Source organism: Triticum dicoccoides, chromosome 6B, assembly GCF_002162155.2.
Source record: "Triticum dicoccoides isolate Atlit2015 ecotype Zavitan chromosome 6B, WEW_v2.0, whole genome shotgun sequence".
Taxonomy (NCBI): Eukaryota; Viridiplantae; Streptophyta; class Magnoliopsida; order Poales; family Poaceae; genus Triticum; species Triticum dicoccoides.
The window spans coordinates 542,480,250-542,548,167 of record NC_041391.1 but is presented as its reverse complement, the minus strand read 5'-3'; the positions used below and the strand labels follow the sequence as shown (position 1 = coordinate 542,548,167).

The 67,918-nt window shown below is 41.9% G+C and overlaps 2 protein-coding genes across 2 annotated transcripts; both read left to right on the top strand.

Moving 5' to 3' along the window:
- The first annotated feature begins 22,839 nt into the window (after positions 1–22,839).
- Positions 22,840–29,312, top strand: LOC119324645 (protein CROWDED NUCLEI 1-like). Its single transcript, XM_037598418.1, has 9 exons — positions 22,840–23,042; positions 23,319–23,527; positions 24,378–24,587; positions 24,951–25,204; positions 25,301–25,571; positions 25,676–25,759; positions 26,341–28,427; positions 28,544–28,727; positions 28,817–29,312. Exons 2-9 carry the CDS (start codon positions 23,381–23,383, stop codon positions 29,012–29,014), a joined length of 3,435 nt encoding a protein of 1,144 aa, XP_037454315.1. The 5' UTR covers positions 22,840–23,042; positions 23,319–23,380; the 3' UTR covers positions 29,015–29,312.
- Positions 29,313–31,785: 2,473 nt separating this feature from the next.
- Positions 31,786–40,648, top strand: LOC119324853 (TBC1 domain family member 15-like). Its single transcript, XM_037598619.1, has 15 exons — positions 31,786–32,049; positions 32,321–32,479; positions 32,822–32,888; positions 32,987–33,094; positions 33,325–33,409; positions 33,906–33,960; positions 34,381–34,782; positions 35,320–35,379; positions 36,316–36,414; positions 36,494–36,604; positions 37,048–37,119; positions 37,224–37,340; positions 38,077–38,226; positions 38,710–38,810; positions 40,123–40,648. Exons 1-15 carry the CDS (start codon positions 31,915–31,917, stop codon positions 40,448–40,450), a joined length of 2,049 nt encoding a protein of 682 aa, XP_037454516.1. The 5' UTR covers positions 31,786–31,914; the 3' UTR covers positions 40,451–40,648.
- The last annotated feature ends 27,270 nt before the right edge of the window (positions 40,649–67,918 follow it).

Below are 67,918 nucleotides of genomic sequence, written 5' to 3'. Positions count from 1 at the left end.
CCTACTGGGCGCGCCCCCTGTCTCGTGGGCCCCTCGAGCACCCCCCGACCGACTTCTTTCGCCTATATAGTCCCATGTACCCTAAAAACATCCACAGAGAAGATAGATCGGAAGTTCCACCGTAGCAAGCCTCTGTAGCCACCAAAAACCTCTCGGGAGCCCTTCCCGGCACCCTACCGGAGGGGGGATCCTTCACCGATGGCCATCTTCATCATCCCGACGCTCTCCATGACGAGGAGGGAGTAGTTCACCCTCGGGGCTGAGGGTATGTACCAGTAGCTATGTGTTTGATCTCTCTCTCTCGTGTTCTCTCTCGTGTTCCCTCTATGGCACGATCTTGATGTATCCCGAGCTTTTCTATTGTAGTTGGATCTTATGATGTTTCTCCCCCTCTACTCTCTTGTGATGAATTGAGTTTCCCCTTTGAAGTTATCTTATCGGATTGAGTCTTTTATGAGAACACTTGATGTATGTCTTGCCGTGCTTATCTGTGGTGACAATGGGATATCATGTGCCTCTTGATGTATGTTTTGGTGACCAACTTGCGGGTTCCGCCCATGAACCTATGCATAGGGGTTGGCACACGCTCTTGACTCTCTGGTAGAAACTTTGGGGCACTCTTTGAAGTACTTTGTGTTGGTTGAATAGATGAATCTGAGATTGTGTGATGCATATCGTATAATCATGCCCATGGATACTTGAGGTGTCAATGGAGTATCTAGGTGACATTAGGGTTTTGGTTGATTTGTGTCTTAAGGTGTTATTCTAGTACGAACTCTTGAATAGATTGATCTGAAAGAATAACTTTGAGGTGGTTTGGTACCCTACCATAATCTCTACGTTTGTTCTCCGCTATTAGTGGCTTTGGAGTGACTCTTTGTTGCATGTTGAGGGCTTGTCATATGATCTATCTATGTTATTATTGTTGAGAGAACTTGCACTAGTGAAAGTATGAACCCTAGGCCTTGTTTCCTATCATTGCAATACCGTTTACGCTCACTTTTATCATTAGTTATCTTGCTGTTTTTATTATTTCAGATTACAAAAACCTATATCTACTATCTATTTTGCACTTGTATCTTCATCTCTTCGCCGAACTAGTGCACCTATACAATTTACCATTGTATTGGGTGTGTTGGGGACACAAGAGACTCTTTGTTATTTGGTTGCAGGGTTGTTTGAGAGAGACCATCTTCATTCTACACCTCCTATGGATTGATAAACCTTAGGTCATCCACTTGAGGGAAATTTGCTACTGTCCTACAAACATGTGCACTTGCAGGCCCAACAACGTCTACAAGAAGAAGGTTGTGTAGTAGACACCAAGCTCTTTTCAGGCGCCGTTGCCGGGGAGGTTAGCGCTTGAAGTTATATCTTTAGATCTTGCAATCGAGTCTTTTAGTTTCTTGTATTATCACTAGTTTAGTTTATAAAAGAAAACCACAAAAAAATGGAGTTAAATTTATCTCATACGCTTCATCTTTTTAATATCTTTCGTAGTTTGATGGAAAGGAAAATTGTGCTCAAGTGCTAGAAGAAGAGTGCATTAAAATGATTGGTACTAAATCTTTGAATGATGAGCATGATTGCAATGTTGTTAGTATAAACTCCTTGAATATCCGTAGTATTAATGATGGTTGCTCTAATCATGATGAAAATATCTCTTATGAGCATGTCAACTTTTGTGGAGTGCATGTTTGCATGAACACACCAAATAGAGAAGATATTTATTGCAAGAGGCATAAGCATTTAGAAACTAAATGGTTGCATGAAAGGCTAGGTGTGAGTGCTGAAAATTTAAAATTCCTTTGCCGTACTTGTGAACTTCGCAATGAACGTGGTCATTTACATCTCCTATGCAAATTGTTTCATGATCGAATCGTGTCCAAAAATTGTGATGATTTGATCTCCATTGCTCATTACAATGAACTTAGTTTGCTTTTGGGTTATGAAGAATTGAAACGTTTACTTAAGGACCTTCCAGAATTTGCCCATAAGAAATTCCTTGATATTGATCTAGAAAAGATTTATATGTTTTGTGCGGAGAATTGCATTGAAAATCCTTATATTGCCAATTACATAAAGAAAAGAAAGCAAATAGAAGATGATGAGAATACTAATGAAAGGGAAGATACTTCCCAATATCCTCCTATTATTTCTCATGATGAATCACGTAACGAGGAGGAGCTTTCTATTCAACCAATCTCATCAATAAGGAGCTCAAAGAGGAAGGTTGAACCTACACATAATGTGAAGAAGAAAAAGAAAAGAAGGAGCAACAAAGGTAGAAAGGTATCCCTCCCAAATGATGTTGCTCCTACTACTCACTTTGATGATGATAATTGCTTTACTATTGGTGCTATCCATATTTTTAATGATGAGAGTGATTATGCTTATGATATGAAAAAGCCCAAGCTTGGGGAAGCTATGTTTGATGAGGATGAAATATTTGAGAATATATTTGCTGAAATTGATGTTTGTCCCAAGCTTGGGGATGCTATGTTTAATGAAGATGATATTTTTAGCATCCCAAGTTTTGATATGCAAAGTTGTTATGATGATAGCATGCCCCCTACTTATGATGATTATATTGATGAAAGTGGGTTTGGAAGAGTGTCAACTTTAGGAAGTAGTGATCCCACTATTTTGGAGGATGTTGAATTTTATTGTGATGAATATGAAAGTGGATTCGGAAGAGTGTCAACTTTATTTAGTGATTCCACTATCTTGGGAGAGGTTTCAATCGATTATGATGAGAACGAAGTTGCTACTTATGATGATTATTGTGATGAAACTTATGTTATAAAAATTAGTGATGATTATATTTACAAATCTTGTCATGATTATGATTACCCTTTCTCTGAACATTACTCTTTTAATGTGGAAACAATTTTTAGTGTTCAAGTCTCTTATGATACTCCTACTATTCCGAATGAGAAGAATTTTGCTTATGTGGAGAGTAGTAAATTTTCTATGCTTGTAGATCATGAAAAGAATGCTTTAGGTGCTGGTTATATTGTTTAATTCATTCATGATGCTACTGAAAATTATTATGAGGGGGGAACTTATGCTTGTAGGAAGTGCAATAATATCAAGTTTCCTCTCTATGTGCTTAAAATCTTGAAGTTATGCTTGTTGTGCCATCCTATGCTAGTTGATTATTGTTCCCATAAGTTGTTTGCTCACAAAATCCCTATGCATAGGAAGTGGGTTAGGCTTAAATGTGCTAGTCATATACTTCATGATGCTCTCTTTATGTTTCAATTCTTATCTTCTATGTGAGCATCATTGCCATCATCATGCCTAGCTAAAAAGGCATTAAAGAAAAGCGCTTGTTGGGAGACAACCCAATATTTACCCTTACTGTTTTTGTGTGTCCACATGATTATGCTACTGTAGTAATCATGTTTTATAGCTTTTGTTTCAATAAAGTGCCAAGTAGAACCTTTGGGAAGACTTGGGTGAAGTTTATGTGATCTTGCTGTAAAAAACAGAAACTTTTGCGCTCACGAGATTAGCTGCCATTTTTTACTGGAGAGTGCTTTTAGGTTGATTATTTTTGAAGGTGATTAATAGAAAAATTACTCAGGTCCAGCAATTTATTTCATAATTTTTGGGGTTCCAGAGGTATATGTTTGATACAGATTACTACAGACTGTTCTGTTTTTGACAGATTCTGTTTTCTGTGTGTTGTTTGCTTATTTTGATCAACCTATGGGTAGTATTAAGTGGTATGAACCATAGAGAAGTTGGAATACAGTAGGTTTTACACCAATATGAATTTAGAATGAGTTCATTACAGTACCTAAGTGGTGGTTTTATTTCTTATACTAACGGAGCTTACGAGTTTTGTTTCGAGTTTTGTGTGGTTGAAGTTTTCAAGTTTTGGGTAAAGATTCGATGGACTATGGAATAAGGAGTGGCAAGAGCCTAAGCTTGGGGATTCCCAAGGCACCCCAAGGTAATATTCAAGGACAACCAAGAGCCTAAGCTTGGGGATGCCCCGGAAGGCATCCCCTCTTTCGTCTTCGTTCATCGGTAACTTTACTTGGAGCTATATTTTTATTCGCCACATGATATGTGTTTTGCTTGGAGCGTCATTTTATCTTGCTAGTTTTTGCTTGCTGTTAGTTAGAATAATGTTTTGCATCTTTATTTTCAATAAAAATGTCAAGGATAGCCTTTGCCATGTTTATTTTGCTAGTATACATGTTGCTGTTTGAAAACAGAAAGTTTACCGCTGTTGCAAAAAATCCCTAGAAAAGTAAGAGAATGGTATAACGTTGAATGTTTTTGCATATTAAGCTCTGATAAATTTATTACAGTGGGAATTTTAGTTCATAATTTTTGGAGTCAGGGAAGTACTGATACTCTTGCATTCTTTACAGACTATACTGTTTTGGCAGATTGCTGTTATGGTTGCATTGTTTGGATATGTTTGCTTGTTTAATGATTCTATTTGAGGATAGGAGTATTAAATATGCAGAGGCATTTAGTATGCAATGTTGAATAATAATTTTAGTGATTTGTTACAGTAGAAAGTGATAAGGTTTTGCATTGGTTTATACTAACCTATCTCACGAGTTCTTGTTGAGTTTGTTGTGAATGAAGTTTTTGATAAAAAGAGAAACCATGATATGAGAGGAATTAAGGAGATACAAAAGTTCAAGCTTGGGATGCCCAAGGCACCCCAAAATAATATTTCAAGAAGTCTCAAGCATCTAAGCTTGGGGATGCCCCGGTAGGCATCCCACCTTTCTTCTTCGGCAATCATCGGTTAGTATCGGTTGAGCCTAGTTTTTGCTTCTTCACATGAGTTGTGCTATCCTTGCAATGTCATTTTGTTTTGCTTTGCTTGCTGTTTGAATAAGATACCAAGATCTGAAATTCTTTAGTGAGAGAGAGTCTTTGCATAGTTGCATAATTATTTAGCTACTCTTTGATCTTCACTTATATCTTTCGGAGTAGTTTGTCGTTTGCTCTAGTACTTCACTTATATCTTTTAGAGCACGGCGGTGGTTATATTTTGAAGAAATTGCTAGACTCTCATTCTTCACTTATATTATTTTGAGAGTCTTAAACAGCATGGTAATTTGAATGAAAACTATCATAGGAAGTGAACTGGATGCTATGATCAATATGTTGCTTGATAATTGTTTTGAGATATAAAGGTAGTAATGTTAGAGTCATGGTAGTGGGTAATTATGAAATTGAGAAATACTTTTGTTGAAGTTCGCAAGTACGGAAGCATGTACGTATGGTAAAAGTTGTGTGAGAAATTTGTTGCATGAGGTACTCTTTTGATTGTCTTCCTTATGAGTGGCAGTTGGGGATGAGCGATGGTCTTTTCCTACCAATCTATCCCTCTTGGGGCATGCGTAGTAGTACTTTGCTTCGAGGGCTAAGTAGACTTTTGCAATAAGTATATGAGTTCTTTATGACTAATGTGAGTCCATGGATGTACACACACTCATCCTTCCACTTTGCTAGCCTCTCTTATACCACGCAACTTTCGCCGGTATCATGAACCCATTATTTACCTTCCTCAAAACAGCCACCATACCTACCTATTATGGCATTTCCATAGCCATTCCGAGATATATTGCCATGCAACTTTCCACCGTTCCATTTATTATGACACGTTTCATCATTGTCATATTGCTCTTTGCATGATCATGTAGTTGATATCGTATTTGTGGCAAGGCCACCTTCATAATTTTCATACATGTCGCTCTTGATTCATTGCATATCTCGGTACACCGCCGGAGGCATTCATATAGAGTCATATCTTGTTCTGTCTTTGAGTTGTAATTCTTGAGTTGTAAATCCATAAAAGTGTGATGATCTTCATTATTAAAGCATTGTCTCAGTGAGGAAAGGATGATGAAGACTATGATTCCCCACAAGTCGGGATGAGACTTCGGACTTTACAAAAAGAAAAAAAGAAGAAGAAGAAAAAAGAAAAAAAAGAGAGAAAGGCCAAAAAGAAAAAAGGGAAAGGCCAAAGAAAAAAAAGAGAAAAATAAAAAAATGAGAGAAAAAGAGAGAAGGGACAATGTTACTATCTCTTTTTCCACACTTGTGCTTCAAAGTAGCACCATGATCTTCGTGATAGAGAGTCTCCTATGTTGTCACTTTCATACTAAGTGGGAATTTTTCATTATAGAACTTGGCTTGTATATTCCAATGATGGGCTTCCTCAAAATGCCCTAGGTCTTCGTGAGCAAGCGAGTTGGATGCACACCCACTTAGTTCTTTTTGTTGAGCTTTCATACATTTATAGCTCTAGTGCATCCGTTACATGGCAATCCCTACTCACTCACATTGATATCTATTGATGGGCATCTCCATAGCCCGTTGATACGCCTAGTTGATGTGAGACTATCTTCTCCCACTTTTTGTCCTCACAACCACCACCATTCATCACCATAGTGCTATGTCCATGGCTTACGCTCATGTATTGCGTAAGAGTTGAAAAAGCTGAAGCGCGTTAAAAAGTATGAAACAATTGCTCGGCCCGTCATCGGGGTTGTGCATGATGGGAGTATTTTGTGTAATGAAAATGAAGCATGGCCTAACTATATGACTTTGTAGGGATAAGCTTTCTTTAGCTATGTTATTTCATAGGACATGATTATTTGTTAGTATGCTTTGAAGCATTATTATTTTTATGTTTTATAAGCTTTTATCTTGAATCATTTGGATCTGAACATTCATGCCACAATAAAGAAAATTACATTGAGAATCATGCTAGGTAGCATTCCACATCAAAAATTCTGTTTTTATCATTTACCTACTTGAGGACGAGCAGGAATTAAGCTTGGGGATGCTTGATACGTCTCCAACGTATCTATAATTTTTTATTGTTCCATGCTATTATATTACCTGTTTTGAATTATTATGGGCTTTATTATGCACTTTTATATTACTTTTGGGACTAACCTATTAACCGGAGGCCCAGCCCATAATGTTGTTTTATTGCCTCTTTCAGTATTTCGAGGAAAAGGAATATCAAACGGAGTCCAAACGGAATGAAACCTTTGGCAGCATTATTTTTGGGAAGAATATCACCCAGGAGACTTGGAGTTCACGTCAGAAGAGCCTCGAGGAGGCCATGAGATAGGAGGGCGCCCCCCCCCCCTACTGGGCGCGCCCCCTGTCTCGTGGGCCCCTCGAGCACCCCCCGACCGACTTCTTTCGCCTATATAGTCCCACGTACCCTAAAACATCCACAGAGAAGATAGATCGGGAGTTCCGCCGCCGCAAGCCTCTGTAGCCACCAAAAAACCTCTCGGGAGCCCTTCCCGGCACCCTGCCGGAGGGGGATCCTTCACCGGTGGCCATCTTCATCATCCCGGCGCTCTCCATGACGAGGAGGGAGTAGTTCACCCTCGGGGATGAGGGTATGTACCAGTAGCTATGTGTTTGATCTCTCTCTCATGTTCCCTCTATGGCACGATCTTGATGTATCCCGAGCTTTGCTATTGTAGTTGGATCTTATGATGTTTCTCCCCCTCTACTCTCTTGTGATGAATTGAGTTTCTCCTTTGAAGTTATCTTATCCAATTGAGTCTTTTATGAGAACACTTGATGTATGTCTTGCCGTGCTTATCTGTGGTGACAATGGGATATCATGTGCCTCTTGATGTATGTTTTGGTGACCAACTTGCGGGTTCCGCCCATGAACCTATGCATAGGGGTTGGCACACGTTCTTGACTCTCCGGTAGAAACTTTGGGGAACTCTTTGAAGTACTTTGTGTTGGTTGAATAGATGAATCTGAGATTGTGTGATGCATATCGTATAATCATGCCCACGGATACTTGAGGTGACAATGGAGTATCTAGGTGACATTAGGGTTTTGGTTGATTTGTGTCTTAAGGTGTTATTCTAGTACGAACTCTTGAATAGATTGATCCGAAAGAATAACTTTGAGGTGGTTTGGTACCCTACCATAATCTCTACGTTTGTTCTCCGCTATTAGTGGCTTTGGAGTGACTCTTTGTTGCATGTTGAGGGCTTGTCATATGATCTATCTATGTTATTATTGTTGAGAGAACTTGCACTAGTGAAAGTATGAACCCTAGGCCTTGTTTCCTATCATTGCAATATTGTTTACACTCACTTTTATCATTAGTTACCTTGCTGTTTTTATTATTTCAGATTACAAAAACCTATATCTACTATCTATTTTGCACTTGTATCTTCATTTCTTCGCCGAACTAGTGCACCTATACAATTTACCATTGTATTGGGTGTGTTGGGGACACAAGAGACTCTTTGTTATTTGGTTGCAGGGTTGTTTGAGAGAGACCATCTTCATCCTACGCCTCCTACGGATTGATAAACCTTAGGTCATCCACTTGAGGGAAATTTGCTACTGTCCTACAAACCTGTGCACTTGCAGGCCCAAAAATGTCTACAAGAAGAAGGTTGTGTAGTAGACACCAGTAAGTAATATGACTATTATCGCCCAGAACTCTTTGTGTTCTACTCGTACATAAACATCTACGCATAGACCTGGCTCAGATGCCACTGTTGGGGAACGCAGTAATTTCAAAAAAAAAACTACGATCACGCAAGATCTATCTAGGTGATGCATAGCAACAAGAGGGGAGAGTGTGTCGACGTACACTCGTAGACCGAAAGCGGAAGCGTTTCAATAACGCGGTTGATGTAGTCGAACTTCTTCGCGATCCAACCGATCAAGTACCGAACATACGACACCTCCGCGTTTAGCACGCGTTTAGCTCAATGACATCCCTCGTGCTCTTGATCCAGTTGAGTACGAGGGCGAGTTCCGTCAACACGATAGCGTGGCGACGGTGATGATGATGCTACCGGCGCAGGGCTTCGCCTAAGCTCTATGATGGTATCATTGAGGTGTGTAAGTGTGGAGGGGGGCACCGCACACGGTTAAGAGAAACTTGTGTGTCATCTGGGGTGCCCCCTGCCCACGTATATAAAGGAGGGAGGGAGAGATGCCGGCCCTCCTAGGGGTGCGCCAAGTGTAGGGAGTCCTAGTAGGACTCTCAAGTCCTAGAAGGATTCCCTTTCCTTTTCGGAGTAGGAAAGAAGGAAAGGAGGGAGAGGGAGAAAGAAAGAGCCGCGCCCCCACCCCTTGTCCAATTCGGTTTCGGAAGGGGGAAGGCGCGTGCCACCTCGTGCCCTTCTTCCCTTTCTCCACTAAAGCCCAATAAGGCCCATTAACTTCCCCCGGCGAATTCTCGTAACTCTCCGGTACTTCGAAAAATACTCGAATCACTCGGACTCATTCCGATGTCCGAATATAGCCTTCCAATATATCGATCTTTACCTCTCAACCATTTCGAGACTCCTCGTCATGTCCGTGATCTCATCCGGGACTCCGAACAAACTTCGGTCATCAAATCACATAACTCATAATACAAATTGTCATCGAATGTTAAGCGTGCGGACCCTACGGGTTTGAGAACTATGTAGACATGACCGAGACACATCTTCGGTTAATAACTAATAGCGGAACCTGGATGCTCATATTGGCTCCTACATATTCTACGAAGATCTTTATCGGTCAAACCGCATAACAACATACGTTGTTCCCTTTGTCGTCGGTATGTTACTTGCCTGAGATTCGGTCGTTGGTATCATCATACCTAGTTCAATCTCATTACCGGCAAGTCTCTTTACTCGTTCCGTAATGCTTCATCTCGCAACTAACTCATTTGTCACATTTCTTTCAAGGCTTATAGTGATGAGCATTACCGAGAGGGCCCAGAGATACCTCTCCGAAACACGGAGTGACAAGTCCTAATCTTGATCTATGCCAACCCAACAAATACCTTCGGAGACACCTGTAAAGAATCTTTATAATCACCCATTTGCATTGTGACGTTTGATAGCACACAAGGTGTTCCTCCGGTATCCGGGAGTTGCATAATCTCATGGTCTAAGGAACGCGTATAAGTCATGAAGAAAGGAGTAGGAATGAAACTGTAACGATCATAATGCTAAGCTAACGGATGGGTCTTGTCCATCACATCATTCTCCTAGATGTGATCCCGTTCATCAAATGACAACACATGTCTATGGTTAGGAAACATGACCATCTTTGATCAACGAGCTAGTCAAGTAGAGGCATACTAGGGACACTATGTTTTGTCTATGTATTCACACATGTACTAATTTTCCGGTTAATACAATTCTAACATGAATAATAAACATTTATCATGATATAAGGAAATAAATAATAACTTTATTATTGCCTCTAGGGCATATTTCCTTCAGTTTCATTATGTGGTGTTGTTTTGTTATAATATCATCTTTTTTTGTTGTTTACAGACTTGAAAGTATGCATATTTACTTTCCAAGGAGACCAGTAACTAGTTTGTGTCACCTTGTAGAGGGGGTACAATGAAGATAAGATTGAGAATTTCCAAGTGCAAGATGTTAGGAAGGAGCCTTGCAAAAGAAGAAGGAGCAGCGCTGAGCTTGTTCAACTAGTTAAGGTAAGTCACACTGTATTACAATTACCAGGACACCCTATTTGTCTGACATTGTGCTTGCGTAGGGTTCTTCACCTGTAACCCGGTCATTGGGCCATTGGTTAAACCCCCCTCCAGTCACTACTATATGATGTTCTAATTTTTTTGTAACTCAGATGTATGTAAACACATTTTAATGTGTCTGTTCATTCATTATGAATGTAGTCTACTTTTAAATATCTAAAACATCTTATAGGAGTGAACAGTGTGAAACTGCTTCCTGCCATGGTAGAGTTGTCAATGTCATAAATGTCATAACCAAACGCATATTCACATCATTAGCCTCCCTATCATTACTAGGATATTGATTACATACTAGTCAAGATACTTAATGGGGGGCAAACAATATTACATTACTTGTTCCTTTATATAGTAAATGTACATAGGCCATGGATGTTATTGAGGCATGCATGTATGCATGCTGCCAACTCAACAATTCAATTGCTTGTTTGTTTCAGGCATAGTTAAATTGCTCTTTTCAATTGCTTTATTTATCCTCAGTTAATGAGATGCCCAAATAATGATGCCTGATGTTGGGTACTTGTATAACTATTAGTTGATATAATTAAAGGCCTTACCATTTAATTATTCCGGTGAAGTGTGCCTTAAGTTCTGAAGTCTATTAACCAACTATTACTGCATGAGGCTCACAATCTAGTTTATACTAGGCTAATGATTGCATAGTTTTCCTTGTTGTAGTAGGTTTGTATGAATCCCTCTGCCGTTCATTATGCTCCCTAAGACTTTAGTTGAGCTATAGAATGGCCAACTGCTTGCTTATATGCAACGTGCTGTCTAAATTTATAACATGTCTGTGTTTTGGATTTGCCCCAACATCATGCTCCTCTGGTGAGCTAAGAGAGATTTTTGTATGCGGGCTGCACAAACTACCATTTTATAATTTTTGAAATATCACCTGCTTATGCTTCATGACGTGTAACATTATTTTTAGTCCTGTTTTGCCATGTACAAAATAGTCTGTCTTGCTCGATTTACTGTTGTAACTATATTTTTGCCATAGTCATGTGTATTTATAGAAACATTTCAGGATGAAGTGATATCAACACAAAGATCTGCGAGCAGTGCGGCATGGCCGTTACCAAATGATTATGGATTAGAATTGGAATGTGTTGATGTTCTCGAGCATCAACTAGCGGTGGCAAGACAACGTGTACAAGATTCTGAACGTGCAATCAACAAGTTGAGACTGGACTTGCAGATATTAGATGCAGGAGTCAAGAAAATGAAACGAGAGACTGGGGTAACCATGAAGGAATTGAAGATTTTGCAGACTGAAATTTGTGCTATCTGAATCCGGCCAATCCTATTTTCTGAAGAGATTATAGTTCAAATGGTAAGTTATGTTGATGTGCGTCCATGATGTATGAGCTATATTTGCCCAGTGTATGTAATTTAATGTTTGTGTATGCTTTATTATCACTGGTGCTGAACCATAATACCAAGTGCGTACAATCGGCTGTAATTTCTTTATTGTATAGTGTAGGATTATTCTACGTTTCCATGCCTTGGTCTCTTTATTGTATAGTGTATGTTTTTTAGAGGTGATAGTATAGAGTAGAATAATTCTTTGAATATGCTATATCGTTTAAATGGGGGCCAACTCGCCCAAACATTGTAGTAACCATGGCCCTCCACGGGCCGTACGATCCATGAGCCATCTACGGGACGTACGATCCGTGGGCCTTCTATGGGCCGTCGGATCCGTGGGCCATCGGAGCCATGGGAGTTCTATGGGCCGACGGATCCATGGGCCTTCTATGGGCCATATAATCGTTTCACCAAACGTGGGCCATACCATTCGTGGGCCAATAACGGTCCGCTAAATGGGCCGTAAACGGGCTAGAGTGGAAGTTGTGTGTTTTATGGCCCGACCATAACGGGCCGTTAGTAGGTCGTATTTGATGACGCTATGAAAACAACCCAGTGGGTTAACGAGCCACAAATGGGCTGACTGTAACCACGGGCTGAATTTGGCCTACAAGCGGGACAGGCCAGTAACGGACCGTAAGTAATCGAATTCTGAAAATAAGCCCAAGAATAAATTGGCCTTTAGAAGGCCGAAAATTAACACGAGATGGAAACGGCCGACGGAATAATGGACTGTTAATGGGTATAGAACAATACACTGTTCAGTATGATCCAGTTTCTTCTCGGGCCTTTAGTGGACCCGGAGTTACAAAGGGCCTCCTATGGGCCAAAAGACGTCATGGGTCGTACATGGGCTTACATTGTGACGTTTGATAGCACACAAGGTGTTCCTCCGGTATTCGGGAGTTGCATAATCTCATGGTCTGAGGAACGCGTATAAGTCATGAAGAAAGGAGTAGCAATGAAACTGTAACGATCATAATGCTAAGCTAACGGATGGGTCTTGTCCATCACATCATTCTCCTAATGATGTGATCCCGTTCATCAAATGACAACACATGTCTATGGTTAGGAAACATGACCATCTTTGATCAACGAGCTAGTCAAGTAGAGGCATACTAGGGACACTATGTTTTGTCTATGTATTCACACATGTACTAATTTTCCGGTTAATACAATTCTAACATGAATAATAAACATTTATCATGATATAAGGAAATAAATAATAACTTTATTATTGCCTCTAGGGCATATTTCCTTCAGTTTCATTATGTGGTGTTGTTTTGTTATATAATATCATCTTTTTTTGTTGTTTACAGACTTGAAAGTATGCATATTTGTCTTCCAAGGAGACAAGTAACTAGTTTGTGTCACCTTGTAGAGGGGGTGCAATGAAGATAAGATTGAGAATTTCCAAGTGCAATATGTTAGGAAGGAGCCTTGCAAAAGAAGAAGGAGCAGCGTTGAGCCTGTTCAACTAGTTAAGGTAAGTCACACTGTATTACAATTACCAGGACACCCTATTTGTCTGACATTGTGCTTGCGTAGGGTTCTTCACCTGTAACCCAGTCATTGGGCCATTGGTTAAACCCCCCTCCAGTCACTACTATATGATGTTCTAATTTTTTTGTAACTCAGATGTATGTAAACACATTTTAATGTGTCTGTTCATTCATTATGAATGTAGTCTACTTTTAAATATCTAAAACATCTTATAGGAGTGAACAGTGTGAAACTGCTTCCTGCCATGGTAGAGTTGTCAATGTCATAAATGTCATAACCAAACGCATATTCACATCATTAGCCTCCCTATCATTACTAGGATATTGATTACATACTAGTCAAGATACTTAATGGGGGGCAAACAATATTACATTACTTGTTCCTTTATACAGTAAATGTACATAGGCCATGGATGTTATTGAGGCATGCATGTATGCATGCTGCCAACTCAACAATTCAATTGCTTGTTTGTTTCAGGCATAGTTAAATTGCTCTTTTCAATTGCTTTATTTATCCTCAGTTAATGAGATGCCCAAATAATGATGTCTGATGTTGGGTACTTGTATAACTATTAGTTGACATAATTAAAGGCCTTACCATTTAATTATTCCTTGAAGTGTGCCTTAAGTTCTGAAGTCTATTAACCAACTATTACTACATGAGGCTCACAATCTAGTTTATACTAGGCTAATGATTGCATAGTTTTGCTTGTTGTAGTAGGTTTGTATGAATCCCTCTGCCGTTCATTATGCTCCCTAAGACTTTAGTTGAGCTACAGAATGGCCAACTGCTTGCTTATATGCAACGTGCTGTTTAAATTTATAACATGTCTGTGTTTTGGATTTGCCCCAACATCATGCTCCTCTGGTGAGCTAAGAGAGATTTTTGTATGCGGGCTGCACAAACTACCATTTTATAATTTTTGAAATATCACCTGCTTATGCTTCATGACGTGTAACATTATTTTTAGTCCTGTTTTGCCATGTACAAAATAGTCTGTCTTGCTCGATTCACTGTTGTAACTATAATTTTTGCCATAGTCATGTGTACTTATAGAAACATTTCAGGATGAAGTGATATCAACACAAAGATCTGCGAGCAGTGCGGCATGGCCGTTACCAAATGATTATGGATTAGAATTGAAATGTGTTGATGTTCTCGAGCATCAACTAGAGGTCGCAAGACAATGTGTACAAGATTCTGAACGTGCAATCAACAAGTTGGGACTGGACTTGCAGGTATTAGATGCAGGAGTCAAGAAAATGAAACGAGAGACTGAGATAACCATGAAGGAATTGAAGATTTTGCAGACTGAATTTTGTGCTATCTGAATCCGGCAAATCCTATTTTCTCAAGAGATTATAGTTCAAATGGTAAGTTATGTTGATGTGCGTCCATGATGTATGAGCTGTATTTGCCCAATGTATGTAATTTACTGTTTGTGTATGCTTTATTATCACTGGTGCTGAACCATAATACCAAGTGGGTGCAATCGGCTGTAATTTCTTTATTGTATAGTGTAGGATTATTCTACGTTTCCATGCATTGGTCTCTTTATTGTATAGTGTATGTTTTTTAGAGGTGATAGTATAGAGTAGAATAATTCTTTGAATATGCTATATCGTTTAAATGGGGGCCAACTCGCCCAAACATTGTAGTAACCATGGCCCTCCACGGGCCGTACGATCCATGAGCCATCTACGGGACGTACGATCCGTGGGCCTTCTATGGGTCGTCGGATCCGTGGGCCATCGGAGCCATGAGAGTTCTATGGGCCGACGGATCCATGGGCCTTCTATGGGCCATATAATCGTTTCACCAAACGTGGGCCATACCATTCGTGGGCCAATAACGGTCCGCCAAATGGGCCGTAAACGGGCTAGAGTGGAAGTTGTGTGTTTTATGGCCCAACCATAACGGGCAGTTAGTAGGTCTTATTTGATGACGCTATAAAAACAACCCAGTGGGTTAACGGGCCACAAATAGGCTGACTGTAACCACGGGCTGAATTTGGTCTACAAGTGGGACAGGCCAGTAACGAACCGTAAGTAATCAAATTCTGAAAATGAGCCAAAGAATAAATTGGCCCTTAGAAGGCCGAAAATTAACACGAGATGGAAACGGCCGACGGAATAATGGACCATTAATGGGTATAGAACAATACACTGTTCAGTATGAGCCAGTTTCTTCTCGGGCCTTTAGTGGACCCGGAGTTACAAAGGGCCTCCTATGGGCCAAAAGACGTCATGGGCCGTACATGGGCTGGAAGTTATAATGGGCTAGAATCATATTGGACGGCCCAGATGACGCTACTAGGCCAAATTCAGGTAGGCTGCAACAGGCCGTGACTTCGCGGGCTGTAAACGAGATGTATGCGAACATGCCGTTAACATGCTTTCAGTGCACCGGCCTGCTACCTTTTGACCAAGTCAAATGAGCCGGCCTTTTCACCGAAATGAGCCTCTAATTGGGCCGTCCCATGTGTCGACGTATCATAGGCGCCTTCGGTTCAATGAGTGGATGATATTTGTCCCAACGGTGAGCCGACACGTGGTTCCTCTAGCCAATGAGAAATTTACACGTGGAAAATTCCTATTGGTCATGGCTGTTAGCGGGTTATCGGATCCAAAACCGGACCCGATAGCTTAACGGCGACCCGTTATGGTGGATGTCACGTGTCGGTCACCTTTGATGAAAGCACTTTCTTGACGCACGATTTATCGTCATGGAAGTGAACACTTCCCTGATGATAATTTTGATAATGTCATGAAACACTTCTACGATAACACATTATTTTGATTCTGTCATAAAATTATCATGAATGTACATGCATGACAAAAAACGTGACCTACCGTGACAAACACGTATCATCACGGAAATGTATTTTTTTGTAGTGCATTCGGGGCCTAGTTGCCCCACCCTCCCATGGGTGCCGCCTATCTTAGTGTTGTTGCCGCTCGCCTATCCCTCTAAACCCTTACATCATGTTCTTCTACAGTGCCAGCATGACCCCCTCCCTTCTACACACAAATCGTCAAGCTCTGACTACTCTCCATTGACGTAGCCGCCGTTGGGCCGTCTCAACTCCCAGTCGCCACCATTAGAGGTCTCATTGATGTTCCTACACCTCGGTGCGCTCATCACCGCTTTTGCTGTTGGGATTGGGCCTCCTATCCTCTCTTAATCGAGTGACCTCAACCCAACAATCATGCATCGTACAAGAAGTTATCGCACCTTTTTTCTCCGCGAAGCATCGACGCTTATCTTAACACAATCGCCTGTTGAGGGAGTCCAAATCTTTTTTCTCACTATTGCATTAGGAACCGCAACAGACCTAAAATTTGAGCACAACACTCGGATTGCCATTGCGGATTTTTCGGAAGACGGCACCTAAATATCACAACTAATCTGCCTCCTTTCCCATCATAAATACCAACAGGCCACCGCAACAAGATTTGCTGATAGAGTTTGTCCTAAAATCAGTACCGCTACATGGTCGTTGGAAGAGCTATCTTTGCATGTTCCGTGCTGCCAGACCTGAAGTTATCACGAATCCAGTGCTTGTCAATCAGTTCAAGGTACTACCCAAACTGCAACCGGCACGGAAGAATAAACGATGGGGGTCCGTGGGCGGCATCAGAGGAGAGGACATAGCAAAGGGCGGGAGATTCCAATCGTCGCCAAACTGTATACAGCCTCCGAGAGACATTCCCGCCCAGCACCGCACCCTGGCTGGCGCGCTGGCGCCTCGTCGCACCACGCTGGAAAGCATGGGGGAAAGGAAAGAAGCCCCGACGCGCGCGCCTCCCGCCTCGCCGCGCATGTGACCAATTAATTTCGGGGCCGCGACACGGTGGTCCACCGGTCAGCCACGGGCGTCGTCGGGAGACAGGTGCATTTAGTATCGGCGCCGTAGGGGCATATTCCAAACCCGCGCCGGAATTAGTCCCGCCCACGACGCCGCAGCGGCCGTGTGCTTTTACGCTGCTGCCCTCGCGTAACGGGAAGCATCATGACATGCGCGGCGTTTCTTTCCCCCCTTTGATGAGAGAATCATCCGCGACAGTTGGATTGGATATGGTGGTGCGTCATCGCTCGTTGGGGCTAGGCTGGTGGCACTACCCTCAAACTGTCATGGTATCTTCTTGATTGATTTGGTTAGGTGAGCCAAGATCACACACAAACGTGCTGCAAAATTGTTTACTGCCAGGAGAAAACTAAGGGCATGTACAATGGTGGCATATGGATACATATGCCTCATGACAAAAAGTAATTTGAGGCACCTACATTTATTTTTTCTCCCCAATGCAAGCTACCACTAGTGGGCCTCATTAAGAAATAGAAAATAAAGACTTTAGTACACATGCATCTCTACTTTTCATTTTAACCTTTTCGGCTTTTGTCATCGGACCACATTTTTTCTCTTCAAGCACCCGCCTCCTGGAGAGGATCCCGCTTCACTATCCGAACCTACTTTACGTCATATCCGATCCTACGTGGCATGCGAGGCATCACCTTGAGGCTATGCATTGTACATGCCCTAACACAAACTGGCTTGCATGTTTGTTCGTCTTGTACCAGGATTGAACAGGTGTCTCTTTCTTTTGTGGACTTCGTTTCTATATTATAGTATATGGTGGTTAGTTGGTTACCTAAATTGTGTGACACAACATTGTTTAGCGGGGTGTCTTACATGGCCATAAAACAACTTTTATCGCGAAGCGATCACAGGGGATTATACAAGTATGTTGAGGTCATTGTCGAACAAAGTCATCTAATCTTTGGTCTTGCCGTCCACTTGTTCATCTATAGATGGTATCAACCTGCTTAAAGTTGCAGATATTTTCGCAAAATCCTTGGGCATATCCACAATCCCTTGCTGTCTTTTATCTTAATCAAGTTATTGCATGCCATTTGGTCTATCTGTCTTTGCATCCTACGTCGCTCATGTCGCTGGCTCTCTCGGTAACATAAAACCTAGTGTTTACCAAGGGTGAAGTGGAACACCATGTGGCCGACGTCATGGAGCAATTTCTACTTTGTATTCCCTCGCTACACAATCGAGGATATCTGGATTAGGCAATAGTTTTCGCTAGCATGCTGAGCCTTCAAGAGCTATCCATAAGAATTGCAGAATGTATAGTTGCAAATGGAGATACTCACATTGATTTATTACATGATCGGTATACACCGTTATGAACGCCTCTATCACGCTCTAGTTCCTGCATACCTATACTAGCTACTCTTTTTTCTACCTGACCTCACCTTGGTAAGTCCATAGCCTACACCGAGCTCGTTGATCCGTGCCCTGGTTTGTTTCGTCTTGTACCATGACTGAATAAGTATCTCTTTCTTTTCGCGACCTTTGTTTCTAAAACATCTGGCGGTTAGTTAGTTGGCTACCTAAGATTGTGGTGACATGACATTGTTTAGTGTGTCGTCTTACATGGGCGCATAAACAACATGTAAATGTCGTCTTACTCTATTGCACAAGATCATTTAGTGTTGGTCTCCTTGCACTAACGCTAAAATCTGCTAGAGTTAAGCGAGGATTTTGTAAAACAATTGGCTTCCTCAATTCCACTCCATCTTCATTCATGCCACAGACTTACACATGTGGGCTACTCCGTATATATATGTTGTTTGTCTTGTACCTCAAGGATTGGACATGTGTTTCTTTCTTTTGTGAACCCCCCTTCTAAAATTACTAGCAAGATGCCCGTGCGTTGCACGAGACATCAAGATGCATTTTCTTACAAACACCTGTTGTGATTGACCCATGTGAGAGTAATCTCATGTTTAAAAACTAATGATGTCTCGAGAAGGAGGAGAGATAAGAACCACCCGGCAAGGGGGGGTAGCGATCTCATCTAAAAAAAGAAAGGAGAGATAAGGTGAGGAGGAGTGGGGTGTGGTGGCGTTGGTGGCCAGACTGAGCGGATGCATGGGAATGGACGACGCCGGCAGCGACCACCATGCCAGATTATTCCAGATGCTTTCTTTTTTAATTGCTCAACAATGAAGTTGTGGGAGATAAGAATGAACGAGTGAAGGTCTTATCTGCAAACATAGAGAGATGTGCGGGTATCTTTTTGCAAAATTAACATGGTTTGCTTTCTATCCGTCAAATATAGATCGGACGGTCTATATTGCAAGATGGCGGGCACACAATCATCACCAACTCGGTTTTTTATAAGAGTAGAGATAGGGTTGTTAGCTGGTTACCCAAGAATATGCCAAACAACATTATTTAGTGTGTCATTTTGCATGGGCATAACAACTTGTACGTGGAGCGAAGAGACCGCAAAGTATTTTTGCAAACATGTTGGGGCAACCATCCAACAAAGTCATCTAATCCTGGTATTGATGTCCACATGCCCATTTATAGGCAGCACCGTCTAAAAATTATAAAACAATTACCTTACATTAACAAACAAACCAGTTAATGGGGTGTTTGGCTAGACTTAACTCATCACTTTTGGCTTTTGGCTTATAAGACAAAAAGCACCTGTTTTTTATGCCTTTTGGCTTTTGTTTTTGGTTGAATGTTGTAACACTACGTTGCAAGCCAGAAGTGAAAAGCCAAGATCACATCTTTTGGCGTGTAGGCCAACAATCAAAATTCACAAGTTAAGCCTAACCAAAACCCCCATGAGTTGTAATGTTTTTCATACAATGATTTAGCATAATTTATTCATCTCCATTTAATGAAGAGAGTTTGACCTCAGTTCTTTACAAAGGCTTTCATTCCCCCCCCCCCCTTGCTTGTAACTCCATTGCAGGGGCAGCGCCAGAAATTTTTGCCATTGGGTTTACTTGTTGCGACAATTCAATAAATTAGTTAAGTGCAAAGTCTAATTTACACTATCTTACAACAAAAGTATGGAACTCAAAAACAACATAATGAGTATAAATATTACCTTCCGTCTTAAAATATCATATATTGTGCTTTCTAAGAATTGAAGGGTGAGACATAACAATTGGCTGAAACTATATAATTATTGATTTACTTAGCATGAATAAAGTATCAAAATAACTTCATAGCTCCACGTGTAGAGTCTCATCTTCCTCAAAACACTGAAAAAAGTGATAAGTTAGTTTGACAAGCTTAAAATAAGTACCATGAAACAAACGAAGCTTGTACAGGCAGTTACATTTTGTAGTGCCCCTTTCGAATTTTCATCATCTTAAAAATATCAAACATTACATCCTTAATAATGGTAGAAAATATATATTTTTCGAAATAGAAAATTAGATAATCACACATAAATTGATCCAAATATTTTTTTATTGTGCAACTTTTTCTTGATAACATTCATAGTTGAGAAACATCTCTGTTGTTTTCGCAACCAGCAATATCAATGCCAACTTTTAAAAATAATAGACCAAAGGAAAAGCAACATGTTTATTTATCGGCACCATTAGTTTACCAATATCAAAAACTTTATCCAAAATGGCGAACCTTTGATGGTTCGCACATTATTAATGTAAATGCAAAGTTTAGGACCAAGATCATCCAATATTTTGAATCGTTATCCAAACCTGATGATTGATTTCTCTTCAAAAAGTATGGCCCCATAACCTAGATAATCAAAGTTCAGGGAAAAAGTAATTACAAAATTAGGGCAAACACCATCACCGCACTAAACCACTAGGCTAGATTGGATATGCATAACTGCACAATAGATAGAACATATATCTTTTGTACCTTGAGTATGTACTGGGACCTGCCGTTGCTGGCGGCGCATCTAATGATCAAACGACATGCGAATAAACGGAATGGAAGGGATGAGAAGCGAGAGATCGTGGGAGTTGCGTTGGAAGCGATCGAGTCAATTCAGGAGATAGAGAGTCTTGCGGACGATGCGCACATACTTACACAAGAGACTTTTTTTTTCTTTTGAGATTGAGAAATCATACGCAAGATATATGAGAAATGATAAATCAATCCAGGCTATTTTGCGCTTTTACTTGAGCTTCCTAAAGTATTTTCTCATATTAGAATATTTTAATTGTCCTAAAAGGCTTGCTTGTGCGTCCGATGGGTTCAGCAAAACAATTTACTGGTTCAAACTACTTTATATACCATGTGTAAGTTCGTGACAGGGAAAAGATTGTTGGATTCGATTGAACCCAACACCTATACGCTGCCTCCACCCCTGCTCCGTTGCCGACGGTAGTTCATTTGATAGATTGAACCCTAATGTTAACTAGAGGTGAAGTGGTACATTGTTTGACTGGCGGAATGGAGCAAATTATGCTTTGCATTTTGTTGCCACACAACTCAAGGGTAGGTAGATTTGACGATACTTTTTCCAGTAGGGTGAACATGCGAGAGATATCCATAAGAACAGTGGAATGTATGAGAAAGGCATTAGCATCATTCTGCTGCACAACCGGTATATACGGGTATGACCCTCTTACCGTAATTACTAGCTCATCTTTTCGTACCCAGTCTTGTTGCTTGCCTTTAAATTGGTATCCTACATATACCTTATAAACTCGCGCCTCGACTGTCTAACCCCACAAAGTCATCACTAAAGTGCTCAAGTGTATTCTTAGAAGTGTGCATTGAGGGTTTGAACTCTCAAATATGAAATCCTACACGAACAGGCTTAAACCATCCCATTTTAATGTTGCATGTGATGTTTGTGAGCACCAATTCTACCCGCAGTAAAACCAGGTATCAAACATGTATTTTGAAGGTGAGGATGAAGACTAAAGATTGGTCATATGTTTCAAATGACTGGGATATACATAAGACCCTCTGACTAGAATACACATGGATGGAAAAAACTGGTAACATGGTGCCATATTAAACTCTATAGGTATTAAAACACACAAAGACGCAACAAAAAATGTGAAATTGCACCTCAAAAAGACCACATGAACGTCTTGAAAAAATCAGGTCCCTATCATAGTTCTTCAAGAGACAATTTGTTTTCTAAGATGCACTAGCTTTTTCTTGAAATTACACATAAAGCAGTGCATAGAAAAAAATAATTTCCAATTATACATATCGAACAAGCTATGTGAGAAAAAAATCTACAAAAAAAAATCCTACAAATTGTATACGACCTTTTCTTCTTCTGAAAATCAGAGAGTCATACCCTTCGACTTTAATCAAAGAATGGTTTGACACTATGGTCAAGGTTTGGTGCTCCAAGCCATTATGGTCAGCACTATGTTTTCCTTTCAAAAATCGGTTCCAAACTGTCAGCCAGCACTGATGCCGTTGTTATGCTAGACGGGTCATCAAATGATTGTCCAATAGGAGGGGGCCAAGTCGGAGTCCCATGATTACATCATCGAAAAGCATCACAAAATGCAAGGGGGCATCGTGGTCATTTGCCGCACCGCACGCTCCCCTCGCGAGCACCGCTTTTTAGCCAGACGCCCCCCTACGAATTTACATCCAGCCCCCCGCCCGCCTCTTCCCCCCTCTTCTCTCTTTCTCTCTCCCCGTCTCCCCGCTCCTTTCCCAAATCTGACCGCAGCCGCACGACGCACCTACCCAACCCCCAGAGCACCAGCAGCCCCGACCTAGCCCAGCCCGGCCCCTCGCGCGCCCGGACAGCCGGCCTCCACCGCGCCGCCGCGCCGCGCCGTGGCCGCCGGGAACCTCCCGGTGAGCGCCCTCCTCGCAGATCCGTTAACCTTCTTTCCGCCGCTTGTTTCTTGGGGGGTTTCTTGGGCTTTCGAGGGTTTGAAATTCGGACTTCTCGGCGGGGGACGCCCGTCCTCGCTTGCTAATGCGGGGCTTTCTCGCGGCTCCGGGGGCGGGATTCCTCTGCGTTTCTTGGCAATTAGGGTTTCCTTTGCCGGGTTTCCTTGGTGGTTAGGGTTTTGTTGGAGGGAGCTTGGTTGGTAACTTTTGTGCCTTTCTTGGCCTCTGGAACTGCAGGTAGGGGAGCGGCGCCTCGTTTCTTTGATGCGCCGCGAAGGAATTGGGAGCAAGGAGACGTGATGTTTACTCCGCAGGGGAAAGGATGGAACGGCTGGTCCACGCCGTCTCCAGGGAACCAGCGGGCCGGTGGTGGTGCTCCGCCCGCATCTGCGCCCCTTGGCAAGGCCAAAGGGACTTCACAGAGAGCTGCCGAGCTCGAGCAGGAGGTTTCGCCCAATCTTTGCCCCCCGTTTTTTCTCTCTAGTCCATGCAACTTTTGAATCTTGTTTCGGGCTATGTCTCCTCGCTTCGACTTGTGTCCCGAATTATTTAAATTATAAGATTCACAAGGCCAACTATGCAGTACTATTATCATATATAGTATTCTCTTTATCACATGTCATCAGATTTTGAAAAGTAAAAATGACACCATTATTAAAATCAGTCATGCCTCAAACTTTTCGATTTAAACCAGCAAGCCTTTCAGAAGATAGGTTTTTTGAAAATTTCTTGTTAGCACGACGAAACTCTACCCTTTGCTGGTTCTTAAAGAACCAGATTTCCATGTGACCCATGGAAGAACTCATTTTTCTGGCTGTTTTGGCCAGACAGCCAGAAAACTGTCGGCTTATACCATTTTCAACAAAGCAGTGCAGAGTGTTAGATTTGTTCTGCTTATACCATTTAACACTTTTCTCAGTAATATTTTCAACAAAGCAGTGCAGAGTGTTAGATTTGTTCTGCTTATACCATTTAACACTTTTCTCAGTAATGCTAGTCATCATTATGATTGGGTTCTCCCTGTAGAAAGAACTGTGGGCTATAGCTAGTGTTTTTTGCCTTCTAAAATCAATAATATGGACAGGTAAAAACTTAGGCAGTGGTGAAAATTATTGTGCGTATTTTTGCATTTTCCTTCTCACTCACCTTGTGTAATTTGGATGTTGCTTCAGAAATTTCCTTTTTCCTCATCACAGTATTTTCTGTCAGGATATTTAACCTTCTGTTTTGTACTTTGTTCATTCCCATAACAGTTACAGTTATTGACATGTGTGTTTTCATGTGTATACCTTACAGTTACATGAATATCAATACAATATGGGGCTGCTCTTGATTGAGAAAAAAGAGTGGGCAGCCAAATTTGACGAAGTCACCCATGTGCTGACACAAAAGGAGGAGATCTTAAAGCGGGAACAAGCTGCACATTTGAATGCTATATCAGAATATGAAAGGCGAGAAGAGAACATGCGGAAATCACTGGGTGTTGAGAAACAATGTGTAGCTGATGTATGTTGGTCTCTATCCCATAATTTTTTGTTCTTGTCATTTATCAGCACCATTCTGACCTGGCTACTCTGCCAGTCGCAGAGAACTAATGAGCATATATATTTTTGCACCACATTTTACATAGATATTTGATTCTTGGAAGTTGTTCAATACTTACAGTTGTGTGCTTTATGTAATTTAACTTTTTAGTATAACCTCTAATAGCCAAAATGAGTTGGTATGAATATTAGAGGCTGCTGCACCCACTGTAGTCATCAGTATTGCTTTTACTGAAAGCACTACTCTCTGTTTTAAACTGATTAAGCACTCCAATTTTTCTTCTTCTGGTTTACCTTGTGACTTTTTGTTTGTCTGTATATGCAGCTTGAAAAGGCACTGCGTGACATTCGATCAGAAATAGCTGAGGTTAAGTTCACATCTCAGAAAAAGATAGCTGATGCTCAATCTCTTGAGGCTAATTTGGAGGAAAAATCTTTGGAGATCGAGGGGAAGCTTCATGCCGCAGATGCGAAGCTTGCGGAGGCAAACCGTAAGAAGTCACAAGCTGACAGAGATTTAGAGGAGGCAGAAGCTCGGCAACGTAGGTTGGAGAAGGAGAAGCTATATTTTGAGACTGAGTATGCCAATTTCCTCTGTCTTCTTTCTCTACTTTATACTGTGCTATGCAGGTGATAATATTGTGTATTGTGTTTCATTGTTTTGGTTACGTTCAGGAGGAAGGCCCGAGAGAAGCAACTCAAGGAGCAGGAGGAATCTCTGCAGGACTGGGAGAAAAAGCTTAAAGAAAGTCAGAACAGACTTGTTGATTTGCAGAGATCTGTAAATGACAGAGAGGAGAGAGCAAATGAGAATGACAAACTTTGTAAGATAAAACAGGAAGAATTGGAGGAGGCAAAGAAGACAGTGGAGTCAACTAAAATCATTTTGAAAAAAAAGGAGGAGGATATTGCCAAAAGGCTAAATGAATTACGCTCACAAGAGAAGGTAACCCAGTGATGGGTCCTGCATTCTTTTCTCCTCATTCTGGGTTATGACGAGTTGATAGTAAAATAAAAAGATATATGTTGTTTATTTCTATTCATTTGCAGGATGCTGACTCAAAGCACAAGATTTTGGAAAAAAGGGAGAAAAAGTTATCTGAGAGGGAAGAAAAAGCTAGTGCAAGAGAAAAAGTAAGTACCGATGAACAGTCTGCTCTCCAGTTGTGGCATTATGAATAAATGGGTACAAGCGATGTTGCTGTTACATTTATTTGGTCATTATGCAGTTCGAGCATTTTACCCTTGGGGAAAATTAATGGCATATTAAATATGTACCCCCTCTGTAAAGAAATATAAGAGCGTTTAGATTATTAAAGTAGTGATCTAAACACTCTTATATTTCTTTATGGAGGGAGTACCGTTGATATTTGATGTTCTCTAGTTTTTTCTGTGGACTTTTCCCCTATATACTATATGCTATTCTGTAACTTTTTACAGGTTGATAAGCTTAGCTTATTATTTTACCCATTGTGCTATTTCACTTGCCCACCTTGTCATGCGTAAATTGCCCTGATTGGCCACTATCCTGTGTTCATCTCATTACTTTTGAGCCATCGAGCTTTTCATACAGATACTCTGTTCTACTCCTTATGCTTATCAGCTACAAATGTTCATGTTCCAAGCATCCTCTTTGGAATATTTGATACACAGAATATTATGTGTAACATGCACCTTTTTCAGTGATCTGATATTGTCGGAGAAATCTGTTTCAGATGGGGCTTCAGAAGCTTATCGAGGATCATGAGGTGAAGCTTGAAGCAAAAAGACGAGATTTTGGATTAGAGCTGGAGAGTGAGAGGAAATCCTTTGATGAAAAGATGAAACATAGGGAAGCTGATTTGGTAAAGAAGGAAAAGGATCTCAGTTCTCGGGAGAACAAAATATCTAAAAGGGAGCAAGCGTTAAATGAAAGCAAGAAAAAGCTGGAAGAATTGCAGAATGACCTTGATACCAAGTCGAAAGCTCTGAAGAAGTGGGATGAGTCACTGAAACTTGAGAAGGGTAAGTTATCTGAAGAAAAGCTGCAACTGGATCATGTACGAAAACAGGCTGAGATGTACAGATCGGATATTGAAAGGCTGAAAGCCACAATTGAAGCTGAAAAGAAGCAAATTTTAGAAGAACAAAACAATTTGAAAGTTACAGAGGAAGAGAGGCAAGAGCACAGCATGCTGACAGCACAACTGAAGAAGGAGATTGATGAGTATAGAATGCGAAGCAATTCCCTCTCGGAAGAAACTGAAGATTTGAGGAAGCAGCGGCAGAAATTTGAAGAAGAGTGGGAGCAGCTTGATGAGAAAAGAGCTCGGCTAGAAGAGGAGGCAAAGGTGCTCAAGAATGAAAAAACAAATCTAGAAAGGTGGCGTCACAATGAAGAGAAGAGATTCAAGGATACACAGGATGAAATGGATGCAAAGTACAAGGAGCAGCAGGATAATCTTGCACTAAAGGAAAAAGCTTTGGCTGATGATATAAAACACCAGCGTGAGGAGATTGATGAATATCTGAAGAGAGAACGTGCTGATCTTCAGCGTAATTTGCAGCTCCATCGACATGAACTGGAGATGGAGATAGCGAATAAAGTAGCAATTAAACAGAAGGAACTGGAACAGAAGGAGGACGAGTTAAATAAGAAAAGGGATTTTGTAGAAAATGAACTAAAGCATGCTGTTGATTTGAATGAGTCCAAGATTCAAAAGATAACATTGGAGAAACAACAGCTGCTGAGGGAAAAAGAAGTTCTAGTGGAGGAGAAGCGAAAATTGGAAACTGACAAGGCAGACATTAGAAGAGACATTGATAGTCTTCATGCACTCAGCAAGAGTCTGAAGGATCGTCGAGAAGCATACAACAGGGACAGGAATAACCTCACTGACATGTTTGAAAAGTATAAGGTGTGCAAAAGCTGTGGGGTTTCTGTTTTTGAGGGCTTTGGTGATCTATCTCTCAAGGATGATGCTGATATTGACCACCCAAGTTTGGCTGTTGAGGGAGATGATTGTTCCCCGAACACTGATACTTTGGCTCAAGACACAGGAACACTTGTTAATTCAGCTGGTCGTTTCTCACTGTTGCAGAAGTGTTCAAGGCTTTTCAAGTTCTCTCCTAGGACAAAGGCCGAGCAGTCATCGGAACAGGAAGCGGAAATAAACATTCCTTTTGGTGCGAGATTAGAGGAAGCATCACCGAGTGAAGTAGATTATGAGCCAACTCCTGTCTATCAGGCAGCAAATAATTCTTTTGATGCTGAGGGTCTCCCTTCTGACAGTGGAGCAAGGGGGAATGAAGAATCCGAAAGGCTTGATATAGCTGATGATATCCAGATCGAGTCTTCTGTTGGAGTCGCAGATAATTGTATAGCTGTTCATGTAACTCAGCCATTTGCTGGTGCTAATGACATGGCAGTTGACACAACAATTGCCTCTGTGGACCAAAATGGGAAGGACTCAACGGCTGCCCCTGAAGTAGATTTGCAACCTGAAGCATCAAATCCTCCAAAACGGAAGGGTAGACCAAGAGGGGTGAAAAAGACAAAGTCGGTTCGTGCAGTGCTTGAAGATGCTAAAGTAATTCTTGGTGAGAATTTTGATGAAAAGAATGATGATCAGGAAGATTCAGTTACTGTTGGTGGTACACGGAAGAGGCGCCTTGCTGGACCAGATATCAGTGATGAAGAAATTAGTGAAGCACAATCTGAAAGTGTTTCCGTTGGTGGGCAGCGTCGCAAGAGGCGGCAGCCAGCCGGCCCGTCAACGCAAGCCCCAGGTGAAAAACGCTACAATTTGAGACGCACTACACTGTAAGTTAAATTGACCTTTCCCTATTTCATTTCTGCTCTGGGTTGTCTTCTCTTGCATTCCTTGGAACCGTGGAGTTAGTAAATGAATAATATTGTCGTTTTGCATCTTGGTATAGTGCAAATGCGCCGTCAGCAGCTCCTCCTCCACCGGAGAAAAAGAAAGGTGGGAGGACAGGGAAAAAGCGGACGGTAGAAACTACTGCTGATGACACGGAAGGAACCTCTAAAGCTGCTGATAGCAAGAGGACGGGGCCTTCTGAATCAGCTGATGGTGCATCGCAGTTGCAAGAGTTCTCCCAGGTAAGAGAGAGAGAGACTCTGATGCGCTATGTCAGGTGCATGTGTGTTTACCTGGGCTAATAAACTGGTAACCATGTCATTGATGTTAGGCTGAAACTGTTGATGCCCATGCTACTGCCGGGGAGGAGTATGGTGATATTTTTGTGGATGGTGAACAAGGTGAAGATGCGATGCCCATGACACCATCAGGAAGTGAGCGTGGGGGCGTCGAAGATGATGATGATGATGATTCAGAGAGGCGAAACAAATCGATTGGGAAAACGCTATGGTCTTTCTTCACGACATAACAAGAGGAAGAATAAGAATTGCATCTGATTAGGTTGTTTCTAGTGTTTCTTGTTTTGAATTGACGATTCTTGGAACTCTAGGTTGTTGGTGTGTTTGGTGATGATGTATCAGTAGATTTACTTGCACTCGTTATGTCAAAGCGTCATGTAATTGGGAATGAGTATATTTTGTAGTCAGACATAGTTTGATGGATGGCGCTCACAGAATTTAGGTGATGCCCCATGTACTCATATTATGGCAGCGATGCCTGTAACAGTCGAGAGTTGTTGAGGTTTGTAATTCTTGTTCCTTATCCCACGCCCAGATTACTTACTTTTTTCACCTTCTCTACAACTTTTTTCACTTTCTCTACACAGTGTGTTGCGGCATCTTGTCATTCATCACGAGTTCTGGTTGCTTCTGGAATCTGGACGCAAATGTGAAAAAAAAAGCAATATAGGCATGTGAATGGTTTTGCCGTGTCAATTGATTTTGGCCAATGCTATTCAGCGAACGTTCCCTGAGTGCATGGCAAAGCGAACATGACAATTTTCACCACAAATCTTTCGTTTGCCAGAATTTGCCATGTGGTTATGAAGAAATTATCATGTGTTTTCAAAGTATTTGTCATAAAAAATGTTTGCAATTGCCGTGCCTCATAGCTAAGCGTTCGCCGGTTATCGGGGTCCTTGATTTTTGTGTGAGAGCAAAGCGCAGCCCTATAGGGAAAAGGGGAGGCTTGATTATTTTTTTTTAGGAAAAAGGGAGGCTTGATGGGTGCAGGGTCTGGTGGCGGTGCACTAGGGTAAATATTCAGTAGACATGTCATCTATAACCAATCTAAAAGCTTATCATACGATAGTTAGTTATAAACATTGACTACTTTTGTCTTCTGCCTCATATTTTTGTCTCACAATTTTTTTTTGGAGCCCGTGTGCAGCTGGCTACTAATCTACAACCCACTTTTCTTCTCTCTCCTCAAACTCAAAAATTAAAATAATATTTAAATTCTTAAAGCCTACTTAGATCACCATATTGTACTTACCCCGGTGGTCACTAATGTGTAAGTAAGAAGAATTTCTTGGAGCATTTAAATCAAGATTTGATGTTGAAGGGTGATTTGACTAATCGGGTTAATGGTCGGCTGGATCAACGTTAAACAAAAAAGTCATTTTCCCCCTCAACTTTTTCGATCTATTCATAATTTGTCGTGGTAGTACAAAGAATACAAGAAGTATAAAACAAAATGCACTCATGAGTCAGGTCCGTCGACCACCTAGGGCGACTTGGAGCAAGTCGAAGGCACGACATCATCACCCCCCCTCCCAATCAGAATCAGGCAAATCTTGTTGTAGTCGAAAAGTCGTTGTGCTAAGGCCCTAGGGTATCAGCGCATCAGAACATCAACTACTGAAGATGAAAAGAAACGTAGATCGGAATAATCAAACCTGTAAACACAAGGCCGAAGACGATGGTTGGTTGAATCCAGATGGATCCATCGGAGACGGACGAATATCGAGATCCGCCAGAGATACACCTGCACACGCTCTTAAGCAAGGCAAGACACACCACACAACAAGGGCTAGGGGAAAGGACATTATTTCATATTCAAAGTGCCACTGTCGGTCCGCTCATCTTCAATGACCCTATTAGATCACCCATAGTGGGGAGTAACTTAGACTAGTATAGTCCATGTTACCACCTTCATAGTGGGAAGTAACATATGTGTGGTGTTATGCAACACTTCACTTATTAGTTTATAGACTCATTTTGTCTTAATATGTGTGAGGTTATTTATAGTGTTTTAATCATCTTTCTTCTTATTATATCATTGCCGCATAAGCAAATGTGCTGATTTGGATCTTATGTTGCTTCTGAAGTTACTCCCGTTATAGTCTTAGGGCATGTACAATGCATAGCCTCAAGGTGATGCCTCGCATGCCATGTAGGATCGGATATGACGTAAAGTAGGTTCAGATAGAAAGCGGGATCTTCTTCAGGAGGCGGGTGCTTCAAGAGAAAAAGTGTGGTCCGGTGACAAAAGCTGAAAAGGTTGAAGTGAAAAATAGAGATGCATGTGTATTAGAGTCTTTATTTTCTATTTCTTAATTTGGCCCACTAGTAATAGCTTGCATTGAAAAAAATTTGAATATAAATATCTCAAATTACTTTTTGTCATGAGGTATATATATTCATATGCCATCATTGTACATGCCCTTGGGACAACGAAGGCGCGGCCTTGCCGACGGGAGTCTGCCTGCGTAAAGTTGTGATCTAACAGCTGCCGTGATTCTGTGGTTCCGTCCGTGTGACTGCGGGTCCTTGCTCACGCGGCTAAGGTGACGCTGATCTCTTTCTCTGCCTTTGTCTCTAAGGCACGACCAACCTGCTGTTACTATTTCCCAGAATCGAGACCAAGCCTGGAGTAGCTAGCAAAAGCAACTTGGTTGCGGATGTGGTCGCTTTCCGTTGGCACCCCTACCGTATGCCACGCCATTCTTGTTTTTAGTCACCAGCAGTACAAATTACCATATCTGTCCACAGGATGCCCTCCGCCATACGTTGGAGAAAAAACGAAAGCATTTTTTTTGCACATGCACCTCCACCACCAAGCAATGCCAGCAGCACTAAGTAGTCAAGTCTCACCTGCCGTTCCGTTGCTCTTATATTTTTCTCCAGCCCAAAAATGATTTGGCTTGGGGCATTTATTTGTTTTGTTAATTATTATATTATATTGCCGGGGAATTCTTTCGCCGCACTGCAACGCTCTTGCAAAGCAAAGAGAGAGGGCAACTGAGAGACGGGGCCAAGCACTCCAACGCAATATAGCCGATCCCCATTATTGCGACTGACAAAAACCCGAGCGAGATCAGCAGCAAACCCAATCCCAGCGACCGACTCCCCACCCCTCCCTGGATCGATGCGCGGGGAAGCAGAGCCAGCAGCGCGAGCAGGCGCCGCCGACGCGGGCCACCCGCGCTCGCCGGACCCGCACGACCTCTCCGACGACCCCGACTACGCCGACGCCGCCTCCGTCCCCGCCTCCATCCACGCGGTACCGCTCGCCGTCCCGCGCCTCCCCATCTCCCGCTTCCTTCCTAGCTCGGTTTGGGGTTCGGGGCCCGGCGCCGACAAGTCGATCGGTTGGTTAGGTCGCTCGCCGGTTTCATGGGTCCGGAGGACGGATTTGGGGCTTGCTTTTGCTCCTTCATGTTGTTTTAGCATCGGATGGATACCTCTGTTGTTTCACCCGCAATCGATTCTGCGTGTTCCCCCTTTTGGTTCAACTGATGATTACTGATATGGTGTCGTTCTGGTGATCGAAGGCGATGCGGACCGACATGGCGGACATAGGGTCCGAGGAGACGGCGAGGATGGACGTGGTGTACGAGAAGGAGCGCGTCACCATCCACCCCACGCAGTACGGCTCCGGCCGGATCAGCGGCAAGCTGCGCCTCTACCTGCAGCTCGGCTCCCTCTTCCTGGTGAGGGCTATACCCATCACAATCGGCTAATATGAATGTTTGGTTGTTCGTATGTAGTACTACATGATAGGGGTAGAAATTAATATCAGAACTCGTGCGGTCACTTTGTAACTGCTGCGAGGAACCGTGTTATTACGCAGACTGCATGCCCACTGGATTATATTGTACCATCTTCTGCCGCCATTAACGTGACGATGATTGAGAGCAATGACACTTGCTGTTTTCCACTTCATAGTATTATCCTTTGTATACTGGATATTAGACTTGGATGAGTTATAGCTAGTTGCTACCTCAATACAGTTCTGCTTCTTCTGCTAATGCTTCGTCTGATATGTTTGACAGAGTTGGGAGCCAAATGAGGGAGTTAACAGTTTCTCAACCAGTTCAGTCACTGCAGAAATAGAAAAATGTAGGAATCTATAGTTTGCGTCTTTGGTCATACTAAATTTGGCAAGTAAAGCACATCATTGGTGGTACCTGACTCTTTACATACGTGGTTCTGTGCAGATAGAAGTTTGTACACCATTCAGGCCTTGCCTCTAAGTGACGTGCGCTTCATCCGTAGGCACACTCCAACATTTGGGTTGGAGTACATAATCATTGTTCTCTCATCAGGTGAAGTGTTTTTCTTGCTGTTCGTTCCTTTGATCTTGCAGCTGGTTTGAAACTCTGCTTGGTTTTTGTATCTTGGCGGTCGGATTATTAGCTTTCAGATACTGTATTGTTCGCACCTAGTATTTCTGCTTCTGCCAGCTAGATAAAATCATCATTAAATGAGCACAGACAGAAAAATTCATAAGTGGGATCAGGATCAGTCTTATTTATCTATCTGTCAACTTCTGCAGGCTTGGCTTTTCCTCCTTTCTATTTCTACAATGGTGGAATTCGTGAATTGTTCGCAACACTGAAACAGCATGTCTTCATTATCAGGTTTCCTTCTTTGGGACCAATGGTCCTAAATATTTGATCATGTTTGTACACATTTTGTTTATTAATGCCTAAATAATAATTGCTCCTTCCAACAAATGAACTTGAAGCAACTGACAAATGCCTTAAGGGGAAATCGTCATGTAAAGGCTATCAACTATATTCTTAACTACAATTTCTCGATGCATGTCTTGCTTTCCTCCTGTTGTGTTTGATAGCATCTTAGTGCCACATATATCTGAACCCAGGGAGATAACTCCGACTGTTGACCTTGCTATCTACTCTACTAGAGTTCTATTGTGAATCTTAACATCAATTCATCCTATTCAAAAGAAATTGAATGAAGCATCAAAGATTTGACCACAAGATCTACATCTCCATGATGCTGAAACCCATATATAAATGCTACTCCCTCTGTCCCATAATATAAGATGTTACATTACTTCCAATAATATAAGATGTTACATTACGTCCAATAAATGTCTTCTTTATGTTGTAGGTCGGATGACGATCCTAATGTATTTCTTGTCAATGACTTTGAAGATCCTCTTCAGGTTTGTTATACCACTGTAGTTTCTTGAATTGAGCAAAACATTCTCAACCGATAATTTGGAATCTTGCTGTTCTGTTGGTAGTTTATCTAACTGATAATTTGGAACCTTGCTGTTCTGTTGGTAGTTTAATCTGTCATAGTAAAAAGACCCAGCTCCATCAATGGGATTCTTTTTAGTTCCCTGGCCCCCTTCTTTCTGTCCTGCACCAACTGTTGACCTTGTGAATCTGTTAAGTTTGGGCTTTCTAGTATCAGATTTCTGTAAAGTAACCTAGTATTCATTGGTAAAAATATCTTTATCTGACCAAGGTGTTGCCCAAAATTTAACTTATAGTGATTAGTGATTACTGATGCAGTATTTAGGCTTGTTCCTTGTAGAAAGGCCATCATCCTTAATCCAACTCTTTTGATGCCTTTGTAGAAGAGCCTGTCATCTCTAGAGCTTCCAGGGGTTGCCACTGTGGCAAATGCCATGTCACGACAGAATTCCTTCAGCTTCACTGGTTCAGTTAGTGAAGTACGACATGGAGATGATGCCAAATATGGGGGGCCTTCAACCATGTCTGAATATGGCTCAAAGCAAAGGCGCAAATCGAATGATCCAGGTCGTGACATTTCGTTTCAAGTTCTGGAGAAATTCTCACTGGTTACGAAGTTTGCGCGCGAAACAACATCAAGCCTCTTTCGTGAAAATCACAGTAGTGGTTCTCATGCTTATGGACGGCAAAAACAAGAATATGTTTTGGACAACAGAGCAAGTGACAAGTACACAGATCAGCTAATAACGCCGAATGATGCTTCTTTGACCTCCGACTCGGTAGAGGTAACATATGTTACATGATGTTTTGTCTTTGCATCCATTCAGGCACCACAAATTGCGGCACTGAAATATATCTTCCTGAAGTGTTGCTTACCAGATGTCTGGACACACCTCTGAATTTTACTTCCTTTTTAATTTAATTTTACTTATATATTTAAATCAAATTGGCAATACTTCCTAAGGTTAAATTAGGGTCATGGCCCTTATACCAGGCAGATAATTGAAGCTGCGCTACTATTTTTCAGACATTTGTTCAAATGTAATACCATAACCTGTGAATTCACCACCAGTGAAGTGTATTAACTGTAGTTTCTGTAAATTAATGAACTCAAATTTGAAAACATGATTGATAAAAAAACACTGATCTACTTATGAACTCATATTTGAGAACATGGTTAAAAAAAAAGAAAACAATGATCTACTTAGTTTTATGTTCTGAACTGTGATGACGTTGAAAGTTTGAACTTGCTTAACCTTCCATGGTTATGTACTGTGCATACTTCATTTTGTGTAACATCAGTTTCCTTACTCTTTTGGTAGTCTGACGAGTCACTGCTGGTTTGGGGAAAAAAGAGAGGCAAACCATTAAGTGTTGAAGAGGTAACAATTCTTGGATGTTTGATGTATTTTTGTGAGCACTTTATTTCACCATCTATATATTTTTCCTTACAAAAATCCATGTTGCTAGTTCCATAACTGAGTTCGCATAATACATCTCTTGTGTACGTTGTGTAACCAAACAATGGGTATGAGTCAACATTAGATTTCTAGTGTCTTCATCATAAAATATTATCATCCTCAGGACAACCAAGTGCAGTTCAATCATGGGACTTATAATATTGAAGTTGGACATATACACTTCCCAGATTCGCCTAGTCTCTGGTCCAGACTCTACGAACAATCATGTTCAGTTTTGGTTTGTGACCTGGATTTTAAGGAAGCTTTAGGTTAGAGACAAGGGTGCACCCAGGAATGGACCAAGGGAGGGGCTAAGTGGGTTGCTGATCGGCCACAGGGTGCTGGACTACACAGATTCAGATTTTTTTGTCGTTCAATACGACATGTTTCCTTGGCTACTTAGGCTGGACCGGTCTAGCACCGGTCCTAGGCCCGCCCCTGCTAATGGAGGTGTTATCCCATACGTTCCTAACCTTACTCTTCCTGGCTGGCCTACTAACCTTTGGATTAGATACCGGAACCTTTGATATGAATAACACTGTTTCTGAAGGTCAGATAGTTCGTAGGCCATTACCTGTTTTCTCCAGTGCAAACCTGTAGTTATCCACTTATCCTTGGTAATGCCACAAGCTAAGCTGCACTGTGCTGAACACTTTACAAGGATTGCTTTTCCAAAAGCTAGTCCGATATTTTTTTTCAGTCACTAGGAACCCTGTGAATTATAATGAACATCATGTTCTTAGTTTCATGGATCTTTATCACCGACCATCTAACGCTTATTTCTGTATTGATCATGCTGTGTCAGTACTTCTATTTCATCTGAATCCTTAATTTTTTTTAATAAATATCTTTGGACAGTGGAGAGCTTTCTTAGATCCTGAAGGTAGAATTATGGATTCAAAGGCACTGAGGAAGAAGATTTTCTATGGGGGAGTCGATCATGTTCTGAGAAAAGAGGTGTTATAATTAACCTCTGATATGCCATAATTATTCAGCAAGGCAATCTTAACCATATATACTGATATTAAACATGTAGGTCTGGAAATTCCTGTTGGGTTATCATGAATATGATTCAACACAAGCTGAGAGGGAATACCTTGCAGCCATGAAACAAGAAGAATATGAAGCCATAAAATCCCAGTGGAAGGTTAGTCAAGGTTCATAAGTTTAATTTTCTGCAATTCAGTGTGCTCAAATATCCCCTTGCACAGCTGCGCTATGTTGTAGGTATTTATGAATTATGATATAGATATATTTGTTTCGTGTTTTTTAACTCTGAATTTAGCTTATGAGTAAGATAAACACATATTGTTGTCTTAGGCTTATGGTCTGTGAGGCATTTCTGGTTTTGACGAGTAGGAGGATGGTCGGATATTAATGTTTGGACACAGTTTCTGGCGTGGTTACATTGGCTGATATGTATTTTTATGCATACTGCTGCTTGCATAAATAGCAATCCATTCAAAGTATTGTTAGGTCACTTTCAGCTGTTTTAATTTTATCATATACATCGCTTTCAGATCAGGAGATACGCCTATCTCCATTTTACATAAATAATCATGATTATTCTTATACCATGTGGCCTTGCAGAGTATCTCAACCACACAAGCTAAAAGGTTTACCAAGTTTAGGGAAAGAAAAGGCCTTATTGACAAAGACGTGGTATGGATAAGTTTCCTCTTATCCTTTCTACTATATTCTTATATATAATTCTGTACTACTGTACTATTTTCACTTACATTTTGACGCTTGTTTTTTGTATGAAGGTGAGAACAGATAGGTCTGTTCCTTACTATGAAGGAGATGACAATCCAAATGTTGTAGTTCTACGCGACATCTTGTTGACATATTCCTTCTATAATTTTGACCTGGGTTATTGTCAAGTAAGTGTGCCTTGCATATAGCCCTGCATCTGCAATTTCCCGCCATGTAATGAAACTGTCTGGCATTTAACCGGGACAAGCTGTCCACTAGCTGTCTTGGACTACTTATTATTAGTTACCTTCTTTTGGTCTTGATGCTTGAAAGATGCTTCATTCTCATGCTTGTTTAAGACAATAGCATCATAGATAGATGTTGAATTTACTAATCACCTGGCATGCATTCATTTGTTTATCTAATCTCAGGTTTAGATCTAATACAACTCCCAAGAGAGTTAGGCGTGCCATCCTACATCTATGATTGTGGAAATTTCTTGGACATTATTTCCGCTGTGTTCACACACAGCGGCTTCATGTTGGTACATTAGCTGTTTGATAATTGATACTCCCTCTGTAAACTAATATAAGAGCGTTTAGATCACTAAAGTAGTGATCTAATATAAGAGTGTTTAGATCACTAAAGTAGTGATCTAATATAAGAGCGTTTAGATCACTAAAGTAGTGATCTAAACGCTTTAGTACATTACTGTTTGATAATTGATACTTGGTACTGCATACTAACCCAGTAAATCTTTATGTTATTAACTTGTAAACCTATGCAACTTTATTAACTGATTATTTGGGATACCAAGTTGAACTTCAAACCTTACATAAACTTATGTTTCTTTGTGATGCTCATAAAGTTTAGTCTACAATTTTGTTGGAATGATATCATATTCATATATGATCTGTCCTCCAGGGAATGAGTGATTTCTTGGCACCTATCCTTTATGTCATGGAGGATGAGTCAGAAGCATTTTGGTGCTTTGCTTCTTTGATGGAACGACTAGGAGGCAATTTTAATCGTGATCAGAATGGCATGCATGCTCAACTGCTTGGATTATCCAAGGTATATCCGTATATCTGAACTATTGATTATCATGTTGCTCCGTTTCCAGTTTGGCTGTACGCGATAGATATTCTTGTTAGAGGTCAATATTATATCTATTAGAATAGTTTTGTTGGTGTATTTAATGCAAATAAAGGAAAACATTTTCACTTTGGGCATGCATACTTATGGTTTGTGTTCATTAATACGGGTATGATTTCCTCGGTTTCCTTGACAAATGGCAATGCACTCACATCCTTTAAAGCCTTTAAATATCTTCAACTTTTTAAGATGCTGAAATTATAATATATTGTTTTTATAGCTATGCATCAATCCCATGGTTACTGTCTTCTAATCTCTATTATGTTATGGTTATTCATTTCAAGTCTTTGATGAATGCTGTTCAGCTTAGTCTCATAGTAACTGGTTCCATCCATTTTTTACCTTTTTAATCTAATATAAATACAACATACTGAGTTTGTATATATTTTTCCTACCTCATAGCTGGTGGAGCTTCTCGATCCTTCATTACATAACTATTTTAGGCAGAACGACTGTCTAAACTACTTCTTCTGTTTCCGCTGGGTTCTTATACAATTCAAAAGGTACATTCTTCATTTTAAAGTTGCAGCGTTTGCATCTTACAGACTTGTATTTCTTGGAGAGAGCCATTTGTTATACAAATGTAACTCGTTCATTTTACTGAAATCGATATATGCAGAAAATGAGTGTTCTTCAGTAGCCAAATTAAGGGAATCTTAAGTTTTAGAAGTTCTCCAGAAAATGAAACCATATGTAGCTTCTATGTTAGGATGCACGTGGTCGGTTCGGCACTCTGGACTTCCTAACTTTTGGTAGCAAATGGCTCCGTAACATGGAAGGGGTGGGCGCGAGATGGCGAATTCGCTGATGTATTTGGGCCCATTTCCATTCGACGTTTCGGTGGCATCCAAACAACTGAATTGGTAGCTGGGAATACCAAATCCCATTCCAGGAGTCCATTACAGACATCCAAACATAGCCTTTACAGTTTTGAGCAGCCAAGTGGATCAGCAAACAGGGCAAACTGGACTGCACCTTCTGCATCCATATTTCTAACAAGGCCAAATTTCACTAAGTATTACTAGCCAGAAGCATTCTTAATAGTTAATATTTCATGCAAGCAGCTGGGATTACTGTATCATACTGCCCTGCTGTGGCAACTTACATTTGGTACAGCATTATTGGTTGTACAGCAAGTAGGCTGGCGCCTTCTTGGTACTCTACCAGGTCCCATTCCCAGCAAAACATTGACCAGTGGCATCAATCATTTACAAAGGAAAAAAAAGTAATCAGCTGTGACAGGAAAAACCGAATCTATCAATCATGATAGTTACTTTTTGAGTTTGATATAACTTAATTTGGTCTAAAACCTAGGAGTAGGTTTTTGCTGTTGAGTAGGCCCTACCTAAGTCAAGACCTAGTTTAGTTGACTTGGCAGTCAGGGTATGTTTTGTTCTTTTCTGTAACACAATGTTAGCAGAATTAATGATGAGAGATCCGGAGTTGAAGGGCAGAGATGCGGAGTAAGGAAAGAGAGGCACATGCAGGGAGAGCAAAATTAGCTCTCTTTTAGCAAAGACCTAACGAACCAAAAGATGCCAATAAATCAGTGTGCCTGATTTATGTCTGGCTACCACTGTGAAGTTATTTTATAGTCTACCAGTGGTTACTGACCTAGGATAGGAAACACAAACTGTTTTCCCCATTACCAGTTTCATGCCATTTTAAAAATATTTTGATTGTCAGAGATAAATTGTGCAAGAAATACATTCATTCAGTGAGCTTCTGAAGCATTTACTTGAAAATAAAGAAAACACAGTTAGCAGTCATTCTCTCTCTCTCTCTTCCAAGTCACCAATTTCTTATGGATTGCAGGGAGTTCAGTTTTGATCAGGTCATGCTCTTGTGGGAAGTTTTGTGGACTCACTATTTTTCAGAACACTTTCACCTGTACTTGTGCGTTGGTATCTTGAAAAGGTACCGCCTGCGGATAATTGGGGAAGGAATGGACTTCGACACCCTTCTCAAGTTCATCAATGAGCTAAGTGGTCAAATCAATATTGACCGGGCTATTCAGGACGCCGAGGCATTGTGTACCATTGCAGGTGAGGCCGGGGCCGATTGCATTCCACCTGGAACTCCGCCTTCTATGCCCATTGAGACCGATGGTGGTCTGTATTTGCAAGAAGATGATGTCTTGTGAGACGGATGGTGGTCTGTACTTGCAAGAAGATGATGTCTTGTGACTTGTGAGATAGTAGCGTAATGACACTTTACAGAACCTTTGGAAGAACTATGAGATGTTATTGTTGTATATATGTACCTTGACTCTTGCTTTTTCTTACTGGAGATGGATCTTGTATGAGACTCTTTTATTTTGCTTCACTGCCCATTTCTCTCACCTAAATCTTCAGTGCTGATCAACTGGCAGGCTCCAGAGTCCAGAGTCTGATCCCCATTCATGCGGCCCTGCCTATATGACTTTTCAAGATAAATTTAAACTGAAGATAGCATGTGGGCTATCTCATTGTATTCCTCAATTCAGTTTGACTGAGAACTATGGAACTGAAACATCAACTATTTAAGCCAAAATGATTGTCGGCATGAAGAATTGTTGCGAAAGATTATTGTACCGAGTTTATTGTGAACAAGCCAATATCCATTAGCTATACAGCTAACCAAGGATGAGCATACTAAATTTTGCGAGACTCGGTTGACCTCTCAAAATATCTGCTATGATAGCAGGGAAAGATCTTTTGATGTGAACATACCCTTCGCTTGCCACCACATCGGCTATTCTATTTGGAGAAGTGAGAAACTCGAGGCAAGCATTTTTTAGGTGGTTGCAATGATAATGGTCGGCGAGAGCTAAAGTAGTATTTTATTTCATAATGCTGTGCATATAGATTTTTTGATAAGCCAAATTTTGCAAACTTAAACTAAACTTACGGATAAAACTATCTATATCTACAATATCAAAATATATAAAGCAAGAAACTACGTCTTATGGTCAATCTAAGGATATCTGTTTGGCGTTCTAGATGTAAATATTTGTCTCCACAAACTTGGTCAATGTTCATTAGGTTTGACTTTTCAAAAATTAATAAATTTATATGCACTACATTATGGAATAGAGGGAGTAGTAACATTTCGAACATTAAGATTCTTGCAAAGGATGTTCTCACATATCACCTTCATCCTCTTCATGGCATACCTATTCGTTGCCACGACTAAGTGCTTGACCATTTCTTCACCATCATCTCCATCAGATGTCCCCATGGAAGGCAATGAATCCGTGTAGATGAAGTGAAGCAATGCACTGAAAATAGCTGGTTGCATATCTTCTATGGTTATGGTACGCCTTGTCCCGTCGCCCATCGACCCAAAGAGACCCGCTTTGAAGACAGGACACATCGCAAGTACAATCTTGTGTGCAGGAAAACTCTCCCTTCTAACCTTGAACGTGACATCTGTTCCTTCCCCTGCCTTCAACAGTTCTCTGAGATTATCCGACAGGTTTGAGGGAGGCACTTGGATGTTAAAGGGAGGCACAGTTATTGCCGCCAAAACTGTGATATCACATTCAATAACAAGGTTGTCATCCTGCAGATACGCCGATGGTTGCAGGAAGTGCCCACATAGGTTGGCGAATGAGAGCAAAACACTATCAACATCTTCTGGGAGAGCACCACCAACGGCGATAGCTTGTTGGCCTAGTCAACGAGCCTGACCTCGAAGGATGCCCTCGCCTGGTCGCAAGCTCCACGGAAAGGGACACACAGTCCTCATTAGGGTAGTATTATGCGCTAGAAGTAGACGCCGACATCGAAGGCAGCAGACGCACGCCGAGGACCCTTTGAAGGCTATAGCCGGAGATCTTGAACGTGAGCTTGCTTCGGACTCTAGATGGGGTGCACAAAGACGCCGCCGCCTCCATTCTGGGCCTCTAAGGCTCTCCTTCATTGGAGCTTGTGCAAATAAATTCATGGGGAGGGTTTTTGGATGGGGAGAAGTGATCTCAAGACATCAGAGTAGGGAAGGTAGGTGCTGATTGGTTTGGCGAGTTGAGGGTGATGCCTGCGCTCCTGAGCAAAGAGGCACGGCTGCGCTACTCGGCAGGGAAATGAGGCACGACGATGGAGTATACCTACCGTGGTCCAACCCCACCCCTATTTAGGGATTTCGAGTACCAACAGTCGATTCATGGTCAAAACACGCTTCATCCACGAATAAATGTTACATGTTATGCCAAAACACGCTTTAAATGTGAATCAATGTTATCCTAAAATGGACTTTACACCCAACGGTAAGATTCACGGTCGAAATAGGCTTTAGTCCCAACAGTCAGATTCAAGGTCCCTCGAACTCTTGATCCAAGAGAGTGTCGAGGAAGTATATGAGTTCCGTCAACATGATGGCGTGGTGACAGTGATGGTGAAGTTATTCGCGCAGGGCTTCGCCTAAGCACTACGAGAATATGACCAGAGGCATAAACTATGGAGGGGGGGGGGGTGTGTGCCGCACACGGCTAACAATCGTTGGTGTGTGTTCTAGGCATCCCCTCCCCACGTATATATAGGTGGAAGGGGAGAGAGCCAGCCTTGGGGTGCCCAAGTAGGAGGAATCCTACTTGGACTTCCTAGTCCAATTCGCCCCCTCTTTCCTTTTACCGGAAGGGGGAAAAGAGGGAAGGAGGAAGGAAAGGGGGGGGGGTGCGAATCCCCACCTCCTTCTCCTATTCGGCCTCCTACCATAGGGGGGGGGCACCACCCCTTGTGGGCTATGTGCTCCCCTCCTATGGGCCATATGGCCCATTATTCCCCCGGGGGGTTCTGGTAACCCCCCGGTACTCTGATATGTACCCGATACACCCCCGAACACTTTCGGTGTCCGAATACTATCATCCTATATATCAATCCTTACCTCTCAACCATTTCAAGACTCCTCGCGATTTTCGTGATGTCATCCAGGAATCCGAACAACATTCGGTCACCAAATCACATAACTCATATAATACAAAATCATCATCGAACGTTAAGCGTGCGGACCCTACGGGTTCGAGAACTATGTAGACATGACAGAGACACCTCTCCGGTCAATAACAAATAGCGGTACCTGGATGCTCATATTGGCTCCCACATATTCTATGAAGATCTTTACCGGTCGAACCGTTATGATAACATACGTTATTCCCTTTGTCATCGGTATGTTACTTGCCCGAGATTCATCGTCGGTATCTTCGTACCTAGTTCAATCTCGTTACCGGCAAGTCTATTTACTTGTTCCGTAATGCATCATCCTGCAACTAACTCATTAGTTACTTTGCTTGCACGGCTTCTTATGATGTGCATTACCGAGAGGGCCCAGAGATACCTCTCCCATACTCGGAGTGACAAATCCTAATATCGATCCTGTAGAGCATCTTTATAATGACCTAGTTATATTGTGATGTTTGATAGCACATAAAGCATTCCTCCGGTATCCGGGAGTTGCATAATCTCATAGTCGGAGGAATATGTATTTGACATGAAGAAAGCAGTAGCAATAAAACCGGACGATCATTATGCTAAGCTAACGGATGGGTCTTGTTGATCACATCATTCTCCTAAGGATGTGATCCCGTTCATCAAATGACAACACATGTCTATGGCTAGGAAACTTAACCATCTTTGATTAACGAGCTAGTCAAGTAGAGGCATACTAGGGACATGGTGTTTTGTCTATGTATCCACACATGTATCAAGTTTCCGGTTAATACAATTCTAGCATGAATAATAAATATTTATCATGAATAAGGAAATATAAAATAACAACTTTATTATTGCCTCTAAGGTATATTTCCTTCAGTCTCCCACTTGCACTAGAGTCAATAATCTAGATTACATTGTAATGATTCTAACACCCATGGAGTCTTGGTGCTGATCATGTTTTGCTCGTAGAAGAGGCTTAGTTAACAGGTCTGCTACATTCAGATCCGTATGAATTTTGCAAATTTCTATGTCTCCCTCCTTGACTAGATCACAGATGGAGTTGAAGCGTCTCTTGATGTGCTATGGTTGGGTTTTACCTTAATGATCTTTAGTAGTTGCAGATGCTTGCTAGAGTTTCAATCATAAGTGCATATGATCCAAGAAGAAAAAGTATGTTAGCTTATGCCTCTCCCTCATATGAAATTGCAATGACGACTACCGATCTTGTTAACAATTGCCTAGGACAGTTCCGCACACCGACCCATCATTATTCCACACTCGCTATTTATAATACTTAAGTAATATATTCTAACTTTATGATAACATCACCTACTTTTATATTTTAGCTCTCCGATACCATGCAAAGTTATCCTCTTCATACCCACAACATAGTTTTATTTCTTGTTTCTAGTTGGAAGCAAACGTTCAGTGTACGTAGAGTCGTATCAGTGGCAGATAGGACTTGAGAGAATATTGATCTTACCTTTAGCTCCTTGTGGGTTCGACACTCCATACTTATCACTTCCACCTTTTGGAAATTGCTACGATGATTCCCTGCACTTGGGGATTATCAAGCTCTTTTCTGGCGCCGTTGTCGGGGAGCAATAGCATGTGGTTGATATTCTCGTGTATGCTTGTTTGCTATCTTCACTAAGTAGTTTTTATTTTCCCTTTTTGTTTTGCTTTGTTGTGGGTGAAACATACAAACAAATTAAAAAAAAATGAAAATACATTTTTTTACTTGCCTTCTATGCCTAAAAAGTTTTTTTTTCAAAAAGAGAAGTGATTGGAAGGTTATGCATTGGAGAAGTGAGGGTCGACCTTGAACACTTGTGTTCATGCTCATGGAAACAATGTAGAATTTTTCATGCAAGTTTCTAAAAAATAATTACACCCTTGTATATATCCATTGTATTATAAAAATAATGTGCCAAGCTTTGGTTTTAGGATGATTAGATTGCTTGTTTACTATGTGCAGTGCAAAAACAGAAACTTTGGCTGTAGCGTGTGAATTTCCATTTTTTACTGGAAAGTCAAACGGTTCTAAAACTTTTTTGCACTATACTTATATACAATTTTTTTAGATTGTCCTAAGTTTTTAGAATTTTTGGAGTTACAGAAGTATACAAAGTTTCCAGATTACTACAGACTGTCCTGATTTTGACAGATTCTGTTTTCTATGTGTTGTTCACTTATTTTGATGAATCTATGGGTAGTATCGAGGGGTATGAACCATGGTGAAGTTGGAATACAATAGATATAATGCTAATATAAAATTGGAATGAGTTCACAACAGTACCTAAAGGTAGTGATTTGCTTTATTATACTAACGGATCTCACAAAGTTTTTGTTAAGTTTTGTGTGGATGAAGTGTTCGAAGATCGAGGAACTATCAATATGAGAAGAATAAAGAGAGGCAAGAGTTCAAGCTTGGGGATGCCCAAGGCACCCCAAGTAAATATTTCAAGGATACTCAAGAATCTAAGCTTGGGGATGCCCTGGTTGGCATCCCATCTTTCTTCTTCAACAATTATCGGTATACCTCGGTTTTTGTTTTGTTCACATGATATGTGTCCTTTGTGTTCATGGATTTATAGAATGCTCTTTGTGCTTCACTTAAATCCTTTGAGTATGGTTTTATAGAATGCTTCGTGTGCTTCACTTATATATTTTGAGCTTGGATATTGGTTAATCTATATTAATTGTAGAATGCTCCATGAACTTCACTTATATCTTTTGGAGTATGAATAATACTATCATCGAAAGTGGGTTTGGAAGAGTGTCAACTTTAGGAAGTAATGATCCCACTATTTTGGAGGATGTTGAATCTTATTGTGATATTTATGAAAGTGGATTTGGAGAGGTCTTGACTTTATTTAGTAAAGATTCCACTATTTCGGAAGAGGTTCCAATTGATTATGAGAACAAAGTTGCTATCTATGATGATTATTGTGATGAAATGTATGCTATAAAGAATAATGTTAACCATGAAACTTGTCATCATGATTTTAATTTTCAATTGGATTATTCCTCACATGATAGTTATTTTGTTGAGTTTGCTCCCACTATTCTGAATGAGAAGAATTTTGCTTATGTGGAGAGTAGTAAAACATCTATGCTTGTAGATCATGAAAAGAATGCTTTATGTGATGGTTATATTATTGAATTCATTCATGATGCAACTGAAAATTATTACGAGGGAGGAATATATGCTTGTTGGAATTGCAATAATACAAGTTTCCTCTCTATGTGCTTAAAGTTTTGAAGTTATGCTTGTTTTGCCTTCCTATGCTAGTTGACTCGTTTTCCCATAAACTGTTTGCTCACAAAATCCCTATGCATAGGAAGTGGGTTAGATTTAAATGTGCTAGTAATATGCTTCATGATGCTCCCTTTATGTTTGCATTCTTATCTTTCTTATGAGCATCATTGACATCATCATGCCTAGCTAGAAAGGCATTAGAGAAAAGCGCTTGTTGGGAGACAACCCAATATTTACCCCCACTATTTTTGTGCATTCACATGATTAAGCTACTGTAGTAATCATGTTTTATAGCTTTTGTCTCAATAAAGTGCCAAGTAAGACCTTTTGCAGGTTGTCCTAATTTTTCAATAAAGTGCCAAGTAAGAACTTTTGCACTCATTGCCAGAATTTAAAAAAAATCACAGAAGCGTGCTTCTGATCTGAAATTTTTACACAAGATTGATAAACAAATTTCGCAGGTTGTCCTAATTTTTCAGAATTTTTGGTGTAGCAGAAGTATGGTTTCTGTTCAGATCATTACAGAGTGTTCTGTTTCTGGCAGGTTCTGTTTTCAATGCATAGTTTGCTTGTTTTCTAGTTTCTATGTCTTATATTGTTCAATATAAATTGTAGAAATGATAGGGTACAGTAGAAATTGTGTGAGAACAATTATGAATCTTTTCTTTGACAGTACCAAAGTGAATGATTTACTCTTTATCATACTAACTCATCTCACGAAGTTCCATTAAGTTTTGTGTGATTGAAGTTCTCAAGTTTTGGGTGAGATATTGATATGAGGAGAATAAGGAGTGGAAAGACCGTAAGCTTGGGGATGCCCAAGGCACCCCAAGGTAATATTCAAGGAAGACTCAAGCGCCTAAGCTTGGGGATGCCCCGAAAGGCATTGATACGTCTCCGTCGTATCTATACTTTTTGATTGTTCCATGCCAATATTCTTCAACTTTTATATACTTTTGGCAACTTTTTATATTATTTTTGGGACTAACATATTGATCCAGTGCCCAGTGCTAGTTCATGTTTGTTGCATGTTTTATGTTTCGCAGAAAACCAATATCAAACGGAGTCCAAACAGGATAAAAACGGACGGAGACTTATTTTGGAATATTTGAGATTTTTCGGAGGAAGAATCAACGTGAAACGGTGTCCGAGGTGGCCAGAAGATAGGGGCGCGCGCCCCAGGGAGGTAGGCGCACCCTAGCCTCTCGTGGGCCACCCGTAAGGCGGTTTATGCCCTTCTTTTGCCGCAAGAAAGCTAATTTTACGAGAAAAATCTGGGCGAAATATTCACCCCAATCGGAGTTACGGATCTCCAGATATAAAGGAAACGGTGAAGGGGCAGAACCAGGGAACGCAAAAATAGAGAGATAGATCCAATCTCGGAGGGGCTCTCGCCCCTCCCAAGCCATGAGAGCCAAGGACCAGAGGGGAAACCCTTCTCCCATCTAGGGAGGAGGTCAAGGAAGAAGAAGAAGAAGGGGGCCTCTCTCCCCCTTGCTTCCGGTGGCGCCGGAGCGCTACCGGGGGCCATCATCATCACCGCGATCTTCACCAACACCGCCGTCATCTTCACCAACATCTCCATCACCTTCCCCCTTCTGTATTCAGCTGTCCACTCTCCCGCAACCCGCTGTACCCTCTACTTGAACATGGTGCTTTATGCTTCATATTATTTTCCAATGATGTGTTTCCATCCTATGATGTCTCAGTAGATTTTCGTTGTCCTATCGGTGATTGGTGAATTGCTATGATTGGTTTGAGTTGCATGTTTTATTATTGGTGCTGTCCTATGGTGCCCTCCGTGTCGCGCAAGCATGAGGGATTCCCGCTATAGGGTGTTGCAATACATTCATGATTCTTTTATGGTGGGTTGCTTGAGTGACAGAAGCATAAACCCGAGTAAGGGGATTGTTGCGTATGGGATAAAGGGGATTTGATACTTTAATGCTATGGTTGGGTTTTACCTTAATGAATCTTTAGTAGTTGCGGATGCTTGCTAGAGTTCCAATCATAAGTGCATATGATCCAAGAAGAGAAAGTATGCTAGCTTATGCTTCTCCCTCAAATAGAATTGCAATAGTGATTACCGGTCTAGTAACATAGTCAATTGCTTAGGGACAATTTCACAACTCCTACCACCACTTTTCCACACTCGCTATATTTACTTTCTTGCATCTTTATTTAAACAGCCCCTAGTTTATATTTACATGCTCTTTATTAGCTTGCAAACCTATCCTATCACACTTACAAAGTACTTCTAGTTTCATACTTGTTCTAGGTAAAGCGAATGTCAAGCGTGCATAGAGTTGTATTGGTGGTCGATAGGACTTGAGGGAATATTTATTCTACCTTTAGCTCCTCGTTGGGTTCGACACTCTTACTTATCGAAAACTGTTGCGATCCCCTACACTTGTGGGTTATCAAGACCTTTTTCTGGCGCCGTTGCTGGGGAGCAATAGCGTGGGGTTGATATTCTCGTGTGTGCTTGTTTGCTTTATCACTAAGTAATTTTTATTTGCTGTTCTTAGTTGTTCTCTATCTTTAGTTATGGATATGGAACACAAAATACCAAAAAATTAGAGGTACTTGCTACTCATGTAGATGGGGTAACTCCTAAAACCCCCGATGCTCATTATGTGAAAGATATTAAGTACTACTTTGATAATCCTGAGAAAACCCCATTCAACTTTATAATGGGAGACACGTTGGATCAACGTGAATACTTTAGGGATTATCACTCGACACAAAAAGGGAAACTATTATGGGATCAATTTATTATGTTGCGTTGGTATGCCTGGAATCTATGCTTGAGATATGATATTACTTGCTGCTCTAGGATGGAGGCTCCACACCTTCCCTACCAATGCTTGTTTAGCGATAATGGAATTGTATCTTCATATGCTAAGGGTGTTTATAATTACTATGATGTTCAACAAATTGAAGAATTTGTTGCTTTTAAGGGTGCTTTTGAAATTGCTTCTTTGATTGAAAAGTATGATGCTACTCTCTACAAATCTGAAAATTTGGCCATACTTGAATATTGCTATGATAATTATGCTTCTAATGCCCATGTTAAACTATATATTGAGGCCTACCCCGCTGTCCGAGAAGAGACTAATATTTTGCAGGAAGCTATGGAAGAAGAAATTGATGAAACTGTGAGCTCATTGGATGAAAAAGATGATGAGGAGAGCGAAGAACAAGGAGGAAGATCGGATTAGCTACCCGTGCCCACCTTCTAACGAGAGTAACTCTTCAACTCATAATTGTTTAATTCCCCTTCGTGCTTACCGAAGGATGATTTCTATGATGATTGCTATGATCCCTTGAATTTGTTTGAAATATCCCTTTTTGATGATGCTTGCTATACTTGTGGCCAAGATGCCAATATGAATTATGCTTATGGAGATGAACTTGCTATAGTTCCTTATGTTAAACATAAAATTGTTGCTATTGCACCCACGCATGATAGTCCTATTATCTTTTTGAATTCTCCAAACTACACTATATCGGAGAAGTTTGTGCTTATTAAGGATTATATTGATGGGTTGCCTTTTACCGTTGCACATGAGGATTTTGATGAATATAATATGCATGTGTTTGCTGCTCCTACTTGCAATTATTATGAGAGAGGAACTACATCTCCGCCTCTTTATGTTTCCAACACGATTGAATTGCAAGAAACTACTTATACTATGCATTGGCCTTTACTTGGTGTGCATGAATTGTTCTTTTATGACATGCCGATGCATAGGAAGAGAGTTAGACTTCGTTGTTGCATGATATATTTTACTTTGTGCTCACTACTAAATTACAAATAATTGCTAATTAAAATTGGCTTTGATATACCTTGGGATCCGGGTGGATCCATTACTTGAGCACTATATGCCTAGCTTAATGACTTTAAAGAAAGCGCTGCCAGCGAGACAACACAGAAGTTTTAGAGAGTCATTTAAGAGTCATTTATTTCTGTTGAGTGCTTTTATATAGTTTAAAAACAAAAATAAATAAAGAGGGGAACCCAAAAACTTTTCAAAAAGGAAAGTGAAAGTGAGAGAGACAAGCATTGTTGAAGTGAGAGCTAGCCTTGAACTTTGTTCATGCTCACGGAAACTTTGTGAATCTTGATTACAGAAACTTTTCATCAAAAATAATTATCCCCTTGTACAATTCCATTGTATTATAAAAATAATGTGCCAAGGTTTGCCTTTAGGATGTTTACAATGCTTGTTGGTTTGTACGGTGCAGGACAGAAACTTTGGCTGTAGTGCGCGATTTTACATTTTAAACTGGAACGTCAATTGGTTCTGATTCCTTTTGCACTGTTATTCTGTACAACTTGTTTATTTTTCCTAATTTTGGTAGAATTGTTGGGGTACCATAAGTATGGTTATTGCTCAGATTGCTACAGACTGTTCTGTTTTTGACAAATTCTGTTTTTGATGCATAGTTTACTTGTTTTGATGAAACTATAAATTTATATCAGTGGATTAAGCCATGGAAAAGCTATATTACAGTAGACACAATGCAAAAATAAGATATGAATTGGTTTGCTACAGTACTTAGAGTGGTGATTTGCTTTATTATACTAACGGATCTTACCGAGTTTTCTGTTGAAGTTTCGTGTGGATGAAGTGTCTAATCGAGGATGTCTCGATATGAGGAAAAGGAAGGGAGGCAAGAGCTCAAGCTTGGGGATGCCCGAGGGACCCCAAGTAAATATTCAAGGAGACTCAAGCGTCTAAGCTTGGGGATGCCCCGGAAGGCAACCCCTCTTTCTTCAACAAGTATCGGTATTTTTTCGGATTCGTTTCGTTCGTGCATTATGTGCAAGTCTTGGAGCGTCTTTTGCATTTAGTTTTACTTTTATTTTATGCACCATGATGGTATGAGAGAGTCCTTGGTTGATTTATAGAATGCTCATTGCACTTCACTTAAATCTTTTGAGTATGGCTTTATAGAATGCTTCATGTGCTTCACTTATATCATTTGAAGTCTGGATTGCCTATTTCTCTTCACATAGAAAACCGCCATTTGTAGAATGCTCTTTTGCTTCACTTATATTTGTTAGAGCGGGGGCATATCTTTTGTAGAAAGAATTAAACTCTCTTGCTTCACTTATATCTATTTAGAGAGATGACATGAATTGGTCATTCACACGGTTAGTCATAAAATCCTACATAAAACTTGTAGATCGCTGAATATGATATGTTTGATTCCTTGTAATAGTTTTGTGATATAAAGATGGTGATATTAGAGTCATGCTAGTGGGTGGTTGTGGATTGTAAAGACACTTGTGTTGAGGTTTGCAAGTCCCGTAGCATGCACGTATGGTAACCGTTGTGTGACAAATTTGAAGCATGGGGTGTTTCTTTGATTGTCTTCCTTATGAGTGGCAGTCGGGGACGAGCGATGGTCTTTTCCTACCAATCTATCCCCCTAGGGGCATGCGTAGTAGTACTTTGCTTCAAGGGCTAATAAACTTTTGCAATAAGTATATGAGTTCTTTATGACTAATGTGAGTCCATGGATTATACGCACTTTTACCTTTCCATCATTGCTAGCCTCTTCGGTACCGTGCATTGCCCTTTCTCACCTCGAGAGTTGGTGCAAACTTCGCCGGTGCATCCAAACCCCATGATACGATACACTCTATCACACATAAGCCTCATTATATCTTCCTCAAAACAACCACCATACCTACCTATCATGGCATTTCCATAGCCATTCCGAGATATATTGCCATGCAACTTCCATCATCATCATATACATGACTTGAGCATTTATTGTCATATTGCTTTGCATGATTGTAAGATAGCTAGAATGATGTTTACATGGCTTGTCCGTTTTTTGATGTCATTGCTACGCTAGATCATTGCACATCCTGGTACACCGCCGGAAGCATTCATATAGAGTCATATTGTTGTTCTAGTATCGAGTTGTAAGTAAATAAAAGTGTGATGATCATCATTATAGAGCATTGCCCCATAAAAAAAATAAAAAAAAATAAAAAAGGAAAGGCCAAAGAAGCCTAAATAAAAAAGGGGGCCAAAGAAGCCCACCCAAAAAGAAAAAAAGAAAAAAAAAGAAAAAGAAAAGGGGCAATGTTACTATCCTTTTTCCACACTTGTGCTTCAAAGTAGCACCATGTTCTTCATATAGAGAGTCTCTTATGTTGTCACTTTCATATACTAGTTGGAATTTTTCATTACAGAACTTGGCTTGTATATTCCAATGATGGGCTTCCTCAAATGCCCTAGGTCTTCATGAGCAAGCAAGTTGGATGCACACCCACTTAGTTTCTTTTGTTGAGCTTTCATACACTTATAGCTCTTAGTGCATCCGTTGCATGGCAATCCCTACTCCTCACATTGATATCAATTGATGGGCATCTCCATAGCCCGTTGATTAGCCGCGTCGATGTGAGACTTTCTCCCTTTTTGTCTTCTCCACATAACCTCCATCATTATATTCTATTCCACCTATAGTGCTATATCCATGGCTTGCGCTCATGTATTGCGTGAGGGTTGAAAAAGCTGAAGCGCATTAAAAAGTATGAACCAATTACTCGGCTCGTCATCGGGGTTGTGCATGATGGGAGCATTTTGTGTGACGAAGATGAAGCATGGCCAAACTGTATGATTTTTTAGGGATAAGCTTGCTTTGGCCTTGTTGTTTTGAAAAGACATGATTGCTTTATTGGTACGCTCGAAGTATTATCGTTTTTATGTCAAATGATAGACTATTGCTTTGAATCACTCGTGTCTTAATATTCATGCCATGATTGGACATATGATCAACATTATGCTAGGTAGCATTCCACATCAAAAATTATCTTTTTTATCATTTACCTACTCGAGGACGAGTAGGAATTAAGCTCGGGGATGCTGATACGTCTCCGTCGTATCTATAATTTTTGATTGTTCCATGCCAATATTCTTCAACTGTCATATACTTTTGGCAACTTTTTATATTATTTTTGGGACTAACATATTGATCCAGTGCCCAGTGCCAGTTCCTGTTTGTTGCATGTTTTATGTTTCACAGAAAACCAATATCAAACGGAGTCCAAACGGGATAAAAACGGGCGGAGAATTATTTTGTAATATTTGGGATTTTCCGGAGGAATAATCAACGCGAAACGGTGTCCGAGGTGGCCACGAGATAGGGGGGCACGCCCCAGGGAGGCAGGCGCGCCCTGGCCTCTCTTGGGCCACCCGTAAGGCGGTTGATGCCCTTCTTTTGTCGCAGGAAAGCTAATTTTACGAGAAAAATCTGGGCGAAAGATTCACCCCAATCGGAGTTACGGATCTCCAGATATAAAGGAAACAGTGAAGGGGCAGAACCAGGGAACGCAAAAACAGAGAGATAGATCCAATCTCGGAGGGGCTCTCACCCCTCCCAAGCCATGGGAGACAAGGACCAGAGGGGAAACCCTTCTCCCATCTAGGGAGGAGGTCAAGGAAGAAGAAGAAGAAGGGGGCCTCTCTCCCCCTTGCTTCCGGTGGCGCCGGAGCGCTGCCGGGGGCCATCATCATCACTGCGATCTTCACCAACACTGCCGTCATCTTCATCAACATCTCCATCACCTTCCCCCTTCTATATTCAGCGGTCCACTCTCCCGCAACCCGCTATACCCTCTACTTGAACATGGTGCTTTATGCTTCATATTATTTTCCAATGATGTGTTGCCATCGTATGATGTCTGAGTAGATTTTTGTTGTCCTATCGGTGATTGGTGAATTGCTATGATTGGTTTGAGTTGCATGTTTTATTATTGGTGCTATCCTATGGTGCCCTCCGTGTCGCACAAGCGTGAGGGATTCCCGCTGTAGGGTGTTGCAATACATTCATGATTCTTTTATGGTGGGTTGCTTGAGTGACAGAAGCATAAACCCGAGTAAGGGGATTGTTGCGTATGGGATAAAGGAGACTTGATACTTTAATGCTATGGTTGGGTTTTACCTTAATGAATATTTAGTAGTTGCAGATGCTTGCTAGAGTTCCAACCATAAGTGCATATGATCCAAGAAGAGAAAGTATGTTAGCTTATGCCTCTCCCTCAAATAGAATTGCAATAGTGACTACCGGTCTAGTAACATAGTCAATTGCTTAGGGACAATTTCACAACTCCTACCACCACTTTTCCACACTCGCTATATTTACTTTCTTGCATCTTTATTTAAACAGCCCCTAGTTTATATTTACATGCTCTTTATTATCTTGCAAACCTATCCTATCACACCTACAAAGTACTTCTAGTTTCATACTTGTTCTAGGTAAAGCGAACGTCAAGCGTGCGTAGAGTTGTATCGATGGTCGATAGAACTTGAGGGAATATTTATTCTACCTTTAGCTCCTCTTGGGTTCGACACTCTTACTTATCGAAAACTGTTGCGATCCCCTACACTTGTGGGTTATCAGGCATCCCCTCTTTCATCTTCAAAACCATCGGTATACCTTACTCGGAGCTATATTTTTAACCATCACATGACATGTGTTTTTCTTGGAGCTTATTTTCATTTTACTTGATGTTTGAATAAAATCATTGGATCTAAAATCTTGAATGAGAGAGAGTCCTCCCATGGCTAGTTAATTGCTTCACTACTCATTATTCTTCACTTATATCTTTTCGGAGTACTTTGTCATTTACTCACGTGCTTCACTCTTATCCTATGAGTAAATGGTTGAATGAATTGAATATCATAAATCTGAATTTATATATGTTTCATATGCTTATACCATGAGGAGTAATGACTTCACATATAATAAGTATAGGTGGTAAATTTATTGAAAGTTAGCAAACTCAACATTGGTCACTTGAACAATTCATGAAAGAATATTGAAGGAAGAGAGATTTCACATATAAATATACTATCTTGGACATCTTTTGTAATTGTGAGCACTCATTAAAATATGACATGCTAAATAGTTGATGTTGTACCCACTGAGGATAGATACCATTTGCAAGGCAATACCCTATGTTGTAGTCGTGCTCGTTGGCAGTGTAGTTGCATGTTGGCGCTTCCCCATTGCAAAGTCTCTTGAACACGGGAGATCACTGGAGCACATTGATGTAGTTGTGAGAATCAGGCACATGCCAAAGAAATCATGCCAAATCCGCAAGTCCTTTGATGCCACTGTTTTGAGTATGATGGTTGCTAAAGTTGTCCTGGACCAGGGGGTACTCATCATGTCGTCTCCCGACCAGGTGGATCGGGCCGAGGACCCGCATGGCAGTTCACAGTTGGGCCACTTCGGGCAGCCCATGACGCATACAAAGGAAGACTCCACAAGACTTGGCGCCCAAGTCGAGGACTCTCCTAAAACCCTAGGCCTCCGGTGTATTATATAAACTGTGGACAGGCTAGTCAATAGAGGATCGGATATTCATTAGAACAATCTTGTGGTAGACACATGTACTCTGTACTACGCCCATGTCAATACAATCAAAAGCAGGACATAGGGTATTATCTCTTCGAGAGAGCCCGAACCAGGGTAAAATCATGTGTCCATGTTACCATCGCTCCAAGACGCCTAGCTTAGGACCCCTACTATGAGATATTCCGGATATAGAACCGACATTGGTGCTTTCATTGAGAGCCTTCTGGCAGTCGCCGTGGTGCGATGGGACAGATCGTCTCCGACGCGATCTACACATCAGAATCGAGCTTTATTGTCGATGTTGGCATCTTTGTCACCGACTCGACTAGTCACCTTAGCTCAATCGAGGACCGTGCTCCACCTCAGATCGTCATGTTCGGATAAGGGCCTTCATCAACATTAACTCCAATCTCTATCAATATCATGGAGGAATCATCCATGGAGCTCGGGGGCTCAACGTATACATTGCACTCGGGTGACCGTGCTGTTTTTCTGGACAACGAACTTCTACCCGCCACCACCACCTCCACAAGCGCCATTTTGACGATTGCTTTGGTGGAATTGTGCGGAATTGAGTCTACAATAAGCCTGTAAAGTTTCGTCGCGTTTCGATGGAGGAATCTCCGGCGATCTCGGACTTACCGAAGCCCTGTCGAATCTGGACAGGATTCTGGAGGAGTTTAGGGCGAGGGGTCCAGTACCCAGCTCGGACTTGCGTTGGAAAATCCAGCCATTCATCTGCTGCGGAATTCCCATATCTATCACCCCTCATAATTTCAGCTCTATCCGACCGTTCAAACTCCAAAAAACTTCTGATGAGTGGATCAATTTTAGGATCTGTTTCCTTCGCGAAAACGAATCCAGCCCAAATTCATCGTTCTTCATGAAGCGGGATATTGGACATCCTTTTTGAAGGAATTTTTTTCTAGGGTATTGTGTGTTGTTCTCAAACACGTGTCCATAAGTTTTTTCTAAGGCGATCTTCACGCTCGCGCCGATGTCAAACCAGCCCGACCATGTTACTCCACGGCTACCAACCTGCGCCAACACCGAATGCGCCATCGCTCCATCAAGCTGATGACAACCACCTCGAATCATCACCTCGGCAAGCCAACCAAGAGTTTGGCATCGTGAAGGACAAATAATCATCAAGACAAGATCGTCGCCCCACGGATTGCATGGTTCGGGCGCGCCAGCATCGCAACACGGTCACTTCTCAAGCCGGCATTAACCGCGTCACAAGTTCCGACATGCATCGGCATTGCTACCCATTGCTTCTCCAAGACGATGTCCACCATGCCGACCTGCTTCGACACCTCGGTTGACATGGGGCTGCAATGTAACCTTACTGGCCTGCTCCATCACCTCGGCTAGACCGGGAGCTTCTCCATCTCTTCATCAACCTACTTTTGGGACTTCGATGTCACCAGCCGACTAGCTTCGTCACATTAGCTAGACCGGGGGCTTCGCCTCGCCACATCGACCATGCTACGTCACCACTTCATCAAACTGGGCTCCTTTCTCGGTCACCTCAGTCTTGGGGGCTAGGACCTTGGCCAGGCCGACGATTACGTCTTTGTCCCGTCACAAGCTCGACCCGCATCATCTACACCAAGCACATTAACTAGCTAAGTCACTTTCATGCTCAACTTTTAAGTTTTTAATTTCTGTTTGATTCGACCAACATTATATTTGTGCTAAAAAAAAGAGTTGTTTGTCAAAAATGATGTGTGTTAAAAACAACTTTCTTTGCCTAGGTTAACTGGGGCCTCTCAAATTTCTATGAGCCGTTTTATAATATATTTTTTCTTCTAAGTCATTGCAAAGTCTTTTTCGAACACTCTTTTTTCAACTCGAATGTATGGCCAATAGCCGGATAGCCTCGCTTTTCTTTAGAAGACGCTCGAGTTTAGTTTGCTAAATTAGCTTTTAAGAAGAACTCCGCCTTTGGGATATGGAGGTTGAAGCCGAAGGCTGACCTACTTGAAGCTTATATATCGGATGTGTCATGTTCAAGCACGATGGAAGGAAAAATTTATTTTAAGACCAATTTTCGGATTAGCACCAATAAACTTGATTTAGTTTGGACGTCAAGTTTTTACATAATTTTTTTGGCTTTTCAAGCTTATGGCACTTTTAAGCTATTTGTATGTTTTTCTTTCAGGAAACGGGACATGTCGTGGAATAGTCATGGCAAATGTCCTTAGTGTGAGGACTTAGTCCTGAGGCCAACGCATCTATGTGGTAGCTTGAGAGGGGTTGATCGGGACGAGAGACACGAGGCAGATCAACACATAAGACAAGGATTTAGACAGCTTCGGGCCCTGGGAAACATCATCCGATAATAGCCCTACATGCTGTTTGTGGCTAGGTCTCATTATGCTCATGAGGGAGACGCTGCATAACCGACTCTCCTCTAGTTATGTTTAACCTTAACGATTATTTTTCCTTGTCCCTCTTGGGGTGCCCTGCCCCTCCTTATATAAGTTGAAGGGGCGGGTTACATGACTAGTCCTAGTAGGATTAGGATTACTCTATTACAAGTGGAGTCCTAGTCTTGCTTCCTTTGTAAGGGAATATTCCTTATACTTTCCTCTTAAGGCGGCTCACCACAACATGAGCCGGCCTTCCGGGCCTTGGGCCTAGTCCTCTACTTGACCCGCCATCAGGGCTATCAGTGAGTCGCCAGGCTCGTGAGTCGTTAGACCAGTGAGCCGCCAGACTCGTGAGTCGCCAATCCTCCGACGGGTTACCAATGAAACACCAAGCCTAGCCGGGTCATATATCCGGCTGGGTCATACCACGGGGTATATCCCCGACATTAGCCCCTAGTTTAATTTGGATTAACTGATCCTATAAAACAAACACAAGAACAATTTTGACAGACTATGCTCCGGGTTAAGAACTCTTGTAAGCCGACACCTGATCATCCTTAACTCCTTGGTATTTCCTTCTTCTAGAAAATCCGGGTCAATAGGCTAGCTTCATAATCAATTTGCTGACATTGGTTTCTCACAGAAAAATATTGTGAAGAATAATTCATTTGATTCAGCTCCAAATGCTTAACAAAAATATTGGTCTTGAAATACTCATCTGATTTTCAGCCGGCTTGAAGATGTAGAACTTGCCGGTTTATCATTGCCAAAATTACCGGTTTGTAAATATTGATGATACCGGGTCATAATTGTTGGTGTTGCCGGGTCATAATTGCTGGCACCGGGTCATAATTGTTGCAGACTTCTCCAATAATAATATAATACCTTATTTGCTCAAAACTGAGCTCAAAACTAAGAATTTGAAGACGTTCCTCCTTTATATGCATATTACCTGTAGCCCCCAAGTCTTAAGAGGAGAACATAGTGATAGCTTAAGACTTGCTTTAATATAAATGCTGCAATTTGGAGAAATCCGGGTTGTTCCTATAAGCCGCCAATCATAGACTGCATGTTTTGAACTTCCCATGTGTAGCCCCCAAGTGCCGGGTCATTATGAAATAATGAGCAGGGACTTTGTAAATATGATAATGTAGACTTGAGCAGCAACGTGTGGCCCCTAAGGGCCGGCTCAGTAAGATAATACTGAGCTGGGACTTTATATATACTTCATTGAAAATAACATCATATGATGTAGCCCCCACCATGGGGCTCGAACCCACGTCCATAAGGTTAAGAGCTTTGTACTCTACCAACTGAGCAGTGGACCCTTCAATATAATGAATTAAGGCTTGTGTACCTTGAATTTTTGACAGGAGCAATTGGTAGTCCCCAAGGGCCGACTCATTACCATGTGATGAGTCGGGTCTTCAATGAGGCAAGTAAAAAATGATCTTGCATTAGCCCCCAAGTGTCATGGTGCATGCTTGCAGCGACATGGGACTTCCATATTTGATATAATCATGATTTGAATAATGTAGCCCCCAAGTGCCGGGTAGTAAGCCTGCAGCAACTCGGGACTATTCCTTCCATTGCAGAACAAATCATATCCATTGATAAAGAAATAATAGCCATTGCACTGAAGCAACTTTGAAAACCTCAATCATAATACTAGTTATTGATAACCATAAAAATCCAGCCATGTTGGCTATTCAAGATTTAAATAATATAATCTGGTTTAAAAACCGGTTCCTGTGACATGTGCCAGTTTAATCATAATTAGATATAATTATAACAAAAAAATTATACCTGTGATATTGAATCGTACTGCTGGCTTGTGATACCAATGCAGTAAGGATGATAACCCAAAACTTAGAAGCCAATACTTCCAAGTATTTAATATTGTGATATGTTGGCAACTTATCGTCGAAAGCCAGACCGGGTTAATAGAAAACACGAGTATGCTTCAGATATGAGCAAGAGAGTATCAAGAAAAACCCGAAAAAATTGTTCAAAAACTCAACCCAAAAAGAGAGAAAAGACGAGGCTATGTTTCGAATACGAGCAGGAAGCCAGATAAAAAATGGCTATGATTCGAATATGGTTAGGAAGCCGGAACAAAAGGGTTAATTGCTATGATTCGAATATGATCAGGAAGTCCCCAAGTGGTTTGTGGCATTGCACCGATCAAAGGGGTACCGACAGCTATGATTCGAATACGATCAGGAAGCCCCAAGTGACCAAAGTATTTAATGGCTGTGATTCGAATACGATCAGTAAGCCGGACCAAAAGGGTTAATGGATGTGATTCGAATACGATCAAGCCCCCAAGTGATCAAAGTATTTAACGGCTATGATTCGAATACGACCAGGAAGCCGAACCAAAGGGGTTAACTGCTATGATTTGAATACGATCAAGCACCCAAGTGATCAAAGTGTTTAACGGCTATGATTCAAATACGATCATGAAGCCGTACCAAAGGGGTTAATAGCTATGATTCGAATATGATCAAGCCCCCAAGTGATCAAAGTGTTTAACGGCTATGATTCAAATACGATCAGGAAGCCGGACCAAAGGGGTTAATTGCTATGATTCAAATACGATCAAGCCCCCTAGTGATCATTGAAGACAAAGCTTTGTGAGTGACAGATTTCCCTTGAGCTGGATTTTAAACCGGATATTGAGCTGCAATGCTTTGTGAGAGACAAATTTCTCTTGAACCGGATTTTAAACCGGCATTCTTCATTTTGAGCCGTAAATTTTCTAACGGGTTTTAGATTTTCATCAATATAGCAGTAGCATCCAGGACCGGGTTATCTTCCCTTCATTGATCTGAAGTTCTTGAATCTGCTTTAAACTGGCAATCATTTATTGAGTCATGTCATTGTAGCCCCCGAGTCTTAAGACGACTCAAAAAGTTGGCTTGAGATTCTTCATATTTGACCATGATATAAACTGTTATGAGTCAATCAACAACTCAGTAATATAAGTCCCTTTTGCAGTAGACCATTCGCCTGCATTAAGAACTTGCAAGCCAGAGTAGTTGCTCTTTTAAAGAAAGCAATATGTAATATAAAAATATATTGGATGAATTTCACCTGATACGTCAGGCCAGTAGTTATCCACCGTGGAGTTGATGATCACCATGGTGAAGCTGAAGTCAATCACGGGTAAGTCAGCCGTGGGAGCAAACAGATGAGCCGGCCACGGTGTTGTAAGCCGGTTGCGGATGGACGAGTCAATCGCAGGAGCGGTAAGCCGCGCGGACGGCGAGTCAATCACGGGCGTGGTTCCAACAAGTTGATGTATATCGAGCTGCACGGGCGGAGGCTTGCGCACACCCATCCAACAGCAAACGGGCGCAGATGCCAGTGCATGATGATGCTAACGCACACTCCATAGACACAGCATGCCACCACTTTGATAATGAATCATTGTCCTGCACAAAATATATTGCGGACCAGAGTAATTGTTCTTGGAAAAAACAATATATGCGCTAATAAAATAAACTTAGATAGATATAACCTGATTTTAGTGGACGGCTGATGATTCATATATCATCCGCAGATAATCTTCAGTAATTTCAACTACAATTTAACCACTCTCTCTGCAAAGGCGCCGCATCGACTGCTTAAACATAGGTGCGCGCGTCGGGGCAACTCTGCACATGATAGGAGCGGCTCAACATGCCTGCAACGGCGGGTCGTGATGTCAACGGTGAGGGCGGCTCAACCGCCACTCCAGTGGGGGCGGCTCAACGACACTTCAATTTTCCTCTGAGCCTCAACATAAAAAATAGATCAGTGTAAAACAAACTCTTCCTCCCGCTTGCGATTTAGTTATAGTTTTCGTTGGTTGTGTGACCGCAAGATGTTTTTCAATTGAGTGATGTTATCTCCTGCTTGAGCTAATGAACTCCACTTTATGCATATGATTTATTGCTCAGGACTTGTGAACTCCGATGGCGCTGGAAAGAGGGCAGCTTGGAGCTGCAACAAAGGGACGGCTCAAGGCACAATGGCGGCTCAACGGCTTGGAGGCGCAGTAGGAGCCGCTCAGGTACGGTCGGCTTGACGAACAGGGTGAATCAGCAGTTTAGCAGTGGCGGCTCCCCCGCTGCAATGGCGGCTCTCCCGAGATGGCGGCCACGGCGGCTCAAGGCCATGGCGGAAACAGCCGCACAATAAGGCTAGCTTGAAGCGTGACGGCGCAGGTGAGGCACGAAGGAGGCCGACGAAGGTGAGTGCGTGGCAGAGGAGGGGAGCAACGCAATGGTCATAGTAGAGGCGGCTCGCCCCCGGCGACTGAGGGATGCCGGCGACGATTTGATGCAAATGCGGCGGCTCAAAGCAGAGGCTCATAGTTGCGACAGTGAAGGGAGGCGCGGTGGTTGCGGCGGGTTGCAGCGGCTTGATAGAGGAGCACCGCGCAGGACGGGGACCCGGTGTCTCAAGACCGTAGGCACGCACGACAGAGGCGGAGAGCAGGGGTGTGAGCCGGGGCGGCTGCGGGCGGAGTGGAGAAGAGGCGGCCAGGTACAACTGACGCGTTAGCGAGTTTGATAGGTGCTGGTCCAGCAGGGCCATGCGGACGGGCGGCAGTCAGAGACATGGTCGATGATGGCGGCTCAACAACTTGATCCAGAGACGGCTAGAGCTATCCACAACGATGGAGGCAGTACGGGTACGCGACGGGTCAAGGCAGAGGCGGAGCGCTCCCGGTTACAGCCAGCGGGCGGTTTAATGGCGTCCACGGAGGAACTGCAATGCCGGTCATAGCAGAAGAGGCGTAAGGGCGACCCGACGGCTGGGCGCGACAGTGGGCGGCTCAATGTGCCGCATCGGCTCATCACGGAGGCAACGACGACTTGAGGTGAGTCCAGGGCGGACCATGGCGGCTTCGGGCCGCAAGAACGGCTGAGGCAGGGCGGAGCCAGCGCAGGGGTGAGGATGGCGCGTGTGTAGTGACGCGGGAGGCTTTGGAAGGCTAGCATAGTCGTCCCGAACGCATGGTGGATTGGAAGCCCCCCGGCGGTAGAAGCTGTTGCGTGAGGCCATGGCTGCAGATATGGCGGCTTGAGGCCACGCGAGTCAAAGGCGGAATGGCCAGGCGAGGTGCGGACCATCGCGGTAGAAGGGAAATCCAGGTCAACCTCCAAGTCCTTCTCCGGGTCGTGGGACATCAATCTTGCAAGAGCTTGGTAGGCCAGATCGGATCGGATTGTCTGCTTCCGGCGGTGCATAAAATCCTTCCGAGAAAACACCGTTGTCTTCTTGTTTTTCTTGCCTATTTTCCTGGTTTTGGTTTCACGTGACCTGCGATTTGTTGGCCTTTGATTTGATGCTTCGAGCGTTCAATCCAACTCACCGTCCGATCGCAGATAAACTGAGAATTTCCTTGGTTACCAAAAACCCTTGTTTTGGACCCGGCGGATTACCAATGTGTGTGCGGCGGCTACAAAACATGCAACCCTAAAATCTATGTCTCAACCCTTCCCGCACCATTCCGACTACACATGGAAGATGCATATTCTTCTAAACCAGCTCCTCTTCATCCAAAAAACCACGAACTTCTCGATACCTGGGAGAGATCTCTCCAAGAGCTCAACACCATCGTGTGTATTGCCCCACATTGGGCGCCAACTGTCGTGGAATAGTCACGACAGATGTACTTAGTGTGAGGACTTAGTCGTGAGGCCAACACATCTATGTGGTAGCTTGAGTGGGGTTGATCAGGACGAGAGATGCGAGGCGGATCAACACACAAGACAAGGATTTAGACAGCTTCGGGCCCCGGGAAACATCATCCGGTAATAGCCCTACATGCTGTTTGTGGCTAGGTCTCATTATGCTCATGAGGGAGACGCTGCATAACTGGCTCTCCTCTAGTTATGTCTAGCCTTAACGATTATTTTTCCTTGTCCCTCTTGGGGTGCCCTGCCCCTCCTTATAAGGGGCGGGTTACATGACTAGTCCTACTAGGATTAGGATTACTCCATTACAAGTGGAGTCCTAGTCTTGCTTCCTTTGTAAGGGAATATTCCTTATACTTTTCTCTTAAGCCGGCTCACCATAACATGAGCCGGCCTTCTAGGCTTTGGGCCTAGTCCTCTACCTGACCCGCCATCAGGGCTATCAGTGAGTCGCCAGGCTCGTGAGTCGTCAGACTAGTGAGCCTCCAGACTCGTGAGTCGCCAATCCTCTGGCGGGTTACCAATGAAATGCCAAGCCCAGCCGGGTCACATATCCGGTTGGGTCATACCGCGAGGTATATCCCTGACAGGACATCCTCATGACTGAGGTGCCCTGCGTAATAATTCAGCGCGGGATATCTTTTCCGACCCGCAACTCAGAATCTTTCCTGCCGACCTACACCTCGGTGTTGGGAAAACACACATGACATCCGGACTAGTTCCTGAGGAGATTTGATCCTCAGGTTGGTCGGCCGCACCCAACCCGAGTCTCAGGGGATACTATGTGTCTCCAGCATAACTCTCGTAGTACAACGTCGGATGCCTTTAAAGCATTGGTAATATCAATTGGGGGTTGCGACTAGAGACGAACCCGCCAAAAGCCAAGGTACTCCGAGGAGTCCTCGGCAATACGTTCTTGGATATTGCTTTATATGCATTAGTTTCAAATTGCGTCTTTGGTCAATAGTTGGGTTGCCCGTCTCCTGTGATTGCCTCCTACATTCTGCTTTGTTCGGCTAGGTGTGCGAAGGGAGAACCACTGCAATCGTACTTCCGATTTAACTGGTCAAGTACCTCAATGGAGAAAGCTGAAAACTGACTGTCGTAATGAGCGCAAACTAGTCAGCAATCCGATGACTCTGTCAAACTATAGATTGATAGAGGATACCCCGTGGGCCTTTCATAAAATTGGCCGAAGTGTTAATGGCTTGACCTTAGCTGACGCCGAACACTAATCGGGGGCTTGTAACTGGCCTCCCAACTTTAATCTCCTATGACTAAGTGAAAGTTATAAAGCCTAGATATCCGATTATCTCTTTTATGCTAACACAACCACCTCCAGGCACCAAGACGTCCGCTAAGGGTTGTCTTGTTACTGTGGAAGCATCTACAAAGGGGTAGAAGCCGATGATGGCCCACTCTCAAATGATAAACGGTCAAAAAGGAGTCAAAATAGCACATAGCATAAAAGCGTTTGTATTCAATATACGAGTGCTGCCTACCGTATTCATCGTTATAAAGCCATAAATATGCATAATTTTGACTTAAGATTTTTGGCCAAGCTGGGTTCCCTAGCTCCCGTTCTTACCCCTTACGTTCCCGATTGTTCGACTAGGGGGTAAAGGGAGTACCTTTGTGATTGTTACTTCCAGGTCATCCGGGCTAGTACCTTAGGCTGGGTGAAGCCGAAAGCTGGCCATATTAAGAATATAATTGTTCGGCAATGACAGAAGTGAAAATTTTGGTTCATTAAAGACCACAAAGTTCGGGAATTTTTCCCAAGCTAATTCCTCACTATTTTCCTCCCACATTGATTGGAGTTGAGGTTTCACGATCGTGGTCAACATGATAGCCCCGGAAAAGGAACTTATAAAGGAACTATTTTCCCCAGAAGTTGTTTCTTACATTAAAAAGTAATATAACATATCTCTCTGCGTACCTTTGTTTATAAAACCGTATGGACGGATTGCCTTGTTTGCCGTAAATCTATGCCCTAATAAAGGATTTAGAAAGTAGGACAAACACTCCTCAACTACTAACCAAGGAGGTTGAAGCCGACGGTTGGTCAACAAAGTTTTGTACAATGCGGATCCAAGCATTAATGAAAGTGCAACTAATCCCCGGGTGGTTTTGGTAATTCATAACAACATATAGCTCATTGAACTAATATCCATTCAAGTTAAATATTTCAAAGAGTTCAATGATTAGCATGGCATGGACTAGAGATGTGGACCCCTCAAAATGCTAAGGACAAAGATTGGCAACAGCTCAAGACTCTTCATTTCTGTTTTAGTGATCCAAGAGCCCATAGGAAAGCCAATACTATTAAAAGGGGATGAGGTGTTTCTTAACGGTATACTTCTCAATGTGCTTAGTGATATTGCTCCCAAGCCCTCAACCACTTTCTCATTCCAAATATGTCCAAAACTCAAAGTCAAACTTGGCCCCACCAAAATGATCCATCCAGTGCGACCAAGTTCATTTGACATAGCCACTGCCAGAAACCCTAGACAATTCGGTCACACCAATACGGATCTCGGTCTCACTGAGATGTCCTTACAAACTCCCTATTTCCCTTCATAACATTTCAGTCTCACTGAAGCGAGTGATTGGTTCCACCGAGTTTGCTTGACATTCTCTCTGTTTGCTCTTTGCTGAAATCAGTCTCACCGAGTTCAAGCAATCGGTCTCACCAAGATGAGGTTTTGCCCTAGCCCTGCACATCGGTCGCATCGAGTTGTTCTAGTCTGCCCCACCGAGATTCCTAACATTCACATTTTGAACTAAATTGGTCTCACTAAGTTCTTCTATTCGGTCTGACCGAGTTGGGTCAAATGTGTATAACAGTTGGATTTTGTATGGAGGCTATATATACCCCTCCACCCCTTCTTCATTTGAGAGAGAGCCATCAGAATGTGCCTACACTTCCACTATATTTTTTTTCTGAGAGAGAACCATCTACTCATGTGTTGAGACCAAGATATACCAATCCTACCACAAGAATCTTGATCTCTAGCGTTCCCCAAGTTGCTTTCCACTCAAATCTTCTTTCCACCATATCCGAATCTGTGAGAGAGAGTTGAGTGTTGGGGAGACTATCATTTGAAGCACAAGAGCAAGGAGTTCATCATCAACACACCATCTATTGCCTTTTGGAGAGTGGTGTCTCCTAGATTGGTTAGGTGTCACTTGGGAGCCTCCGACAAGATTGTGGAGTTGAACCAAGAAGTTTGTAAGGGCAAGGAGATCGCCTACTTCGTGAAGATCTACCTGAGTGAGGCAAGTCCTTTGTGGGCGATGACAATGGTGGGATAGACAAGGTTGCTTCTTCGTGGACCCTTCGTGGGTGGAGCCCTCCGTGGACTCACGCAACCTTTACCCTTCGTGGGTTCAAGTCTCCATCAATGTGGACGTACGATAGCACCACCTATCGGAACCATGCCAAAAATCTTCGTGTCTACATTGCATTTGCCTTCTCCAAAACCTTCCCTTTACCTTCATATGCAATGTTTTACTTTCGCCTACTACACTCTTAGAATTGCATGTGTAGGTTGATTGTTTGACTTGTGCTAGTTGCTAAAATCTGCCAACACTTAAAATTGGGAAAATGTTAGATTTTTATTTGGCCAAGTAGTTTAATCACCCCCTCTAGACCTACTTTTGATCCTATAAGTGGTATCAGAGCTTTGGTCCCCATTTGCCTTGATTTCCATAGCTTTGGTGATCATAGTCTTGGTTTCACAACCTAGGAGAGTATGACGTCTAGCGAGGGAAATTACCACCGTAGATTTACTTACTTTGATGGTACAATTTTTGCTAGTTGGAAGCATAAGATGAAAATGCATATTCTTGGTCATAACCCTGCCATTTGGGCTATTGTGCGTATTGGCTTGCAAGGTGAATACTTCGAGGATGGAAGAGAACCAGATCATGAAGCGTCCGTGGAAGAATTGAAGATGTTGCAATACAATGCTCAAGCTTGCGATATTC

Bases quoted from the DNA above. Each gene is read 5' to 3' on its own strand.
- LOC119324645 (XM_037598418.1), top strand. From the start codon at position 23,381: ATGTTTACTCCGCAGGGGAAAGGATGGAACGGCTGGTCCACGCCGTCT. The intron at 23,528-24,377 runs GTTTCGCCCAAT...TATACCTTACAG, and splicing joins CTGCCGAGCTCGAGCAGGAG to TTACATGAATATCAATACAA. The intron at 25,760-26,340 runs GTAAGTACCGAT...AATCTGTTTCAG, and splicing joins AAGCTAGTGCAAGAGAAAAA to ATGGGGCTTCAGAAGCTTAT.
- LOC119324853 (XM_037598619.1), top strand. From the start codon at position 31,915: ATGCGCGGGGAAGCAGAGCCAGCAGCGCGAGCAGGCGCCGCCGACGCG. The intron at 35,380-36,315 runs GTAACAATTCTT...ATCTTTGGACAG, and splicing joins AACCATTAAGTGTTGAAGAG to TGGAGAGCTTTCTTAGATCC. The intron at 36,415-36,493 runs GTGTTATAATTA...TTAAACATGTAG, and splicing joins ATCATGTTCTGAGAAAAGAG to GTCTGGAAATTCCTGTTGGG.